Raw genomic sequence first — 72089 nt, 5'->3', positions numbered from 1 at the left:
ACACACCACCACCCCCAAGCAGACGGATGCCCAGCTGGTCCCCAAACAATGGCCACCTTGGAAGCCAAAACCCTTCCTTCTTCTTCCTTTATCTCAGTCTTTATTGCTGATGATTGAGCTGATTGAGCATGATGTTGTATGGTATGGAATATCCCTTTGGCCAATTCAGGTCGGCTGTCCCAACTGTGTTCCCTCCCAACGTCTTTCCCACCCCCAGCCTACTGCCTGAGAGGGCAGAGTGGGAAACAAAGAGAAAGCCTTGATATTGTGCAAGCACTGTTCAGTAACAGCCAAAACATCAGTGTGTTGCCAACACTGCTTTAGCCACAAATCCACAACACAGCACCACAGGGGCTGCTATGAAGAAAGTTAACTCCATCCCAGCGAGATCCAGTACAAGAACTTAGCACAGATTCAGATGGGTGCGTATGTCTTCATACCCTCCAGCTGGGTGGAGGCTATGTATGAGGACTGAGAAGTACCCAGATTCAAAGTTCATCCTCTACCAAATTTGGAGCAGGGTTTTAAGCTCAGATCTCATACCATAAGACACTCTCTAGACTTTATGGATGTCCAAGAATTGTACCTGCTAGAAAAACTCTGCCATTTAACCAGCTTTATTATGCATGGCAAGGTGAATAATACAGGGTGGTTTTGCTGGCTGAAGCACTCTCCATGCAGACCAGGTTTCTGGCCCCCACCCTAGCTAGTGTTTAAATACTGTAGAAATATCTTGGCTCCCACCTACTTTAAACTAATACAATCATATTTTTAAAGCTTATTTTGCAAATTGGGGATGGGAATTGCAAACATACCTTCTGCTCTGACAGTCCTTCTTTGATGATGCTTGCTGAAGTGCACGACAGGTTTGCTGCCCGCAGCGTTCCCCATCAGACCTTACTGCCCTGCAGCTGGGCGGCTGGAGGAGTGCATGCCTCTACCACTCCTGCCAAACAGCACAAAGCACTTTCCCTGCTGCTTTAAGCTAGAAGTATTGTACTGTGATCTAGGAGGGGTCTGAAGTGGTGAATTCTTGCATTGGTGGGATATGCTCCTATCCTGGCCAAATCCTGTTCCAGTGTTCAGTCACTCTCAAAGTGAAAAAGTTGTTTCTTATGTTTCAATAGAGTTTCTTGTATGTCAGTTTGTGCCCATTGCCTCTAGTCCTGTTACTGGATACCACTGAGGAGAGCCTGGCTCCATCTTCCTTACTCCTTCCATCAGGTGTTTATACACATTGATGAGACCCCACAGGAGCTTTCTCTTCTCCAGGCTGAACAGTCATAGCTCTCCTTGTGTGTCAGATGTTCCAAGCCCTTCATTGTCTTTGTGGCCCTTAGCTGAACTTGCTCCAGTCTGTCCATCTCTCTCTCGTACTGGGGAGCCCAGAACTGGACACAGCGCTGCAGAGGGGTCTCACCAGGGATGAGCAGAGGGGAAGGATCACCTCCCCCAGAAACCTTAGCTTCATCATATTGAATTATAGTGACTGGTCTTGAAAAGTGGTGACCTGGCAAGTGAGAGAGTAAGTAAAGGCCAGAGCCCTACAACAACATATGAACAGCCATACTGGGTCAGACCAGAGATCCACTCAATCTCCTACAGTGCTTGCTGAGAAGACGGACACAAGAAGCAGGGCTCCAATCCCTGGAATAGCCTTCATTTTCCAGCAAACAGAAATTCAGGGACTTTTTGAGCCAGTAGCTTTATCTAGATCATTGATGATCTGATTCAAATCCTTTGAAATTTTTGGCTTCTATCAGCCTGTGTTTCATCATTTGGCAGTGTACCAGGGAAAAACATTTTCTTTTGATTATTTTATCCTCACTGTCTGATCATTTTCTTGACTTTCCAGTAGTTCTTGTGTTATGAAACATGGCAAATAATCATTCTCCGTTCAACCCCTCCATGCCACTCCTCATTTGACAGACTTCTGTAGTAGCTACCTCCAGTGCCTCTGCATGTTTCTAACATTTATAGTGTCTTCTCATCTAGAAGCCATCCTGTAACCCTAATAATCCTCATCACTCTTCTCCTCATTTTAGTTCTGTTAAAGTCTATATAAAACAATGTGACTAAGTATATTGGGTTTGCATGGCAACGTTTTGGTAGCAGAGGGGTTACAGGGGTGGCTTCTGTGAGAAGCTGCTAGAAGCTTCCCCTATGTCCAATAGAGCCAATGGCAGCCGGCTCCAAGACGGACCCACTGCTGGCCAAGGCCGAGCCCATCAGCAATGGTGGTAGCACCTCTGGGATGATAACATATTCAAGAAGAGAGAAAAAAACCTGCACAACCTCAGCAGCAGTGAGAAGATAGGAGTGAGAATATGTGAGAGAAACAACTCTGCAGACACCAAGGTCAGTGAAGAAGGAGAAGGTGGAGGTGCTCCAGGCGCTGGAGCAGAGATTCCCCTGCAGCCCATGGTGAAGACCATGGTGAGGAAGGCTGTGCCCCTGCAGCCCATGGAGGTCCACGGTGGAGCAGATATCCACCTGCAGCCCATGGAGGACCCGACGCTGGAGCAGGTGGATGCCCAAAGGAGGCTGTGACCCTGTGGGAAGCCCGCACTGGAGCAGGCTCCTGGCAGGACCTGTGGACCCGTGGAGAGAGGAGCCCATGCTGGAGCAGGTTTGCTGGCAGGACTTGTGACCCCGTGGGGGACTCACGCCAGAGCAGTCTGTTCCTGAAGGACTGCACCCCATGGAAAGGACCCATGTTGGAGCAGTTCATGAAGAACTGTAGCCCGTGGGAAGGACTCACGTTGGAGCAGTTCATGGAGGACAGTCTCCTGTGGGAGGGACCCCACACTGGAGCCGGGGAAGAGTGTGAGGAGTCCTCCCCCTGAGGAGGAAGGAGCAGCAGAGACAACGTGTGATGAACTGACCGCAACTCCCATTCCCCGTCCCCCTGTACCGCTCGGGGGCAGGGGTGGAGGTAGAGAAAATTGGGACTGAAGCTGAGTCTGGGAAGAAGGAAGGTGTGAGGAGAAGGTGTTTTAAGATTAGTTTCTATTTCTCATTATCCTACTCTGATTTTGATTGGTAATAAATTAAACTAATTTCCCCAAGTCGAGTCTGTTTTGCCCATGACAGTAATTGGTGAGTGATCTCTCCCTGTCCTTATCTCACCCATGAGCTTTTCATTATATTTTCTCTCCCCTGTCCACCTGAGAAGGGGAGTGATAGAGTGGCTTTGGTGGGCAACTGGTGTCCAGCCAGGGTCAAGCCACCACACTAAGACAACAAGCAGTCTTCAAGACATGTGCAGTGGAGCAACACAGAGTGACATAATGGGATCTCCTGTTTTGTACTCAGTTACCTTTGAAGTAAGTAAATATATCCCATCTACTTTTTTGATCACTGCTCAGTACTGGGCTGATGTTTTCAGAAAGTTATCCACAGAGATTCAAAGATCTATTTCCTAAGGACTAATAGCTACGAGTTATTTTTTCCCCCTACTTTGCGTCATTGACATTAAATTTTCATCCAATCTTTGATCACCCAGTCACCCAGGACTGTGATATCCTTCTGCAACTTTGAGCTCGGCGTTAATACTGACTGCCCTTAATAATTTTGTACCAACTGAAAACTTCTGTCAATCTACTAGTCACTCTTTGCTAGCTCACTGAGGAATATATTGAATAGCAAAGTCCAATGTGCAAATTCTTGTGGGAGCCCAGCAACAGCTTCTTTCCACAGTGAAGGTTCTCCTTTATTTCTGTCATTTCCTATTTTCTAGCTTAAAATAGGGAGAATCTTCCCTTTGTATTTCTTAGGAATCTGCAGTGATTGTTTTGCAAAAGCTTCTGACAAAATATTCCATCTGCATCACCCTTAGCCGCAAAGCTTGTAAAATCCTATAGACATTTCCACCAGATTCATGAAGCATGACTTCCTCAGGAAAAAAATGCATGTGGAATCCTACCCAGCACAGCTGCTCTTACAGTTCACAGAATCATTAAGGTTGGAAAAGACCTGTAAGATCGTCAAGTCCAACCATCAACCCAACACCACCATGCCCACTAAACCATGTCCCAAAGTGCCACATCTACACGTTCCTTGAACACCTCCAGTGATGGTGACTCCACCACTTCCCTGGGCAGCTTATTCCAGTGTCTCACCACTCTCCCAGTAAAGAAATTTTTCCTACTATCCAGCCTGAACCTCCCCTGGCGCAACTTGAGGCCATTTCCTCTTGTCCTGTCGCTAGTCACTTGGGAGAAGAGACCAACGCCCACCTCTCTGCAACCCCCTTTCAGGTTTTCCTCCTGATTTTGGCAGGTAAAAATGTTAGATTTATTGCTTTATAGATTTCAGCATCACCCTGGAGCTTTTTTTAGAGTCTGAAGTTATACCAGCCATTGACTATTTCTCTGACACCAGATGCATTGCAACTAGCAAATTAACAATTTCATGCTGAGTTACCCCAAACCCATTTGATGATTGCCATCCTGCCTTCTTCTTACTTGTCAATGTATTGATTCATTTCAAAACCTCTTCAGTTTGAGATTGTTCTTCATCTGTCACAGGGGGCTCCTTCACGTTGTTCTTAATGAGGGGTATTCATGGAAGTTTTTTCCTATGGCTTTGTCTTTGCTGAGTAATACATTTACCTCTTGACTGTCTCACTTGAAGCTGCACTGGATTTCTGGCAGAAATCATGGTGTGGATGTGTTTGAAAGTGTTTTTTATTAGCAACTTGCCTCTCAAACTGGTATTTGATACATGTCACTGGAGATCTACTTTTCATTTTCCAGTTTGTCCTGGTTTTCTCATTTGGACATGATTTCTGTCAAGTTCTAGTAGTTCCCTTCAATGACCTTTTTAATTGGGCTGGGTTTTTGTGGGGTTTTTTTCGTTTTCTTTTTCTTTCTAAGTGGCTTTTCAGCAAGATAGTAAGCACTTCTCCGTTTAATATGGTATCTCAAAAAGTCTCTTTGTGGCTTATCAGCATTTTCAATCTTTTACCTTCTACTTTTTTATTTTTTTTTAAATTGGTGCCTGTATTTGAAGAAAGCTTCCTTTTGAAGTTCAGCTTGATTGAAATGGACTTCCAGGTAATTTTTCCTTCCTGGCTCGATTTTGAATTTCAGTACATGCAAATGCTACATCCTCTTCACTGCTAACCTCTCCACTTCCCACACAGGCTGTAAAAATTACTTGTCTCTCTCTATGTCCTTTGCAAGAGATGGTTTTAGCATTTCTCTCCTTTAATCCGTAAGTATCTAGCTACCTCTTCCTTTAGCTCCTATGTACCTAACTGAACTTGGAGCAATTGCTTTGAACTTCATGGCATCTATTTCACATGTGCAAAAGAGCTTTCAGATGAAGTCAATTTTTTTCTCCCAACTTTATTAGATTAGGCTAATAAAACACAGCGCCTCTATCCACAAACCTTGACTTACACCGTCATCAAATGAACGGGCACTGCCCGCGCTCCCCACAGGGGCTGGCAGGCCAGGACCTCACCACCCTCGGCCCATCCCACCTTCCCCAGCCAGGGAGCAGGAGCAGGGCAAGCTGAGGGAGGACGGCTGGAGCAGCCCAGCCCATCCCCATCGGGCATCTCCATGGGGAAGGAGGTGCCTGATGTAGAGGGCATCTGCTCTAACCTGCCTTATCAGGAAGAACAAGTAGATGAGGCCTTCTGCATACAGCTAGAAGTAGCCTCATATTCCCGGGCCCTGGTCCTCATGGCAGACTTTAACCACACCAATATCTGCTGGAAGGAGAACACAGCGGGGCATAAACAGCCTTGGAGGTTCCTGGAGAGCACTGATGACAACTTCCCAACCCAAGTGATAGAGGAGCCAGCAAGAAGAGGTGCTCTGTTGGACCTCACACTTACGAACAAGGAAAGGTTCATTGGGGATGTGAAAGTCGAAGGCTGCCTTGGCTGCAGTGACCAAGAGATGGTGGAGGTCAGGATGCTGAGAGGAGGGAGCAGGGCAAAAAGCAAGATCACAATCCTGGACTTTAGGACAGCAGACTTTGGCCTCTTCAGGGATCCACTTGAAAGATTCCCATGGGATAGGACCCTAAAGGGAAGAGGGGTCCAAGAAAGCTAGTTGATATTCAGTTATCACCTCCCCTATACTCAAGAACAGTCCACCCAAAGAGCAGGAAGTCAAGCAAAAATACCAGGAGGCCCGTGCAGTTTAACAAGAAGTTCCTGGCAAAACTCCTCAGACATAAAAATGATGTATACAGAAAGTGGAGTCAGGGTAAGGTAACTTGTTGGAAATATAGAGACACTGTCTGAGCATACAAACAAGGTTAGGAAAGCCAAAGCCACCCTGACTTGAGTCTGGCAGGGGATGTCAAGAGAAACAAGAAAGGCTTCCATAAATACATGAGGGGCAAAAGAAGACTAGGGAAAATGTGGGCCTGCTGCTGAATGGGGCAGAGGGCCTGGTGACACAGGACATGGACAAGGCTGAGATACTGAGTATCCTCTTCACCTTGCTTTTTGCTAGCAAGACCCACATTCAGGAATCCCCAGAGACCAGGGGGAAAGGTTGGAGCGAGGAAGATCTACCCTTGGTAGAAGAGGATCAGGTCACAGAATACTTAAAGCAAACTTGACATATATAAGGCCCTGGGCTCTGGTGGGATGCATCCATGAGTGCTGAGGGAGCTGGCTGATGTCATTGTGAGGCCACTCTCAATTATTGTTGAATGATCGTGGTGACTGGAATAGGTGACTGAAGACGGAAGGAAAGCAAATGTCACTCCTGTCTTCAAGAAAGGCAAGAAGGAGGACCCAGGGAACTACAGGCTCTGTCTGACACCAGTTCCCCTCACTGGGCCTGACCTTGACCCTCACCTTGGGGTTGATGTCTTGGCCTGGCCTCGGCCTGGCCCCAGCACAGAATCACAGAGCGATTGAGTTTGGCAGGGACCTCTGGAGGTCATATGATCCCACCCCCGTGCTCAAGCAGGGCCACCTAGAGCCAGTTGCCCAGAACTACGTCCAGATGGCTTTTCAATATCTCCAAGAATCAAGGACTCCGCTACCTCCCTGGGCAACCTGTGCCAGTGCTCAGTCACCCTCACAGTAAGAAAAGTGTTTCCTGATGTTCAGAGGGAACCTCCTGTGTTTCAATTTGTGCCCATTGCCTCTGGTCCTGTCACTGGGCACCACTGAGAAGAGCCTGGCTCCATCTTCTTTGCACTTTTCAGGTATTTATGTACATTGATGAGACCCCCTGAGCCTTCTCTTCTCCAGGCTGAGCAGTCTCAGCTCTCTCAGCCTTTTCTTTTATGTGAGATGCTCCAGATCCTTAATCACCTTCGTGGCCCTTTGCTGGACTTTCTCCAATATGTCCATGACTTTCTTGTTCTGGGGAGTCCAGAACTGGACACAGAACTCCAGGTGTGGCCTCACCAGTGCTGAGTAGCAGGAAAGGATCACCAGAAAAGCCGTCTGCAGTCCATGCTCTGTTACACCAGCAACGGTGGGGCCATTGAGGGCAGCACCTGCTGGGAATGGGAGGGAGGTGTGTGGTCATAATGTGAAAGGGCCTTATATTAATGTCTCCCTGTAAGACCTCAAATATTTTGTTTGGGATTTGTTAGAGCCACCATTACTTGTTACCTTGTTGTGTTTGTGGTCTTATTTTTGTCCTGGCTTTGTCATTTTTCAAAGGAGAAAATATACACGTATTGTTGAAGCTGTGTGCTGTCGTTCTTGCTTCTCACTTGATTTCTGGGGCCCTTGGCACTTCCTTCAATCCCTCAACTTCCTTTCTCTCCCCCACAGCAGCCTAAAGTTCTGTGTAAAGGCAAGCAGACTCCTTTCTTGCAGGAGGTCACAACACTAAAGTTTGTGGGCATACTGCAGAAGGTCCTGCCCTGTTCTTCACTCCTGAGACAAGAGCTCCCCTGAGGCTTCAGATGAGCAGAGGAGGCAGCAGAGGAGCAGAGCCTCCCTCCTGCTATCCCTTGGCTGCCTGGCACTCAGCTCATCCAGGGCACGTGGGAACTCTGGCTTCATTGTAAGTAAAGACTCGGACCCTCATTTACACCTTCTCTGGTCAGTACTTCCAATGCCAGGAGAGCAGCACTGGCAGATGGGTATCCTGATGCCACTCATGACTGCATCATATTCAGCCGGTGTAACCTAGCTAGAGTCCATAGATGGCCTTCCTGCTTGACAAGCCCCTGAAGGATTGGGCAGAGATTGCTCTACTGACTGTGTAGTCATAGGCCCTGCATGCACCATATGAAGATGCCATTTGTAGTCCTCTCATAGGTGGGTCTCTGCAGGAGATGATTGCATGGCTTTGGAGGGACCAGTGAGGTAGACCATAGAGAGGTGGGGAGCTTGGAGCCTAGCCTAACACATCTCAGCTCCCGGTGCTGCTGCCCTCCTGAGGGGTGGGAGCGAGGCGCGCTGTGCTCAGTAGAGCACGGAGGCAGTATGTTTGTAACTCAGTCTGCATCACTTCGCCCAGGAACTGCAGGGCTCTCCTTAGCTCCTCCAAAAACATGACAGACATCTGCAGACAGAACAGTAGTCAAGAGTAATACGGTAGCTTCAGAATATGCACTAAATGCAGTGTAGAAAGAGAACATAAGGCTTTATCTGGAGACAAAAAGAGGTGTAAGAGTAGAAGGGAAACATTTACAGAGCTACTAATAGAAAAAATCTTACTTTAATTCCTAGACTGAACACAAAGAACCAATTACATCATTAGATATTTTGCTCTTGCAGAATATTAGCAGTTGAGGCACGAAGTCAGTCTTCAAAGGGAGGTGAGTAAGCTAAGCACTGACTGAAAAGCCAGCATAAAGCAGCATACCAAAAGGAAGACATGGGTGAACCTCACTAATGACATCATGATAAGGAAAGTGATCAAGAAAGTATATGACTGTGATACTGTGATAAGTCTGAGAAGGCCCCCAAAAGCAGATCATAGTCCACCAAGTGCTGGGGATTCATCTTGTATAGCACCATGGACTATGGACAACCAAAACCAACAGCAGGGTCTGAACGCGGGCAGTCCTTCAGCTTCCGCGCACCCACCTGCCTGAAAAAGCTTCCTGATTTAAAACACAGTAGACTTTTTGTGTCTTTCCCTTGCTCATGATGGTTCTCACATTGCTGCAGCTTCCAGGCTGGCTGGTATTTCCAAGCAAAACAACAGGCATTACAGGCTTCTCACAATAGACCAGAGTCCCTCATATTCCATATCATCAGCTTCCAGTTGGAGAGTTGCGCTTTACTACTTTGCACTTTGAGATATGTTGACATTAAGGTAAGGTATTACGTGGGTAAAAGCCTACCTGAATAAATTCTGCAGGGTTTATTCGCCTGCTGTCTGAACAGAGCCTGCTGGAGCTGTTAAGGGGTGAGCAGGAGACAGAAGCAATCTGGGCAGAGGCGGTAGAAGTGCTGCAGGACCCAGAAAAGACAGATTGGGATAGGCTTGCTTATAAAAGGTTTGGAAAACCACTATTTATTTTATGCATAAGACAAAGGAAAATACTGGGCTGGCCTTCTACCTTTGTTCAATCTCCTTTCCATGTACACAAAGCAATTTCAAATAGAGGATTTGCTTTTCATCTCTCAAATATTATTTCTGTTCATCCAAGAAGCCCTTCCTCCAATGCACCATATATCACTGGGGACCTGGTCCACACTCCAAATGTTTTTTTTCATGTTATAAATACTTGACATTTAGAAAAATCACTTCTAAATTTACACAGTGCAGAGCTCACAGTTTGAGATTACCCTCTAAACACCCTGAAGTGCCAGGCGCATAAATAAATATCTTTGCAAATAGATTCTCATTTATTACTTTTGCAAGTGCATTTTCACTTCTTGGAGATGGGTGATTATTACAGAAGCAAAGAAACAGCTCTTGTTTAAATTAAATAGTAAGCAAGTGCAGGAGAAAAGCTGATCAAAAATGTTAAATTCTCTCCTTATTCGATTTGTTTTCTCTATTTATAATTTAAGTTTCATAATAACGGTACTATACATTTAAGCTGTTCAGTTGTGCTTTATGTCATGGCCAACCAAGCACAGATCAAGCTGTGAAACAGCAGCAAGAGATAAACTGCAGTTTTTAGAGAGAGGAAACGCTGTCTGTCTGCAGTTCATGCATGGTCTCCGTCATAGAGAACATAAGTGGGTCTCAAGATGTAGTGGATTTACCCCCATAACACTACTGGGAGAGGACCAAGCATTGCTGTCCCCATTTTGAAGAGGGAGTAATAGAGGACTAAGTGCTTGGCCATAGAGAAATCAAGGGACTGCTCACTACTCTCGCTACATAGATTAAAAAGAAAATCCCTACAAAGGCATCCTTCCCTCTGAACTGCAAAGTCTTGCCTCATTTCCAGTTGTGTGGAAAGGAAAGAGAGAAAATATTCCTGATGGCCATGAATTGGTTAGCATCCCTTCTCACTGTCATAAAAGACCTGTGGATGGTGCCTGGCTGCCGAGGCTGAAGTACTAATGCAGTTAATGGTGCCAAGCAAGGATACAACCTTAAACAATGAGCAAGGTGATCCTTTCATTTACTTTAGCTGTCAAAAACCTTAACCTCTTCTTCAAGTTGGCTCTCTGTTGCCATTGGAGGCATAACAGCACAGTGGTGCATGGGATAAAGGGCCTGTTTCCAGTAGTCCACTGACTATAGAAGAAGGCTACGTCAGCCCAGACGGTTAGCCTGGGGCAGGCTGTATATGCCAGTCTCCTCTTCAGTACAGGCTGAGCCTTAGCAGCCAAAACCACAGGGGACCAGGGATCCTTGGGCATTTGCTCAGAGCCCTTGAGCTGAGGGCCTTCAGCTCGGGGACTGCCTGTGTTTTTCCATGAAGTCTATGAGTCAGTAACAGCGATGACCATGATGATTGCAGACTTTTGTTTTGGTATAGATGTGCCAAAACATTGTTTCTTGGCCAAGTCAACACTTCAGTGAAACTAAAGTAGTTTGTCACATTTTTCTGACAAATGATAGATGAAGCTGCGTGGAACAGATTGAGTGTGGAGGACCCTGTTAGCAGAGAATTATGCTTTCTCTACTGCTTACCTCTTTCTCTGAGCATGGATATCCAGATTCAAGGAATATGCTGCCCAGTCAAACTTCATGACATCCTCTTCATCAATGCTGTATTACACTGAGAACTGGCTATTACTTGCCTCCAGTTTTGGTTCTCTCAGGAAGATCTAGCCCATGGCTCCCAAAGCCCCTCAGACTTACAGGTACTTTATGTCTTGCTAATCAATTTATCCAAGTGAAGCAGTAACAATCCTTAAGTGAAAGCAGTTTCACTTGCACTGCTAGATAGCCAAACTAAGCTAAAGCTAAAGTACAATAGGATTAAACTACTTTTAATGTATCTATTCAGGGCTGCAGAACAGTTCAAGTACATAAATCCAATCTGATTTCAACAGTGAACAGTTCATAGAGAAAAAGAGCTTTTACATTCTGATTAACTTCTTGTGACCGTGAAAATGGGTTTAGAGATCAAAGAAGTTAAGTTCACTATGACCACGAAAATAGTTTTAGAAATCAAAGAAATTAAGTTCAGTATGTTTGTTATTCATAAAGGTACAGCTTCTTTCAGAGAATCCTTATCAACTTGATCTCATTATATGCTCTCTCTAAGTGATGTTATACAACCTGCTACTTAGCTACTATGGCCCTGGTCTTTAAGTCTAATGTTACAGGTGTAATGATCAGGCCATAGAGAAGCCCATGACTTTGTAGGAATAAGGTAGATGGTAGCTCAGCCTGGGCTTGTACCTGTACTTGACCAACACTGTGGGCTCTTAGGGTGGAGCATCAAACTACGGACATTATGGCCAAGCTAGTCACTCTACACTCCCTTTATAAACTGGAGAGTCTAGGGCATGATTTATTACATCCTAGCATAGATACTGAAAATAAGCCAGATGAATTATGCCCCACTTCTCTCCATAGAACGTAAAGGGAACCTACATTGATTATTTTTTATTTCCACACCTGTATTCAGTCACCTTTGGTGCCAAAATACATCTATTTCAGTTCACTGCCGGACTGTACAGCACTGAACCCCTGCTGGGCCACATTTCCCCCTCCTCTTTTTCTTTTCTGGTCTGAGGTCACTTTGCAGTGATCTTCTATCTCAGCTGATCTCCTTCTGTCTGACTTTTGAAATTAATATCCTCAGCAAATCATTCAGCTCCTGCGGAGCACACACAACACAATCAGTATAATTACTTCACGTCACACCTCAGTTGTCACTTTAATGGACTTGAAGTAAGATGAACTTGAAAAGTGCTCTAAGTTAATGTTCTTGGAATTTCTATTTTAGCCTCTTCTGAAAGTTGTTAAATATATTCAGAAAAAGATATTTCATCCTAGAAATTATTATCCAAATTATAGCAGAGCGAATAGGGCCAACAGAGTTCAGAGCTCTATGATTAAGACACTGTTAAAAAACATTCAATGTAGACAGGAAAAGGGTAGGACAGGAATGATGGGACGGGTCTAATAAGTATAGGTGTTTATGACATAGAAATTTATATATGAAGTAGGCAACCTGACTATGAAGTATCATCCTGTGCTTATGGACCATGGAGCTTAGCATACAAGTCACCCTACCTTGAACTGGAGACTTTGGTTGGCAAGATGAATCTCAGGCTACTTCCTTCTGCCACCTCATTCAGCTTTACAGCAAGGTGAGATGCCTGAGGACACTGGTAGACCTGTGTCACAGCTGCTAGGTCTGCCTCCCACTTGGGCCCATCCAGTATTTTGACAAGTCTGGCTTTTTAAAAGGAAGTTATTTTACATCAGCATTTGATGGAGAACTGTGTATTCAGAGTAATGTAATCTCCCATTTTAGGTCACTGCCTCTGCCACTTAATAACCATACAGCCCTCATCCTTCCTTGATAACACTTCTCCATAATGTATCATGCATAAGCATATCCAGAGTATCTCATATTTTGTCTCTTACACTTCTGCTCCAATGCCTCAGAGAACATCTTTGTCTGCTCTGGAACCAGCTTTGAAACCTTCCCCGAGACTGTAACAACTCCGTACTTTAGAAAAGTAGAACCAATTCAGTTAAAATCCAGCTAGGGTAAGAGTCCTTTTGGTCCTCTTTTATATCACAATCCAGCTTTAGGACATTCACCAAGGCAGCATGTCACCCAGCTCAACTCCTTTGTCTCCTACAGGTGATTCAGACCCATCATTCCTACCTTTCTGGCAGGAGTCCTAGGCACCCAGTTGCTGATGGGTCTGGGTGGGGGTCGGTAGCAGCTCACGGGCAGGAGCTGTGCCTGTGCCCTGTTAGAGGGCAGAGAAAGCACGGGGCTGCAGCCCACTCCTGGGGGCCTGCCTGGGCTCACAGCAGGTTTTGCACGATGCATGTTGTTCAAGGCAAAGTATCAGTTTCAGAGGGGCAGTCTGAATTGAGGGACCGTTACTGAGTGTTTTTACTCTGTTAGAACGCCGCATACAATATAAGAGTAATTTTCTTCCTTACAAAGGAGATTAAAAGCTAAACAAAAAGAACTAATGCCCCTGCAGGTTTGGAGTTACACAAGCAGCACTGCACTTAGAATTCAGTCAGATTATTTTTGCCCTAAAAGTCTCTCAAAATACCTAGTAAAGTAATTTAGAAGATGAAAGTTATTCTATTTCTAATACTTATCTTTTTCCCAGCACATCCAGCATTTCTTCCTCCAACGACAGTGGCGGGACGTGAGCTTCTGGACTAATTCAGCTTTGCATCCCTGTGCTGCAGAAACCAGACAGCAGTCCTCACTGGGCTCCCTCTTTTTTCACTTACATGATAAAAGAGTTTCATCTGCATTTATATACTTAAGAGCTAATGCTTTCATTATGGTATCTCCATTAACCAGATGGTTCCATCTATCAGTCTGCATAGGCCATGAGACCTTAACACTCGTATTCACTATTAATTGGCTCTGGCCACAGAGTGAGGATGACACAGGCACTTGACACAGGATGGAAGCTGAAAACTTACATGTTATCTCCAAACCCAGGCACATTTAGATACCAGAACATGGGCATACTGGGATCCTTGAGGAGGAGGCGATTCCCCCTTTCGTTTTAAAATGCTGATGGTCTTCCTCAGCCCATATGTACATTTTTCCAGCTTCTGGCTGTGATATGGCCATGACCCCAGCTCCCCTAGCCCACTGCCATGGCTTTCAGCTTGTGGACTAGTCTTTGGCCATTCTTTTCTCCTGGACTAATCCAGTCCTCTTATGCTGCAACATCTTCATGTGACACTTTTGCCTAACAGTATTTTGAGGCAGAAGAAGAACCTAATCTGGTCTTGGACAATTTTGTTGCTCCTGGGAAAATTCCTTCTTAAGCCCTTCTAGCACCAGGGACCATGTGTTTCCCATAGCAGGAGTGCCATCTTGATGGTGGATGCTCTGCCCCTAGGAGGATTGTTTGTGCTTGGTGTGATCCAGAGGCACTACAACTGTTTGACAGGCATAACCTTAGTGCATAACTGCTTCTCTCCCGCTCTCCTCTTCCCCAGCCAGTGTTTTCCAGACTGCTCCCCTTCTGAGCAAGGGATGAGGAAGAGGCAATGCTTTGTCTGGGGCAGCACTCACTTACTCTGTACTTGCACCAAGCAGTCCTAATCACCAGGCAGTGCTGCTCTTTCAATGTTTAGCTGTTCATCAGCTAAATATTTGAGATTGCTAAGCTCATTCTAAGACACTCTTTCCACAGTAGCAATCACACTTCTGCTTTAGAAATCGCTCAGATTATGAGCATCTGCATCTGCATTTGCATCTGCATCATTCATATATACAATTCCAGCTGTTAGCACAGCGAACAAAAGAAACCCTTTGCTTTTGATCATATATGAAAGACTGACACGCTGTGGGAAGGAGAGAGGCCACAAAGACCCAGATCTTCATCTTTGGGAAGAAGCCACTTGTTGGTCTGTGAGGCCAAATAACAACTTTCAGTTCTAATCCTCTGTTCTGGCTGCAGTAAAATTTGGCAACTAAAGTTCAGTCCCTAGAGGGCCCTAAAGGATAATAGTCCACATCACAAAACAGCTGCAGGTACATTTTTGACCTGATTTGATGAGACAGTCAGCTTCTATTTGGAGAAGTCACAGTAAGCAGCACAGAAGCTATATGGCCAAAAGCAAAAAGTAAATGCTTTGAGGGAAAATGCTTTCTCTGAACTTCATCTGTTTGAAATTTGTTCACTACAAGTATCTGTGTATGTGTCCTACAACCAAAACCTTTTTAAGGAAAAAACCCACATAAACAAGCCACTGAAACATATCTAAAGGGCTACTAGATGGACTTGTACTAGACACATAGTCGTGGTCAGTATTGTGTACGAAAAACTTTTGCATCATTAACATGTTTTAACATTTTCACTTAGTCACTGTTTTCAAAGTGTCCAGTTACTTTTAGAGATAGTTTTCAAGTTTAATAGCTGTTTTTAGTGAAAAAAATGTAACAATTTTTGTTTCTTGTTTGGTTCCTTTCCTTGTTTGATTCTTCTTCAATAAATAATTAAGAAAATATTTCAAGTCACCAGAAGTAACAAAAGAAGATGGTTAACTGTGTGGCCATACAGGAATGCAAAAGATTGAAACAACATGAAGGTATTATTTAAGGAATACATATTTATACATGCATCAATGCCCCAAACCCCCATACCTTTTTTTAAGCATAGCTTGCTTTTTCCCTTGTACAGTTTTAAGGAACTGCCCATATTTCTACTGACAATTGCTAAAACTGCTGTAGAAGAATCAGACTAATGCATTTTCTACATTGCTGTGCCTTAGAAGAAATACTTTTGATTGTTAAGTCTCAGGAATTCAAAAAGGAAAAAAAAATCACAATTATGCCTAATAAGTCTTTATTTCCAAACAGAAACTGCAAAAATACTCTATTACAGAACAGGTAACAAGTGCAGAATTCTAAGTATGTGTTATAACAGTAAAACCATTGCCTCCTTGACAAAAAATCATTAGGCACTTAAAACATGAAAACAAAGTACAAATTAAATCAGCCATAACAGATGACTCAACAATACAACTTCATCTTGGTTTTCTGTAATAAAAGCACACACCTGGTTGAGGGGCTTTCCGTGCCTCCTCCTAAATCCTGCGCAGAGACACTTCTATGTTACACTGCACACATTCTACTCAATCAAGACAATATCAAGTTCACATCTGAAAACGTAACTAAAAGTTCAGTGTTAAGAGAATTTGAAATAACCTTTTGGAAACAGCAGTAGCAGAGCCTACACTAGCAGCTTCACACAGAGCTTGGCGCATATGGAGGAGCACAATTATACCAGCTCCAAGGGGGATAAACTCTGCTTGGACAATTGCATTGAAAAGAATGGAACCAAAATGAATGCAAACAATACACATCTTCAGAGACGTTGAAACCTCTGGGCAAAAGCTATTGTGAAAACTTTATGATATTACATTCTGACACATGGAACAGTCTCTGAAAAGAAAAAATATGTATTTGCCATCCCTTAGGAGCAGCCCTGTGTAAGAACCTCTCAGTTCACCTATCTTCTCATTTGTAGTTCTTGAACTAAAGCAGAAGCAGTGGTAGCCTCTTAGATCCACCTTAGAAAGGTAAATCTCAGAAGCAAGGGTCCAAATGGCTAATGAAAAAAACCTTCTACAAATCAGTCCAATACCCTTAAAAATTATTTGGGGTTGTACCACTGTTTTTTTAGGTGACATTATGTAACTTCCTCCGCAGTTTACTCTGGCAGCATAAAATATAATTAATATTTTAAATATTAAGAATATTAACATAATACATATGAAGCTACTATATAAAATTTGCATGTAAAACATGCAGAAATTTCAGCTATTATACTTCAATTTCACAAGAATTTAAGAATGGGTTTGTACCATAAGTATGAACAATAAATACACCAAGAAGGAGGTGTTTTTAGGGAATCACCTGACAGCTGAGCCAAGAGCTGAGAAGCCTAGCAGGTTGTTGAACTACAGACTTGCTGTGAAGAATCTCCTCTTATCAGGGACTAAAATGAATAGTGAAGAATTTAAAACCAGCAATCTTGTCATAGACTAGACTATCCTGTCACAACCATTAGCATGATTCATTCTGCTGGCCTCTTGCCATGATACCATGAATTCATGGTGGGATCATTAAATACTTCCATCAAGCAAATGTCTGAGCTTTCTCCCTCACTGGAGAAAAGCGGGATGAGAAAAAGACAAGACACAACAGTACCAGGTGCAGCAACAAACACCGATGTGGCGGTGTATTGCTGAAGCTACATCAGCATTTAGCAAAAGACAGATTTGACTGTTTATTTGATGGCAATGCAAGGATGCCACTCCTCATATTTAACCACAGGGGCTAAAAAAAAATTCCAGCAGTTCTGGCATTTGCAATAAAGAAGCACAGCTGGACTGTTTCCATCCTTAAACCAGTATTTGCCAACACCTGCACCGACGGGCAGTTACTGCACACACAGAGGGGTGTAAATTACCACATATCACAGTAAAAAGTTTAGTTACTGTGTGGAGCTCCTTGGTGTATGGCAAACCCAAGCTGATGTACTCCCATTGGGTTAAGCTTTTGTCGTATTACTTGAATTTGCTTGCCACCGAGAGCATACCGACAGGCTGCTACTCCAGCCAGACCAGTGCACGGTAACCCAGTACCCTGGGGTCATTCCCCTGGTGAGTTGGTGTTCCCGGAATAGGAAGGTATTCTGAAATGCGACTTTATGAAAGGAGACCGCTAGATAACAGCAATAGTTCCTTTGTTTAGTGGCATGCTGCAGATCGTTTCCTGCTCTACTTGACCATTATGATAACTTAGAGCCAATTAAGAAACACTATATGAAAATCTGGAACAAAGCTTAATAAATATAAATCTGCCCACTTGCTGTGCTCTGTAGTTGAAAGCCCCAAATGATCTCTCCAGAGTACCCTGAGAGATCAGCAGCCTTTGAAATTTGGCTGTCCAGAAATTCAGAGAAGGATGATGTTCCTGCCTAAAATGACAGAATTTAAAATCAAGAGAGCCAAGCTTTATATGGTAAATACACATCCCTTTGTCACTGTTCTTGGCTAGCAGACCCAGAGATAAAAGAGATAAGCTGCTGAAGTACCACAAGATGAAGGATTACCTGACTGTGAATATTTCAGAGTAAGATATATTTAACTAACAAGCTCATGCGTAAGAAGTCTACAGCTTCAGAGTGCGCAACAAGTGGCTATCAGCTGTTTGAAATAAAGCTGTTTCAGAATAAGCACTCCACAGAATATTCCTTGGGCTTGATCTCACACAGACTCCTGTACACAAGTGGACATGTGCTTTGTGGACCTGAGAGTCCCTGGAGGAGCTACTGCATGGATTTTCAGGATCTCAGTCCACAGATTCATCACATGAGAGCAAGTGACAGGACAGAGAAAGATCTCCAGGTCAAATGTTTTTTAAACCTAGATTGCTGTCTCAGGCTGTAGCTCCACCATGGAGTCTGTGCAGGGTCAAGGTCTAAGTCATCAATTAACCCAGACCAATTAACCAATCCAGATACCTGCACTGCATAAAATCAAATAATACAGAACAACAGGATTATTTTTTTCTAGTAGTTTGGGGAGCCCACAGAAGGTGCCAGGTCACCTAGATCATTTAGTTTCTTTTCCTGAATCACACACGACAGAGAATTTCATCTTGACTCAGGCATGGCAGTATGGTCAGACATCTCACTACTGTACAAAGGAAAGAGAATCAAAGTGAGATTAACTGGCCTCAAAATTGCCAGACCTTGTGCACCTCTGTTCTCTGCAGATGCTGTTTGAGATGCTGGGATTAGCAGAGACTGAATGCATAGGTGTGCTGAATAACGAGTAAGTTTATGCAAGCTTACTATCAGTGAACTGAGAAATAGTATTTACAGTCAAAGGTTTTTTTTATGGTTATCATTTCAGAACCTGCAGATAGTGGACAGCTTGTTAAAATGACTGTAATGGGAAAGAGAGAAGCAGGAGCAACAATCAACCAGTGTAGGTACCTAGAGTCCTTAGGTGCCTTCTGTCACTGCGAGGAGAGACGGGCTTCTGCCCACCAGGATGAGCTCCTGCAGGAGAGATGAGCTCATCTCTCCCTTCTGACTGGGGAGGACCCCTGTCTTGACTGAGGGTTCAGGGGACCATTGGGCCTGTCCAACAGCCATCAGATAACAAACGGCCCCCACTGTATCCCTACAGTCCCACCTGCATGGTCTCACCTCCTCCTTTGCTTTGACTTTGAAATTCCCCTGGCTCTGTTGGCATGAAACAATTTCCTCTTTTTGTTGCCATGTCAGGTTTTTGCCGGCTCAGTGTGCCAGAACAGCTCAATGTAAGATCAGACAGGAGCCAGAGATGGCACAAAGGAAGGGGTGGAGTGCAAGAACAAGGACTGGACTGCGCAGCCAGCCATTACAGCTTAAGTCACTGTGGAGCTACAGCCCAAATTTAGCACCTCCAGTTAGGCAATGTGAATATCCCACCATGTTGCCTTCCTTGAGATGTAAACCAAGCCATTTGAAGTATGTTTTACTATGCTGCAAGCATAGCAGCATTTGATTCATAGCCATACAAACTCCCTAACAGACACTAAAAAGGACTACATAATGCCCCACAGGGAGAAGAGAAATTACCAACTCAGGGCAGCACTGGATCCTAAAGGAAGATCCAACATTAAAGATTCAGAGGAGAAAAAGGAATAAAAGCAGCCAAGCAGGCTTTAATCTAACGATGCTGTGAAGCAGTCATGTGCAAGGACACTGTCAGCCTCTGCAAAGGTACAGTGGAACTATTAGCACGTTGTCAGTGTTTCTATCTTTAGAAAACTATTTAATCTCAATATTCACTCCACAGCATGTGACGGCATTGGAGGCCCACAAACCCTGAAAATTATTATTCCTCATGTGAAGTAAAGGGAACTGAAAGGCCCTTCCTAACCTTTGGTCAAGAATCCTTAATCAAAACTGCACTTGGCTAGGTCTTGCAAAAGTGTCATAAACATTCCCAGCCAGGTACAAAATCCATTTACTCACCATTAACCTGGCACAGATGTAAAATAAATGAGAAATCACAGATGTAAAATAAATGAGAAATAATTTATTCAGCTACCCAAGCAAACATCTTTTCCCACAGTGAGTGTACTTCAGCAAGTCTCGATCAATCTAACTGTACCCTGTCACAAATGCTGCTATTAACTTGCCCAGCCTGTGCACAAACTAATGTGACCTAGCCACCAAGCACACAGCAGCAGTAGCTATAATAAAGACGAGTACAAGGTCTGCACTCCTGTGGAGTGAGGTGGATGCAACTAACATCTCATAATAACTTCATGTCTGGAGCAAGGCCTGAGAAAGCTACATTAAAAATAGGTTCTTAATCTAAAGTCTAATAGAGCATATTTTTATTCCATGAGGAGTTAAGAGTATTTTTAGGAAAGGGTAGGAAAGGTTAACAATTCCTCCACACATTTCTTGTCAGTCATGTGCTCCACACAAATCACTGAGAGCTTTGAGAGCATAGAGAATCAGGTCTTCAGGTCAACGGCAAGTTTAAACTTTGCTGAAAGAGCACTAAAAAGTCAGTGTCGGTCCATGTTACAGAGCTTTCCATTTGCTCTCATTTCTGAGTGCTACGTCACGCTCTTTCAGTTAAGACCTCCTTTGGTCAAGGAAATTAGAATAGGTTTCTTCTTTTCGGCTCAACTTCTCTTAAATGTATTTCAATAACCTTTCCAGTTACTAACACATGTGTGTTATACATAACAAAGAAATAGTCCAGACACACAGTAACTTCAGCTCTTTATGGTGTGTTATGGTACACTGTATACATTTATTCACTGAGATAACGCAATACGGTGCTAACTAACAAAGACTTTTGAAAAACGTTGCTCCTCCACTGCAAATAAATTTCATTTTCTCCTCTCCACATCTTCTACTTACACGCAACCAGGTTTTGCCACTTTACTCATGCTGCATAGTTCATTGAATTTAATCTGAGCAATGAATGATTTGCATCACCTCTACATACACACAAAGCACTTGCAATTGTTCTAGATACAACGCAAGATCCTCTCAATCTCTAAAAGATGTATGAATTTTTCCAAGTCAAACCACGTAGCTGATATACAGCCAAGATCATCTCATTGCACTACACTAGCCTGGAATAAATTACAGTCCTTGCCTGAACACAGGTGCGTCTTTGTCTCTCTGGATGAAATACGACATGGGTCTCCTCATCCTAGGCTGTTTGCGTCACCCAAAGGACAAGTACATCACTTTGCACAGCTTCCAGCTCCAAACACTCAGGGACAGTCTACATGAGTGATTTATGGTGTAGGAGGAGCTCTTCTGGGAGCAAATCTGACTCTGATCTATAACTAGGTTCTTGCAGTAGGCAATCATCCATAACGCTCGTAACATGGATGCAGGGTCTTGCAGCCGCCAGCTCTCTGCACACGAGCAGCAGGTGCCTGTGGCCAGAAACTGGCACAAATTGGCTGGTGAAGACAAAATGTGGACATGTGCTGGAACCGTAACAGATCACAGTAAATCAAACCCTTGTGCTCGCCTCTTTCAGTCACCAGCTGGTAACACAGATGTACCCATCAACTCAATTCTGATGTCTTTGTTTCTTTTAAAAGCCCTACTGATATTCAGAGGTCCACTTGTGTATTAGTGGTGTCATTCAATTCCCCTAAGCACTATATTTTTTAAAAACCTTATTTTGCAAAAAATTGACTTTATTGCTGGTATATGCCGCCAGGATTTATGGACACTTCTACTTGGGTAGGAGTAGTATTGGATTCTGATATCATTATCTTGGAAATGGATTATTTATGTGATTATAAAACTGCTGCAAGGTAAGTTTTCAAATATTACAACAATATAGAGGTGCTCCTATAAAGTATCAATGTTTTTTTGAACCTTATTTTAAAAGGTTCAATTAATTTAAGTAATTAATTATTTTTTTCAGATATAATCCTCAATGAGTGGAATATTGAATGCTCTTTAAATCAGTTGACTGGGGATTTAATGCTACAGTGGCAAAAGGAGTTTTAGTAAGCAAAATACCCAATAGTATCTGACTGTAAAAGAAGAAGAAGGACACTCTATCTTTGAACTGATCATTCAATAGACTCTCAAAAAAACCACTGAAAGTCATTACAAGTTTTGGGGGGTTTTTGGGGTTTTTTTGGTTGTTTTTTTTTTTTTCTGCAGTAAAACATGTAATAAATAACATACAAACAGCCATAGCTAGGGGAACAACTGCTTGTCATAGCTCCTGTAAACGTTAATGTGATTCTTTCCATTGGGTTGATATTTCATTTTCTCTTGTTGCAAGATGTTGCTCCACAGGTATTCCTGGACCACATGGAAACTTAAAGCACAAGAACTGCATGGGTTTTAAATTAAGTAAGTGACTGCAGGTTCTTTTCTCATATGTCCTGGTACAGGAGAAGACCTTGGGGTTGACTGTAAGAGGAACTTTCTTTGAATAATGTTTAGTGCAGTTTCCTTATCTGTAGTCACAGATAAGTCACCTAGCTATGCTAGGTGAAAAAGAAATAGAAGAAATGATAGGTTTGGTCCCAATCATTTTTCTAATGAATTGTCCATCTCTTATGTCAGCTGAGATACAGATCTGGGATTGCAGGAATGTGTGCAAAGCCATGCCCTACCAGGACTCTGAGGATTGCAGCATGGAACCTAGTTTATTGTCCTCATTTGGAGCTGAGCTGGACCTTAGACAGGAACAGAAGGAAGAAAAGGGGTTTAAAAACAGTTATACAGCTCTGGTCCTTCTTGTTCACAAAATTAACATCATTCACATCCACAGCATTATCTATTGCCCACAAAATGAAAGCCCATAAACCACTTGACTGTCTCTAACCTGAGAGAATTTTTCATCTGTGCACCCTGGGACAAACTAAGAATCACATGGCTCTGAATTAATTAGTCCTCTGTAGCTCTTCTCATCACCTTTCTCATGTAGACAAATGCTAGTGTTTACAGGATCAAGTTCTTAATTGAAAATGTTCACTGCCAACTCATGCAGCTACCATACAGAGACTATTGCCTGTATTACGTGATATTAACAAAACCAGAGATCTCATGTCAAAATGTTTTAATGATACTGTAAGAGGCAAAACATGATGAATGTCACATATTGCCACTATCCTGAGATTGTGCTTTGCTACGATTAAATCGATAATCAGGAGTTTCAGAATTTCCCAAATAAATGCTATTTTGTATTTTAAAAAATGATTACTCAAAACTCATAAATGTAGCAGTCACTGTGCGACTTTTCTCCCCAAGTGTAAAATATTTCTCTATTGTAATAATGCAGTTTAATGCTCACAAAATCACATCAGACCAAATCCAACACCGAACTGCTGAGATAGACAGCAGATAGACAAATTGTCTCCTTAGGATCGTCACCCTAGAATTAAAACAATAAAATATGTTATTGATATTTTTTGTATAGTAGGAAAACTGCTTGTTATATTCAAAATAAGCCAATAGCTTAGTCCTCTGTGTATGTATTTCACCTTCTGCATCAGCTTTTTCAGCCTGATTTCAGACTGGGAGTCTATGACATTTATTATACAGTATCATAGGCTCACAAAATTCTCCTGGGTAAGCTGGACTGCTAGTGCCTGATCTAAAGGAGGACTCCTTCATTTGAATACCCCAGAACTGCTCACACTTACCCCACCTGCACCTCTTCAGGCTTCCTAAGCTAACCAAGCCTGGGTCTAAACAGTATCTTCATGGGACAAATTCACTGCTAATCTGAACATAGATATGTTCTAAATTATATTATCTTAATCATATTTTGAAATAGCCAGAGATTGAAATTATTCTCTTTCTTCAACAGGCTAGTTCTGCTGTGGAAAAACAAAACAAAACCCTTCTAGATCTGTAAATAATTTTTCATTTGATTTGAAATCTAACATAAATTCTAATTTGATTTAATCTATATTTTTCTATTCTGGTGCGTTTTAACTAAACCAGACGCAACCTATCTCCGCTTTTTTCATTACTGACATTATTCTTAACACTTAATTAGTGGATGAACACATGAGCAAAGCATGTGCTTAAAAGCTATACCGCATGGGTACTAAACCAGAAGACCTTTCTTTCAACGTTGTATACATTTAATAATTTCACACTGGATAATATTTGTCCAAGTCAAGGATAGGCTGAAATTTGGCTGGCTGACAGGAATCTGGAGGTGTCCTTATTTTCAAAATGTGGTATCACAGAATCACAGAATCACTACGGTTGGAAAAGACCTGTAAGATCATCAAGTCCAACCATCAACCAACACCACCATGCCCATTAAACCATGTCCCACAATGCCTCGTCCACACGTTCTTTGAACACCTCCAGTGATGGTGACTCCACCACCTCCCTGGGCAGCTTATTCCAGTATTTCGCCACTCTCTCAGTAAAGAAATTTTCCTAATATCCAGAACCTCCCCTGGTGCAATTTGAGGCCATTTCCTCTTGTCCTGTCTTACCTTCTCACGGTAATTAAAAGTGAATTGTGGGGCAGTTCATATTTCTCTAGCTACACTGAGACACCACAAGCATAAAAAAATTTCAGCAGAATTTAAGCTCATGTTGGTATCCTACTGTTATAAATAGGTTATTTATAACAATTATATTTATAAACATTTTATTTGTAACAGTATTTATCACTTATTTGTATTGCAGCAACTTTCAAGATTAAAAAAAAGATCACATGCTGACAGAGTCTGGAACAAAATTATTCTCTTTGATGTCAATTCCTGAGCAAGTAAGCAGGCAGCCATCTGCTTTACAGGATGCTGCCCTGCTAGCTCCACCTTGGGTGGAAGGCTGCACTGCTGCTCTCTCTGTCAGAAATAGATGGCTTTTAATCATCTGGTTGGTTGGAATTAAAAAGCCCAGTCCCAGTTTTTACTTTCCAGGTAAGATAGATACAATCACATTCAGTCAAAGGTTCAGCAGTTCTTACTCCCTAACCACCAGCACAACTTGGCTCAAGCTCTCCTCCTTCAGTCCTTTTGCTCAGATGATTAAGCACTATTCGCTTCCCCAGGCTCAGGGAGTCTCAGTCTCATTCTTACTTTCTATGCTTTTTTCCGTTGACTGACTCCTCTGAGCAGCTGCTTAATGTTACTGTGCTGTATGTCAAAGGAACACATACTCATCTTCCCTGCTGTCTCTTTCTAGCAAGCAGAAAACCTGATGGATTCTTGATCAGACAAAATTTGCATTTTAACCAGGCTTCTGGGCAATCAAATTTTTGGCAGTCTGATTAATTTATCATCTGACAATTTTTCTAATCAGATTTTTCTGTCTATTTTTAAATATGAATCAGGCCATTTCACCTCCTTGAACTTATGTTTACTTGAAGCTAATGACATGCCCTTCAGGCTTATCAGGTTAAACCAATGAACAAACAAGATTTCCTTCAGCTGCAGGGCCATAACAAAAATGATTTGGCAATTTAATACAAAATAATAAAGATCATTATTTTAATTACATTTCAAGATTTTGCTGACGTCTCATTTTCCATTTCACTATCTGTGACAGATATGCATCTACTTTAGCGATGACATGTACAGTCTGTTGAGCATAATCATAAAGGTGCAGGAGCGGATATTAAGACAGATGAAGTTTCCCACATTGTTCAGCACCAGCTCTACAGGGCTCTCATACCCGACAATTCCCTCTATCCAATAAGCAAAGTTCACCTTTACAATGGCAAAGATGGTGTTTAGGAGCAATACTACCAAAATGATTCATTGGGAGGCAGTTATGCTCTCCCTGTACTGTTCCAGAACCTGCTATCTGCTTGCAATATAGGTGCTTGCAGCAGAGCAGCTTCCTTCACTTCTTATTTACAGCAGCAAACTTTTGTGTCCCAGTAACATGTGACGGAAGTTCTGCCTGAGACTTCTGTGGGCACCCAGTGCTGTAAGGAACCTTCAGCTACCCACTAACAGGGAAAAGCGCAGAGCAGGGAAAAGAACATAAAAGGGAAATTGAAAAGAGAAAGGAGATTGTTCAATTTTTAGAAAAGGTCATCTTCAGTGAAATATACTCATTATGGGATTTCAATTATCTCTAATAGTTGATAATAATAGCAGAATGGTAGCTCATACTGAAAGCATTTAATTGCTTTGGTTTTAAAAGGCTAACTTTTCTCTTTGTAAATATAAGTGATAACATAGTGGAGAAAAATCTTAGGGCAGCACAACTTATCCTTCTGGTTGCTTTTTTTCTTTACAGCTTATTTTGCAAATTTGGCCACAGAAGTGATTTTCAGTCTGTCAAGCATGGACAGCATTTAATTAACCCATACAGATACTTAAACATTTTTGTGGCTTCTATCTGCTTCTCTCTAGATTAAATATTCACAAAGAGCTGCCTTTCATTTTCTTAGCTGGTGTAGTTGCCACAATTAAAATTACATGGTATGTCTCCAGGATTTTGTATTATAGGAAGAATAAATACAATGGAAACTTCAGGCTATAAACAGCTTAGCCACTAAGAAAAATACATTATATATTTCTTAACCTTTCCAATATGCTGCAACTTTTTACAAGCAGAACACCATACCTTAGCCATATGAAACTGCATACACGTACACCTCCCCCTAGGTAATCTCCCACCATGGACTAGAAGAATGGATTCACTACATGGCTTCTGGTCCCTTCTCACATGTTTTATATTATTCTAATAATACATGAAAGCAGTTTATTTTTCTATTTCTTCAAATAAACTGAAACTGAATAAAATTGTGCCTTCGTGGTCTAGCTTGGTACTAGCAATCTGCTAGTTTAAAACTTAGCAGTCTCTGACGATGAACCAAGTACGAATCTTTGATAGCATGTTTTCTAAATACCATCAAAGGATATTTTCAAGTACGTTTCAGAACCTAGCTAGAAGAAAAGCCCTTAGCTTTTGAACTTAAAATTTCTGGCTTGAACAAGATGATGCTATTTTAATTTATTTAAGTTGAGTAAGACAGTAATGAGGTTACACCTGTCCAATTAAAGCATATTGTATACAATGGTAGTTCTACTGTACATTTCACTTATTGTTATATTAACTTGAAACCCCTGGAAAAATAGAGTTCTGTGAAAGGCAAATCTGACAACAGTATTGTGAGCTGGGGAATTTCTTAGTTAGCTTAAACGATGAAGTATTTTACAAATAGGTCTTACTTTGGGAACAGGGCAAATCAAGATTAAAAACATGCAGACAAATCTTTCCAAAGTCATCTATGATCTGTACATGGTAAATTGGCTCAAGGTCAGAGGCCAGACTCTGTGCTGCATTTCTCTGAGACAATACAGGTAAAGAGAAGGTAAAGGTCCAAGGAGGATGGAACAGTTAGAAAGGACAGAGGAAAGGGAATGACACTTCATCCTGTATTTGTAACTCGCAGATTCTGAGCTGCCTCAGGGTAAAATCCTCAGCAAGATCTGCTGTAGTGTATGGCAGCTTCCTCACTGCTGTCCACAAGCTGTTCCGCAGCCCAGGGCTTTGAGAGGATACTGCTCTAAATTTATCTTTACCTAACAAGAGGGAACAAGGGCGCATATGTATGCTACTCCTTCATGGGGCAAGCTTAATCCTTACTTTGGCCTCTGAATACATCTGGAAAGGCTATGCCAGGATTAGGTGTCTTCTCTTGAAGATCATAGTATGTTACTGCCTTTAATAAAACAATTCACAAAGGAGGCTGGTTCATGGGAATTGATACCAAACCAAACATAGGTTGGTAGAGATACATATCTGGGATAAGGAGATACTACTGATTGACTGTGAATTAGGGTGATAATGTGTATTTAGCTATGCTCCTCATCTAAAGTTCACAATTAGAAATCATTTCGCAACTCTGTGGTACATCATTATATTTATTCAGAAGGCTCCAACCTTTCACTTATTTATGAACACAACTTTCATTGAGTGTAAGGTAGAAATGTCTCTCTAAGGAAGAACAGACCCACATTGTTCACAAAACAAGTTTTCCCTTGACACGTTACTTAAATAAAGACATTTTATGTGGTAAGAATGTGACCTACCTTTTTAGTCTGATTCACATTTACCAAATTGCAACTTCAAAATGCCTTTGCCATGAAGCTGAAGGATCTGGTTGTATTCTTTGGGCATTGCATGGAAACCCGGTTTAGGCAGCTGGTTGTCATAATAGTGGTGGCTGATTGGCATCTTCTCTGTGGATTTTGAGAAAGGCCAGAAGCCATAGAGCTTCACACTCTCACACAGCTCAAGAGCAGCACTAGTGATCATAAAACCAGATGACAACCGGTAGGCTTTCACACCCTTCGTTCTCCAGAACTGGGCAAGACTTTTCAGATAGGCGGGGTGAAAAAATATTGCCCTTTGGGTTGCTTTGAACTCTTGCAGAGTGTGATATACTTTAAAAGAAGTGGCTGTGTTGCTTCTGAAGGAAAATGCTGGCAATAAAAGGAAAGCATCTCCATAGACCGCAATGTTCTCCAGAAATTCTGTCTTTTTTTCATTTAGTTTGTTGTATCTGCAAAATACAACATTTTAGGAAAAGAGTGAATGGAATATACTATTGATATAAATATTACAGACCAAAACAGCACAACTGCACTTGCATATATGAGTTATGAACTCTGCTGCACTAGTTCAGCACAGCTACATCGCAAATTTATACCAACCTGTTATATGTTGTCATATGTGCAGTTTCGAAAATCTGGCTTTATTGCATAATAAGAACACACTTCATAGGATTGAACTGGCAACACGGGAGCTACCAAAGCAGATTAAATTCACTGCTAATGATACCAGGTCCTGTTTACAGAATTTATCAATTCAAGAAATTTCAAAGGAGAATGCAAAAAAACTAATTGTATTTATATTTTCTCTGTTTAAAAATACATGCACTATGATATGTACTGCCATGTGTTTGTGAAATGTGTTTCTCACATCAATAGGTATACAATAACCTGTCTTCAAAATCTGGGTCTCTGCCCTGTGTGGAAATACAATTATGCATGTGAACAGTCTTGGAGTGTTAAAGATTAGTGTGTGCTCGTTTTGCATGGTCTTAGCTGCTTTTGATATACTACTAAAACAGTTGAAAAGATAGGCATGTCTATTCATCTCCTTCGACTACAAAGGGAACACATGGAGGTCTGTAAAGCCTTAGAGATCTAACTTCACAAATGAGGAGGATTTATCCTCACATGCTTTGGTTCCCCAACAACCAGCAAAGAGACTTAGTTCTCACCATTGGATAATTCCGTGCTCCCAAATATTGAATAGTGAACTTCCAGAGTTATCCAAGAAGTGAAACAAGACACAAGGAGGTGGCTCAACTCATTTCGTCTATAGATCTGAGTTGTCACCTGAACATACGGCACTCGCACCAACTTTGGGATTCAAAGCACTGAGTCCTCTTTTGTAGGTAGTTGCCTATTTAGGCAGCATATTTTCACCTTTTAAGGGCTACAGGAGCCCACTTTTCACAAATGGCTCCAGCAGAAACTGGAAAACTTGGTTTCATTTCTCTTCACAACTTCAGTAGGTTCAAACCCTCTTCTCATGCAGCACTTCAAAACAGAGGACAGTAGCCACTGCCATTTCCATTCAAAACTCTCACAGAGGAATTATCAGTTACCTCTTGCACAACTGAACTCATGCAAGGAGTGATACACCCCTTCTCAGCCTGAAGAGGTTTAAACTTACAGGTTCTGCTTCCCAGAAAAGTGCCATTACCACCAGACTCTGAAACAAAATGAATGAGACAGACTCAGACCCTCCTGTTGACCCTGGGACCCTGTGCATGCAAGAGTCACACCGCCAAAACAAGCAAGAAAGCCGGAGCCTATATCTATGAAGAGGTGGCTGAAGGGTGAACTTCTGGCCTCTACTCCAAGAATTTTATCTATTTCTACTCAGTGTAAAGTACATAGAGAGCCTTCAGGACAGAATTCAGATCTATGTTCTTCCTTAGCTAGAAGCCTGAACAACTCAACCTCCTCTTGTTTTCCTTTCCAGCTCTGCCATTGTAAGGTGCAATGTAGCCCAGCTCCATCAGGACACATGAGAACTGTGCTTCTTTCCTCCAAGAGAGGAAACATTGTACACCCTGACAGATACAGTTCAAAAGCTGATTAACCTGAACAATAATAACATCAGACTAACGCGGTACCCAAACACAGAATTATAAATTGAAGTGAATTAAGTTAGAATAGGTCTTCTGAGAGAAGAAACAAACTTAGTTCTGCTAAATGGTGCCAAGTTGCTTCCTGTTCCTCCTTTCAAAGCATTTACAGTGTTCGCTGAATAATTAATTAATTATTTTTTTAAAATCCTAAAGTCCTCTCATAATCTCATTTCACCCTCACACAGGTTTAGCTCATATTTCCTTCACTCCTATTAACCATGGTGTGGCTTAATTTGTCTAAAAAATCAGTGCAGCTGTGGCAGAACACTTTGATCAAGCCCAGACAAATTATGCATCAGGTCAGTAGTCACCAATGATGCTGCGTCACTGGACAAAGTTTTACTTCCTCATATTCTTGTGCAGCCCCACTAACATCAATGAGCTAAATCTATTTTTGGGGAAGCAATAATTCATCTTCATTTAAGTCAAAAAGTGCTGGGTAAGAATCAAGGTAGTTAGTACTCATTGCAAAAAATCAAGTTCTATCCTTGAATCAATGACAAATGCCTGTTGTCATTTCTATGCTTACTGTACTTTTTCCTTCTTCCCTTAAAGGAAAACAAAAAAGCTTTGCCTGATGTTCTCATTTGACAAATACAGATATGAGAGACAATAAGATACAGGAAGATCAGTAAGCAGTAAATAACATGCCACAGCAGTCCTTTTCATAGATGAGCTGCAGTTCCAGCCTGCTGAAGATGTCAGATTAGTCAGCCTGGCCTTATTAGATTTTCTTTTCATCAAGAAGGTGAAAAAAAAAAAAACTTTGCTGAGAAAAAAGTGTGTGAGCAGCTTTCGTACGGATTGAGAAAATGGATTACAGAAATTGGGCCTCCATTCAGGAAACAGCCTCCACCAGAATAGCCTCTAAGCACATTACCTAAAAATATGTGCTTACAATCCTACTGATAGAGTCGGACACACATTTCCAAGCTTTCCTGATTTATGCTTACAATTCCTTTCTTATGTTGGGGGTCATGAGGGTCATGGGGGGGAAAAGAAGAGGCTTGGGCTTGCAAACATCAATTTTATTCTGTCATAAACTGTGGACTGGTGCCAACTGAAGCACTTGCTAATCTGGGTATTGCTGACACCTTTCTGCTACAAAAAAGGTCAGGTTTAACAGATTTCCATTTAGACTGGTACATATTTTACATGGGAACTAAGGCTTAATGAAGTAATCTGCATGTACTGCTCTCTATGCTGGTATCCTAACAGATCTCCAACAAAACCTAAATCATGTCAAACAATTATACAATATTGCACAGAAACAGATTTGCAGTAGTACTTACTTCTGAGCTATGATACTCGGATTAACAGTCACAAGGTTTGTTTTATTGCCAACATCTTTGCTAATGCTTCCCGTGGTTGGAGGGAGGTTACACCTGAAATTCAGAAACATCTACTTAAACAGATGCGCACCAGAAACGCTTTACCATTATTATTTGCAAATTCCTCTCTTGTGCAATGACACTTTCACGTCAGCTCCCAGGGATCTCTAAGTACTTTACAAATATTAAATAAGGCTTACAGCACTTCTAGTAAAAATATTTAATCTACTGTACAGATGGTTAAAATAGGGCACAGAGAGCTCATTTTCATAAATCATGTTACAAATCAGGAGCGAAGTTAAAATCCCTGAAGAAGCCAGTCTATGAAAGCCCTGTGTTCGCTGCTAGGAGATACTGCCCCTCTTGCCTACACAATGCATTTCTTCTGAAAGTCTTCTATTATTTTCTGTTTAAAACCAGTCTGATTGATACCAGTCCCTCAGCTTGCACAGCAATTTTGACAGCTGTTCCATGAGCCAACAACAGCATAAATTGCCCAATTGCAGAAACAGTGGTTTCTGTAACAGGTAAAGAAAGCATTTTTTTAAAGTCAGTCACTTAGTAAGTTTAGCATCTTAGTATGTAGATTTCCCTTTTTTATTAAGACAGTTATCTAACTGGAAAGACTTTTTTTTTTAAATTTGAAAAGCCCACATATTAGTCAAAAGCAGGAAAGGAAACAAAATGCAGCTGGCTGTGTGATTGGACATCACTGAGAGAAGAACCTTCACTTGATTACTCTGTTCCCTTGCAGGAACTACGAAGTGTGAGTTACATACTAAGAGAGTGGGCCAAATTACGGTCTGAGTATGCCTGGTTTTCTCCACAATCTATAGAGGGAACTGAAAAAAACCTACTTAAATTAGTTGCCTAATTTTTTAGATGGCTAACAGAAGGTGAGACAAATACTGGGGCACTTAAATAACTGCATTAGTGAGCCAACCTAAGGCTAAGTAAACCCTTTGTTAAACCAGAGGTAAAGGTAAACATAGAATCATAGAATCGTTTAGGTTGGAAATGACCTTTAAGGTCATCGAGTCCAACAATTAACCTAGCACTGCCAAGTCCACCACTAAACCATGTCCCTACGCCACATCAACAAGTCTTTTAAATACCTCCAGGGATGGTGACTCAACCACCTCCCTGGGCAGCCTGTTCCAATGCTTCACCACTCTCTCAGTAAAGACATTTTTCCTAATATCCAATCAAAACCTCTCCTGCCTCTCTTGAAGCTGTTTCCTCTTGTTCTATTGCTTGTAACTTAGGAGAAGAGACTGACACCCACATCTCTGCAACCTCCTTTCAGGTAATTGTAAAGAGCGATAAGATCTCCCCTCAGCCTCCTCTTCTCCAGACTGAACAAACCCAGTTCCCTCAGCTGCTCCTCATAAGACTTTCTCTTTAGATCCTTCACCAGCTTTGTTGCTGCTCTTTGGGTGTGCTCCAGCACCTCAGTGTCCTTCTTGTAGTGAGGGGCCCAAAACTGAACACAGGATTCGAGGTGCGGCCTCACCAGCGCCGAGTACAGGGGCACGATCACCTCCCTACTCCTGCTGGCCACACTGTTTCTGATACAGGCCAGGATGCCCTTGGCCTTCTTGGCCACCTGGGCACACTGCTGGCTCATGTTCAGCCGGCTGTCGACCGACACCCCCAGGTCCTTTTCTGCCAGGCAGCTTTCCAGCCACTCTTCCCCAAACCTGCAGCATTGCGTGGGGTTGTTGTTCAGTGAGCAGGGCCTTCTATTGGGTGGATCCCATCCAGTCCCATAGACTTGTGGGTGTCTAAGTGGTGTAGCAGGTCGCTAACCATTTCCCCTTGAATTATGGGGGCTTCATTCTGCTCCCCATCCCTGTCTTCCAGCTCAGGGAGCTGGGTACCCAGAGAACAACTGGTCTTACTATTAAAGACTGAGACAAAGAAGGCATTATGTTTCCCCTGCAATCCAATAAAGGAGGAAGATTGTCCTTAGCCCTCCTTTTGTTGCTAACGTACTTATAGAAACATTTTTATTGTCTTTTACAACAGTGGCCAGATTAAGTTCTATGTGACATTTAATACCATGTGACATGTGACTTTTAATACCAGTCTTATTTCAATTTCAGGGTTTTCTTTATTCTCTTCTCCTGATTAAAAAAAAAAAAAAAAGAAGGAAAAAAAAGTTCCCTCTCCTAAAGGATATTAAATGAACAGAAATTTTGGGTTGTCAGATAATCACATTTCACATCACTGGCAAGGTATCTTTGCAATCTTAAATCATACACCTATCCATAAACTCCTCTCTTTACTTAGGAAGTAGCGTTCTGAAATTTACAAAGCACAAGACTATCCTTAGAGAGGTAGAAATAAAGAATTGTCACTATCCATCCTCATTGCTACAAACTGGCATTGGCATGCTTCCAAGCCTGACAAGTTTTTAGAAACATTCGACACCCTTCAGTAAGATGAAGCAGCTCTTACCTGAACACAAAGTCAGAATGATCTATTTCAGCTCCACAGCTGGAATTTTTCAGAATGCCTCCATTTCCAACCACGGCACAGGTCTTTAAGGGATAGACTGAAAGAGGAGAGGACTGCAAACAAATAAAAAGACACAGCCAATGCCTTGTAAATCTTTTGATTGTTTCTTCGTGTCTTTAGTCATTTGTCCTTGCAGGTTTAATCCGGTAAATCCCAGTGAAAGCATTCACCATTTAGCAGACAGGATGGCCAGACCTGGACAGCCAAGAGCCAAAAATAGACACCAACAGACTGAGAACTGCTATTTCTGTCGTCAGTACTTTGAGGGAATAACACTGGATTGTTAAAACTGGATGAGTATCTTTTAAATACACTTAACACAAAATTTACCTAGTAGTGGACTGAATCCTTGACAAGCTAAGGAACTAACTTGTACTGAACATAGTTTAAATTTACCCATTTTTCCTTTGCACTGTAACAGGCTGGGGGTTGTCACATAGTCATTGACTTTGTCAGCTAATAGAAAGTAACTCTGTAAATGCTCATTATTTTGTCATCACACAATTACATTTGATGTAAAATAATTAATTTAGGGGAACCTGAAGGTGTAAAGGACAATCACGTGCCCTGGCTTAACTCATTGTCAATGTTACGGCTAACTGAAGAAGTTACTGTTTCTGGCTGCTCACCCTCTCTACTCCTCTTGTTAGAGATTGGTGTCTTGCACTGGTGAAGCTGAATGGGAGCTAAGTGCATCCACTTGTGAACCAGCACAGATCACAACCTAGCAAATTAATGTAAATTGTTGGCTATTTCAGTTGACATTAACATAGTTGGCTGTTATCCCAGGGTCTCAGAAACATCTCATACAACTTGTTCAGCCTCTTCTGCTGTGGGAGCACTGACATTCAACAGAGAGGCCAACAGCTGGGATACTTTGGCTGCAGAAACTGAACACACTTGTAAAATTGAGTCAAAACTTGCTTACACAAAGCGTTATCCTTCCTCATTCTCTCATCAGCTTCCCCAAAGAGAAGCAGGAAGGGACACTGTTACGAACAAGGCAAAAAGTGTGGGGAAAGTGGCAGACTTCACATTGCCTGGCAATATACTACAAAGCACTATGTTCAAATATTTTGTTCAATTCTGAAAAGACAGTAGGAGGACACAAAGGCCAGACAACTCTGGCTAGTTTAGCAAGTATATATCCACATAAAACGTACTACTTTTTTCTTTCATTCAGTTTAAATTTGGAACCACTGTAACCTCTATTGCAATAAAGTTTTTAGCGATTCATCAGCATTAGAAAGGACTAGACTCATGGCAGTTGGGATGTCACAAATCAAGAATACCAGAGTCGCGTAAGAGGGCTCCCACGTGCTCTTACTTTTGAAAAATTAAGTACATCTCTGTGCCCCTCTTTGTCTGGTCTCCAGAGCTTATATGTATATTATAAGTCCCAAACTACAAAATCTGATTCCTTTGCTCAACCTGTGTTTCTGACTGCAAAGCTGGTGAAAGGCTGGGCAACAAAGCTGGTGAAAGGGCTGGAAGGAATGTCCAATGAGGAGTGGCTAAGGACTTTGGGCTTGTCTAGTTTGGAGAAAAGGAGGCTGAGGGGTGACCTCATTGCTCTCTACAGCTTCCTGAGGAGGAAAAGTGGAGAGGGAGGTGCTGAGTTCTTCTCCATGGTATCCAGTGATAGGACACATGGGAATGGTTCAAAGCTGCACCAGGGGAGGTTTAGACTGGATATTAGGAAGCATTTCTTTCCTGAGAGGGTGGTCAAACACCGGAACAGGCTTCCTAGAGAGGTGGTCGATGCCCCAAGCCTGTGAGTGTTTAATAGGCATTTGGACAATGCCCTTAATAACATGTTTTAAATTTTGGTGAGCCCTGAAATGGTCAGGCAGTTGGACTAGATGATCATTGTAGGTCCCTTCCAACTGAAATAGTCTATTCCCTTCCCTTCCCTTCCCTTCCCTTCCCTTCCCTTCCCTTCCCTTCCCTGCCATTCCATTCCATTCCATTCCATTCCATTCCATTCCATTCAGTATCAGGTTAACCACCAAAATAGCTTTCGTAAATTATATGCCCAAGCCTGCACTGGAAATGGCATGGGAATACAAGGAATATGAAACGTTGTTCCAGACTAAAATGCCTTTGAAAATGGCAATGAGAATGCAAGGCAAATGTTCTCAGAGGATTCACTCCTGAATTCAGTTCATTGCCAAGCCAGGCTGCAAGTTGTGTTCTGTAGCAACTCCATCTACAATCTGATCTATGATACCCTGTCCATGTCTCCACCACTGCAGAGGAAGGCAGAAAAAAAGGTCTTACAAGGTGAATGAAGAAGTGCATACAGGGGGTGAAGGGTCTCTTCCAGAGGAATCAAACAAAACAGCTCTATTACTAACACAAAAGATATATGATACTACAATTATAACAACAGGTAAAGATACAGTTCTTACCACAGGCAGCATCTTAAATACATCCTCTGTAATGAGGATGGTCTTTTTACTGTCCACTTCGTAACTCATGTTACTTCCCAGTGGGGTGTTGTTTTGAGAAGCAATAAAATGGTGAACTGCACCACAGCAGGAAGCTAATTCTGACCTGCAAAAAACCCAAACAAAACCTGCTCAAAGACAGGCAAATAAGTAGGAGAGTGATGGTAGAGAACTAGATGAATAAAAACCAGTTCTAATTAACTAAGCAACAAAAGGCTATGTGAACCCTCTATAATGTCATTTCCCTTGATTTGCTTTGCAGAGCAAGTCCATTTTCACAGTAAAATGTTCAGAAACTAATCAGACCAAGAACTCCTTTTCTTATCCTGTTTTTCTCTCTTGGTCTCCCTTTCCCATCCAGAAAAAGTTGCAGCCGGTGTTCTCCTCATTATTAATTGCTAAGATTATTATAGGAACACTGAGATACTTCAGTCCCCAAAGAATTAACAAGGTGATTTCAATCAACATAGAACAAGTGATTGTACGAAACTAGAAGGCTGAAGAAAGAAGGAGCCAAGGAGATGAAAGGAATGGTGATGGGAAGTACTGGCTATAGTACTTAGTGAACAGCTAGATGGTTACAAGCCAATTAATTAATAATTCATTTCTGCAACTGTTCAGCATGGTTTTCCTGTGCACAATATCACAGATGCTAAATAAATCACATCACAACTTGCAAATAAAGAAGATTGATATCTTTATGGTAGAGACAGACAGCCTAGCTGCTCCCCAAAACACCTGGCAGAAGTCCTTAAACAGATAAAAGTGCAAAGGATTCACTCAAACTTTACATAGGAGTGAAGGCTATCACCCATCTTAGAATTCCTGTTACCTCCAAACTTATAAAAATATTATGTATGTAAACATCCTATATTATTAACAGTAAATTGCAATGAAAAGCCCCATCAGACCTGAAACGCTGTAATTCATTTTGCTTTAGTGAACGATGTTCTTTCTGCTGCCGCTGGATCCAATTTTCAGACTGTAAGGCTGAAATATTCAGGGCCAGCCATTACCTACCAATTGGTAGGACATAGCTATCTCATTAGGTGAGATACTAAGAGAACTACTAACCATCTAGCAAATAAAATTCATTCATAACGGAATTGCTTGGAATTTTGAAGAAGATAACACAGCAAGGAAAAAGACAGTAATTCCTGTCCTAACACTGGAGGTTAATTGTGAAGAAAAAAATATATATATTTACAGTTAGAGCCAGAAAAATAGAAAAGTTTTATTTCATACTGTTTCAGCGAGTATGGTAAACCAAACCATTGGAACTAGTTAAACAATACAGATTAAATTCTGGCTGAAAGTAAGCTGACTTTAATAGGGTAAAACACAGGTAAGAGAAGTTGTTTCATTCGACTTTATCAACAATGTACACAGAGCAAATATTCTAATAATAATACAATTTTATTTCTGATGGAGATGAGGCATAGTCTAGCACATGGAAGAACCCAAGGATTTTGTTTCCTGGAAGACAGGGAAGAGAATGAACAGGTCTGGGACAACTCCCAATCTCAATTCCATTGAAATAATGGTCAAAATGGGGGGAAAAAAAGGTTGGGAATGTTGGTTTGATTCATACATAAAATACCAAAGGAAAGAATACCATTTCAATTGTCAGAGGGCTTACTGGTATATATTAACCCATTTTGAATACTGAGCTCTGAAACTCCTCAAAGACAAAGTTTCCAGATGTGTGAGGAACACTGGGAATGACTGAGTACTGGGATGGCACAGATCTAAAATAATCATACTAGGAGAGTTACCAGGAAATGTTAATGGGAAATATTACTCCTGAGAGAGTAAACAGTAGGGTTCAGATTTGCATGAGCCATATTCAGCTCCACTCCCTGAACACAGTGATTCCCACTGCCTTGCTTGAAGCCTTAAGGGGCAGAGGCGGTCTGTGGTCAATGAAAACCACTAGGTACAAGGGTGGGGATGGAACTGAGACTATGCTCTTGTGGGTCAGGAGGTGCATACATGGTGAAAACAATTGCTCTGGGCGTATAGTGTCCTATTTTAAACATATGGAAAACTACAATGGAACAATGAGGTAGGAGAGTCAAATGATTAAGTCTGTGAACACTGTATGTTATTGAATCACTCTTAACTCCACTTACTTTTCTTTCTTGTACACTTTTTCCTATAACCAGCTCTTTCTAACCTTAATATGTACTGCAGTAGTAAGAGGATTCAGATATCACTGTCAGACCCTGAGGGCACCACCAGACCTCACTACCCCTGCCCAGCCCCCCCAGGGCCACCCACACCCTGCCCATGGCCCAGGACTCCGTGTCAGTCCCCTGGGGCCACCAGCCCCTGTCCCAGTGACACTGCAGCAGAGCCAGTCTCCAGTTGTGCCCATCCCATCCCCAGGGAGGTGCCTGATGCCTGTTTTAGGGCTGCCGCACTCCTGGCTGGGAGTGGGATGTGCCCGTCTGCCAGTCCCTGCTCTGCTGCCCAGGTTATTGTGCTGTGATCCCACTCCCTGTCCCTTAGGAAGAAGCCTGGCAATCACATGGAGATAAGGAATCACAAAAACCAATTTTTATTTCCTTTAATTTTTTCTTAAAACTAAATATTATCTCTGTCAACGACGGCACATTCAGAGGAGAAGGAATAATGCCAGAATATTCTTGCCCAGCTTTAGTAAAAGAGTTGTTTTGTGTGTGATGGCTACCAGAACCTGAAAAAGCAAACTGATGATAGATAACATTCACTAATACAGATGACGTGGTTTTGCTTTTTATTACTTATTCCACAAGAACAAGTGCTTCAATAAATGTAGAAACAGTCTGGAAGAAAATCAGGTTTCAGAATTAATAAGAAAGTAATAGTTTAAATAAATATTATGGATCCACCGAGGAAGTAAAACAGAGCCAGGCTAGTTCAGAAACTCTGTGAGAACAAGAGAATATATACTGATTAACAATATACATTCTCACATTTCCTAAGAGCATACATGCTAAAAATTTGGAGGTAACAATAGAAACCTCTTACTTAGATCAAATCATGACACAGAATCCCACCATGCCCAAGTATACATGTACAAAGCTCCAGCAGGAATGCATGTAACCTGCAGACAGTAATACCCACTGGCAATATATTTAGTGATCTGTTCATATAGGATTTTGTACAAGCTGTGACATGTGGTACCTCTACAACTGACAGCAAACAATGAGGAAGTGGTAGAGACTGGGCAGCTCAAGCAATCTATTACTGCAACCGCCATCACAGTATTAATGTCATATGTGGCCTCTGTCATGAGGTAATGACACCCTAAAGAGCATGTACTTCCTAAGATTATGACATGTATTATACAATTATTTTAACAAGTGCTATACGTAGGGTGTTGCAAAGCCAAGACAACATTTTAACTCATGTATCGTGCCACCTGGGGAGAGAGAAATTGTTAAAACCTACCATACAAAAAAGTTTCTAATCAGATGGTGGGATAAGAGACAAGGGTCAGAATCTTAACAGCACCAAATGGTACTACCTTGAAGCCAAACTGCATTTTCTTTGGAAGGGTAGAAAGTGATCCATGTTGTCTGTTCTGACCAGGAGAAAATGCTGAGATATGCAGCTCTTGAAAGATGGGATGTTGCTATACAGGCTGAGCATCTACCTCAGATATGTGTAAGAACATGGTTATAGCTTACAGTAAGAAGTTTTAAGTTCCAGTTGTTAACAGAGCTGCTAGATTTGGGGCTTGCCCTAGAAGAAAGTGTTTTTATGATCCAGTCACAGCATTAGAAGTCCAGAGTGAAGGAAGCTGGAGTCAAAGTACCAAGTTTTGTAGGGCCATAGGTTTGGAAAGTATCTCCTTTGGAGTACAGGCTGGCACTGCCAGTTTCTTATTTGGAGGAAGCCTCTCCAACACTTCTCCTGCAAGCAGCTGGAAGCAGAGTGAGACTTAAGACCTATTTTTAAGTCCTGAGTTGTAACATCAACCACAGATATTTCTTATGCCAAGATAAGCAGAAAGGGAGTTGATTGCACTATCTGGAAATTTCACTTGTAAAAAGTAGGGAACAAAATCAGTACTTGGAAAAAGACTACACCATTTGGACTGGTAATACATACCTCTTAAAACTGAGTAAGTACAGTCATGATAGTCTTAACCAATAACCTAACCAGAGTGGTGTGCTGCATTTGTCTATGAAGTTTTGTTCATATTAGACAACACAAAGTCATTGTTGCACTGGAAAATGTTTTTCGTTGCTCAGCAGACATTTTCACTGAATTTCGTCCTTTGTGGACCAAGGACGCTGGACTTGTTTTTGTATTGAGGTCAGAGGGGATGGAATTCTGAGCCCACATGGCATCCAGATAATTTCTTCAGGTTTGTGGCTGCTGAGAACTTAAGAAAATCCTGGTTTCTGAAGCAAGTCATCAAAGTATAGAGACAAGCCAAAGGAATAATGTTGTTTTCCAACTGCTATGCAGTTAGTCCACACTGAACTGTGGGCAGTAACAGAGGACTGCTGCCTTGATTGTACATGTTTTCAAACCCCTCTGCATAATACAAACACTTCACATGAAAAGTCCACTCTACTTAGCGGAAGTCAGTGTCTGCAGGTTCTAAAAATGCTGATGTAGTTTCTTTGCAGCTCCTGTAGCAGCTCTGTAGCCAAGAAGCTCAGCCTGAACTATTGTCTCCCTCCTAGCAGCAAAATTAATTAGCTCAGCTTGGTTCTGCACTAATATGAATATGTGCGCTTTAGCTAGTCCAGCGCTTGCGTACAGGCTGCATGCATCTGCTAACAAGACACAGTGTGCACGCAACCTGAAGAGACTGCAAGCATCTCAACATTTTCCTTCCAACAACTCAATTCGAACCAGCCATAAGGGCTAAAGCAGCCAATGATTAGTCAAGGGCTAGCAGAGTTTCTCAGATGGTCCAGAAGCCAGCACTGCCCTTATCCTGAGTGGAATGGGAAGAATCACTAATAAGGGTGAAATTTGTCTTTATGCAAAGATCTTCTGCAGAGTTTAAAAACTCCCCACTCCTCTAAACTACTGATACAAGCACCAAGAGGACCTCTGATTAATCCTCCTGCAGTAAGTAGGATGGTTTTTGTTCAGAACACCTTCTTTCATTAGAAATGCTTAGCTAAAGTAATTTTGTTCAATATTTTTAAAAAATATTTTATTTTTATGTATCTGGTGTGAAAAGGCACTTGCTTCTGCACCAAAACTTTACACAGCCTCATACTTTGGGACACAAGAAAGAGAATACACCACTGGAATTGTCTGCTCCAGCCTAGAGTTCGACCACTGGGCCAATACAGTCAACCGTGATCCTCAAAGGGGTTGCAATACCCTCAGGGGGATGTAAGCCTGCAGAATCTGACAAAACTATGTGAACTTAATAGCATTTCTTTTGTGTGGACTACAGTTCAGTGTGACACCAGTGCCTGTAGATCTGGGGCAAACAGGCATTCTTCATTGTTGAGGACAGTGTGAAATATTTCACTGTCATTATACATTGGACCAAACTGAGGTGGGAGGAGGGGAAAAGTGGATGGGGATGGACACTGCAGAAGTATCAAAATATGCAAAACACTGTTCTAAATAGAAGATGCTCAACTGTCCTCTTAGGCCACAGGGGGGGAGGGTGAGGAAAATAACCTTAATTTGCACTAAAGAAAGCTTAAATTCAGTAGTAGGAAGCAGACTGAAACAGGCTGCCTAGGCAAGGTGCAGATTTTCAATGACTGGAGATTTTTAATAGATATCTGGCCAAACTTTTTTCAGTAATGGTCTAAATCCATTTGATTCTAAGTCACCTTTTATAAACATCTGTACAAGTGAATGTTTGTTTGCAAAAAGAATATCCTATCAGTCCTGTTATTTGCACATTATCCACATGAGCAATGCTTACACAGACATATCTCTGTGGATCTTCAGTTACCCAACACACATAAACACCACATAAAAAAACCAAAACAAACACAAAGTAAGACTAGCAAATACTTAAAGCTGTAACTCCTGTAAGCCTGATGCTAAGTGTGTTTCACAGCACAGTTTGTAATATCATTTGAATAAAGGGCAAAGTATTCCAAGCGACAAAATTCTGTGGGTTACTAATAACCAGAAAAAGTCCATGCTTGTCTAATAGCTTGTTTTAATAGTTCACCTAGCTTGGGTATTTGTAATCATTAGTTCATGTGAGCTATTGTATTGTACATGTGAAGACCACAAAGACTTTGAGGTTTCATATTGAAGAGACTGTCGTGACAGTACAGAGAAGAACCCACAAAAAATTCCACTATGTAACAGCGAATTTTTGAGGGAGCAACTACAAACAGCGAGACTACCTTTTACCGATGTCCCCTGCTGTAATATTTTATAATAAGCAAGCAATTATCTTATTGTACTGCTCTGGGGGCTCTAGACAATGATATGGGTTTCTCCAGGCTCTTGTCAATCCAAGTCAATAGCATCAAAGTGCAATGAGGCATATTATGACATATTCCAACCTTTTAGGAAAGAGTGGTTAAATCCGGTATCTGAAACAGAATGTGTTGAAGGGGAATGCTACACTGACAGCCCTTGAACTGTCTATAAATGAAGTAACATCATAAATGGCTAAGACAATGAAAGCCAACAGGGTTGAATCTGAAATCAAGGCTGAATATGTAAAAAGTGTCATAACATTTTCAAACCAAAGACTATTTAAAAAGACTGCCATGAAGACATAATTAACTCAGTCTGATCCAAAATCAGGTTCCCCTTATAGGAATCCTCCAACCTTTAGGAAAGTATATAGTCTGTAGAGCAATTAAAAGATTCAACCATTTCTCCAACCTGTCACCAATTGCTATCTCTCCACCCAGCATTCTTCTTTTCTGAAATAGAAATATGTGAATATATAGTCCTGATTTTACATATGATCTATTAAACCTATGCAACAAATGTACTCTTAAATCACACTGTAATCTCAGAGTTCTGTGTATTTTCTTGTATACTGGAATGGAAGATTTCAGAGTACAGTGGAATTATTGATCTGTTTAGTGTTAGGAAAGCTATTGATTATGTGGTGGTGTGAACTTATGTAAGCATAAATTGACCTTGTAGGGTATTTTATTTGTGTTTCAACTGTGGTTCATTGCAGTACACAGATGTGTTAAGCAATACTGTTATATATGTTAGAGTGTAGTACACTGCAAATCAATTTCTTCAAGGAATGGGATTTTATAATCTGCAGGAATGTTTAACACACACTTTTCAGAAGAGATATTAAAGTGGGAAAAGGGTAATAGAGGTCGAGTGGAATAAAAAGCAGGATGGGAAATTACAGGACTAGGAAAATGGGTTGACCTTTTAACTATTCTTTTCAAGACCCAGGGTGCTTTTTTAAAGTAGTAATGTTTTCTTTCTTTAAAAAAAAAAAAAAATTTTGGTGGACTGGAGCAGCGTGCCAGCTAAACTGCAGTATAACATCAGGGGTTTTAAAACTGCATTTTACACCTAGGAATTTCCTTCTTCCTTCATTATCAGATACAAGTAAGGTTTGTCAGGAATGGTATTTCCACGAGGAAGGCACCCAGTATCCACAGCTCACACACGGCTATTCCAGTGTGATACCACTCCTGAAGAACTGTTGTATTGCTTTGCCAGGCTCCAAGATCAGCGAGATAGCCCAGAAATACAATGCCCAGAGGCTTCTCTGAAACACAGCATCTGCTCAGCCTTTCTCCATATCCTCCCCAGTGATTTTGAGGGCTGTTTTAGCTATTTGCTAGCTTCCAGCAAAAACAAGAGTTGCAGCTATTTGGAAAACCTGCAGATTATTTGCCACCATGGATGTATAGCCCAAATGAGAATAAATCAAGCTTAAAAGTCTGTAAAGCAGAGAGGTGGAGGTGTAAAAAACAATTACAGCTTGTACCCAATTGGGCTCTGTAATTTGTTGCACTAATAAAACATTTCTTTAAGTGGAAAACCTTTGAAGAATACTAATATAATAATTAATATTCAGGTTACCTAGGGAACTGGAGACTTTACTGACTGTAGCTGAGAAGAGCCTTTGCAGAGGAAGCTACCCAGCACAGCTTTTTTTCCTGGAGCTTTAAGAATGGTGCTTCCAGGCAGCTGTGAGATTATTTCCCCTCCCTTTCCAATTATACCAGTCCTGTCTTATAACCAAGAAATCTGAGGACTTGCTTTGTCTAAAACAAGTTAGAGCTGATGTAAATCTGAAAAGGAAGGAAGAATTCAGGTGGGCTTAGAAACAAAGGGATAATATGGAGATGCTAGATGATTGTAGAGCCACAAAGAACAAGAGAAATAAAAAAATAACAAGAGAAGCACAGCTGAATTTGGTAAAGGAAAGGTCTGAATAAAAAATACTTAAATAGTTCTCTATATGTCAGCAGTAAATGTTGGAGAAGGGTTTCCCTAAATCACTGTTAGCAGGATGCCATTTACATCACTTCTGGTATAGGTGCATCACCTTTGCTAGCATCTATTGTGAAGTTAGATAAAAACTCTCTAGCAATGGCTGACAAACACTAATGTGGGGCACAATAAATCTTAATTAAATTGCAAGAGCAATGAACCAAGTGCTTGCACTTGCTCCTCTGAGGACAGCCTAAATCTGGCAGTGCTGATGCCAGCATTACAAATACTGAAATAAGTGAAGGGCAGGAGACTGGTTCCCTGACAGAGACTGGACAAAAATCAACCAGAGAAGAGTGACTGTGGATATGGGAGGTATTAAAGAGAACATTATGGCTTGTACTTGCCCATGATTCTTCTTGATTTTCAGAAACACATGGGTAAACATCACGTAGCAGTCAAGAACCACTGGCCACTGCCAGACAGCAATCTAGCCAAGCGCATGTGAACGTGCACAGCACAGCAGCTTTAGAGGAAGCCATGTAGGAAAGGAAAAGGGCAGCTCTCTGACAACAAATGAATGCAGTTTGCACAGCTGCATGGCAAAGCTGATCTAGGTAGTAGAGGGTCAACCTGGAATCCTGCACTCTGCTTTTTGTACAATAGGTTGGCAAAAACACTGTGGTTTGTGCCACGCATGGCTGTCAGCTGTAACCCTTTTGCCAAATACAAAGACAAGTATTTCTTTCCTGCATTGCACTTCCAATTCATATTCTTTCATTTGGCCTGGCTCTACTGGGAGTGCAGCTTACAAAGAGAATTGATGTGTACTTATTGGCACACAGTGCTGTCTTCTAGGAACATAAGAGTTACTGGCTCAGATCACATATTTATTCAGTCCACTATCAGTATAATGGTAGCCAACAGCAAAGGCTGCAAAGGAAAACACAAGAAAGCTTCTTTGAGAAATTCACTACCCCACGGGAAACTGCTTTTGAACCTTATTAATTAGAGGTTAGTTCATGCCCTGGAGCATAAGACATTAAATCCCTTATAAATATGCATGCCTGTTCTTCAGAGCTTCAGGATAATACAGAGATGTCATACAATTGACACCATGCCTGAGAAGCATGTAAGTGTTCACTCCATTTAACAGATGGGCAAACAGGGAAAGAAGTCAAGCAGCCTCTCCGCAGTCTAGTCAGCAGGCAGACTTCTGGTGGCACTGGCAGGTGAATAATACAACACAGGCAGCTTCAAGCTCTCCTCCTGAAGGTGGATAGCTGTATTACTCAATTCGTGCTTCACAGCCCCTCTGAGATTAATTTCCTCTTCTGCAAAATGGGTGTGTTTATCTACCTACTTAATGAGATTTTTAGAACTGAACAGCATTTGTATTACACAATTATTATGCATTACTGACACTAGGCAAAGTTAGAAAAAGGAAGAGATGTACTGCCAAGGGATTATTAATTCATTTATTTCACCACATTTCTAGAAGCTTTTTTCACCATAGAGCTCTGTCAATGCATCATTTCTCAGCTAGAGTGTCCTTGCAAAGCTAGTTCCAGGCTTTTGTGCTTAAGTTTGGGAGTGTGTACAGATTTAGTCAGTAAATTTTATATTGACTTTCGTTTTCTCTTTTTTTTAATCTTTTTTTTAAAGCCTCTATTGACCAACTGCTAAGAGCCTTGAAAGTCTCCAGTATGGTCTGGGAGAAAGGACAACTGTAAAATTTTAATGTCCTGTTTCCAGAAAACGACAGAGAGAAGAGGAGTTTGAGGGAACGGAAAAAGAAAGAAAAGACTTATGCAAAAGCACATGTCTTTTGTAAAATAATCATTCACAATGCCCTAAACAAAAGTACCAGTCCTTGGTCATATCAATGGAATTTTTGGATGATATCAAAGCAGATCAAATTTCATAGGGACAGAATAATATACAGTACTGTCATCAGAATTGCAGCATGGGTTGTATACATATGAACTAACTAATACTCTAGCTATTTTGGATGTTAAAAAGCAATGAACCATAACAGCACAGCCCTTGAATGTAAATAAAGTAACAAAAGTTTGTCCAGCCTGTGCTGAACCATGGTTTTCAAAAGATTTTTGTCGCGTGGTATTTGAGCTAAGTTAAAGCTAACAAACTCACCTCAATGTACGTACCATCCACATTTTCTAAAAGTGGCCTAGTGCACCCCACAGTTTTCACTTTTGAATATTTCCAGTCTGATCATTGATTATATAACTCACCTTGACTACTTATGACCCACACTCCTTGCTGGAAGGCAAAGACAGCAAGAGGAACAGTAAGCATCTTGTACTTAAAGTCCAACAGTCTCACATGACGGTTTAGATACGGGGTGTTATGTTTGATTCCCATAGGCCTAGAAGATGTAGAAGTTGGCCCAGTGGAAGGGAGAAAGCAGAAGTAACAAATGAAGAAGTCAAGCTGGAACAAGGAGTGGTTGCTCTGCCACTGACTCGTACACCTAGCACAGCAGAAGTGGCAAATTTCTGGTAAGTGGTGGCTGGTCCATTCAGAAGGAAGATAAGTTAAAAAAAGGTTGGAAAACAAAAACCCTAAAGGTAGCAGGGTGAAGAGCAGATGAGAGCAGCTTCACCTCGTCAACTCTGTATAAGGCACCTGCCTGTTCTGAAACAGAATGGGCTGCTTCTACAGTTCCTTATCATGCTCTGATATCTCTGTGCCCAGCTAAAGCCTGCTGGAGTAAATTAAACCTTAACTCTGTGTATTCTCCTACCTCAGCTTTGGAAGCACCATTAGTCAGTTACAATACACAGCGCACACACAGCAATTTATGTTGCACAAAAAGCTTTACCCCCCCACAAAATTACTTCCTCCAAGTGTATCATGCTGAGCATGTGGATATTAAGTTTTCAATGCTAGTTAACTCCAAAGAGTTGGAAGGTAGGTCAGTTTATTTATTTTTAATGATCATGACAGAATCTTTAATTCTAATCCATGTAATAATGTAATTCAAGAGAGTATTTCCCCCTGGAGAAAATAGGGTTGGCATAGTGAAGCTGTTCTCTAAACCCAGCATGATGCATTTCCAAATGAGAGTGGAAGCTTTTCAGGGATCACTGTCCCTACTGAGCATGGACTTATGCGCCATCCCCAACAAGGACAGATGTTATCACGTGCTTACATGCTCAGGGGCCGTGACACACAGTGTCAAACCTAATGAGTGCCTTGGGCACTTCTGTAATAGAAGCAATAGTCTTGGGGTATGAAATACACTACTTCATTACACAGTCTTTTACTAGAGTGCCAGATTTTTTTTTTTTTTTCTAATACTGTATGTTTTGTGTCAGGAATATTTTAATCTATTCTACTTAAGTTAGTTAACTATTCATTATAGTGGAGACAGGTAAAATTACTTCATTTCTGTAGTTCTTTTATTCTACTCAGTTTGCACAGTTCAATTCAAATAAAGAAGAAGAGCCTCAGCATCAAAAGACTACTAGAAATGTATAGCTATGAATACAGTCTAAAAGCAATGCAAAATTATCTTTTCAAAAGGCAAGATTTAAATTTATGGCTTGTTAGATGAATCTAGGGTAAACAGTTTTTCTAAATGAGACAATGAAAATTACCTGAATTTTGTAGATTCTTCTGGTTTTCTTATCCAGGTGCAGTTCTGCAGTTTTGTGACTATGTGAAGATAATAATCTTCTGAATATCTAAAAAAGGCAACAACATCAAACACTAGAATATATATGTACGTATATTTAGAAACAGTCTCTAAAACATTCAAATGATGCATGTATTAATAATAATGTGCATGGTGCATATATAATGGATTGCTTTTAGAACTCTGTGACCTATTTTATTTTTGTAATTTGTAACAGTACTATCTTCATTTAATTAGCATGACCTATTAAACATTGCTTCTTAATAGTCATGTACTAATGAACTTTTCTTTTCAGAAACTTTCAAAAGTACACTGATTTCAAACTTAAATATTTGACCATAAATATCTCGAAGTAATTAGAAACCATCTCAAGTGCAAAAGTCCAAAATAATAAAAAAAAAAAATCTCTTTCTTGTATTCGGTGTTTTTAAACTTCAAAAATGTTTTGAAATGCGGCTCTGGCAAGCCAAGATGAAACATTACACTTCTTATGCCTTTTCTTTAATTTACCTTATAGAATCCCCAAAGCTCAATTCAATCATCTAAGACCTTAGACCAATATTTACAGATGTAAGTTTTCCTTCAAATTATCTCTTAAATAAAACAATCTGTTGTTTTACATCAACCAGCACTTTGGTTACATTGGTACATGTAACCAAAGGGCTTTCTGCTCCTTTTAAACCTTTTCAAGAGATTTAAATTTGTCCAGATGTGAAATACTTCAGAACATGTTAAGTCAAACGAATTGAGACATTTTTTCCTTTATAGGTTCAATGTTAATACTTCTCCCATTTGTGCCTGGATCCTAATACAGTTTTTTAAAAACAATAACTGTGACTTATAAGGAGGATTGGGGGAATGGGAAGAAGAGATGGTATAGAAGCCATGACTACAAATTCTATGGGACTCGTATCTCCAGAAAAGATCAACCTTGTATTATTTTAGCAAAAATGGCTTAGCGTTGGCCGAAAACCAAATGATCATGAGTTTATTTACGCTGGAACGTAGAAGTGTGTATTTTTAACAGTTTTACAAGATTTGGCATGGCAAGAAACCTCACTTGGTTTTAAATGGAGCACGAGAATTGGTAAAAGGGAATATAAAAAAGGCTGTGGTGGGTTGCAACAGCAGATGTCAACAATCCGAAAGCTTCCTTCCCTCTCTGTGTTCAACATGCTTTTAGTACCACAGCTTTACAGTAAACACATGAAAAAACAGATCCCTTTTTTTGTTTGCTTCATAAAAGTACTGCAACTGCTAAAGCTAATTTGTTTACCCACCCCTTAGTAAAATCATGTCCCTTTTCCACATGGAAAAAGAAATGAAACTTTTTAGAGGAATTCTGCATTAGGATTGGTCTTTGGCTCAAGTTTGCATCTGTGACAACATGTACGATTTTCATTCTCCAGACTTAGCAAACTCTTAAAGGAACTAGATGATTGTGACTAAACTGATTTTACTGAGCCCTTGCACAACTCAAGAGAGCAGGAATGAATGGGCAGAAGTGGGAGAAGAGCAAAACTAGTTTCATTGCAGCTGTAGCTGATCTGACCTCATGCAGTACGTTCTTCCTCCTTCCAGTCCAACTCCAAATCTGTTCTCTCCCTTGTGCCACTGCTAATAGTTACTTGAGTCCACCTCTGGTTTGTTTTTGCCAGCTTTTTTTGCACTTGTCAAATGGCTTCATAGGCCAATTTAATTCACTACCATGGCAAAAAAATAACTCAGAAAAAAATATGCATATACTTTTTCTTCTTCTTTAGTGTGTTAAAGCAGATCAGGAAAGATTCCATCGAACACCACAGCCAGTATAAGTGATGGGAGCGGAGAAACTGGGAACAAGACCTTCCTATTTTGGCAGCTGCCTGCTGGTATGTTGTACTAGCAGCCTTGGAACTGCAGCCAGAGAAAATGGAACTACTTTCTTGCTGAAGCTGCTACCTAAATTGGCTCACTGTGGGGTCAGACAAGTGTCAGTCCCAGCACAGGGCAGGACAGGGAGTGTGTGTGGGGGGAGGATGGGATAGAAGCAGAGGACCGAAATAGCCTATGCTGATGTTGAATCACTCATCTAGTTTTATTCCTTAAGGCTAAACAATAAATAACTCTCAGATGCTGGGACTTAGGGAAAAATTCCAAAAATTAATAGGATAACAGGGCATGAAGAGTTACTTAGGCTATCATTATCTAGGAGAAAAAAATATAGAAAAATCAATGTCTTTAGGCTAGAACGTGCTAAGATGAAGATCAGGGTCAGAAACATAAAGAAAAATTGCCATCAGCTCAGAAAGAAATTGCATGGACTGACAAGTTATTAGCAAGTTACAGGGAACTGGTGTGGCCAGCAGGAGCAGGGAGGTGATCATGCCTCTGTACTCGGCGCTGGTGAGGCTGCACCTCGAATACTGTGTTCAGTTTTGGGCCCCTCACTACAAGAAAGACATTGAGGTGCTGGAGCATGTCCAGAGAAGGGCGACGAAGCTGGTGAGGGGTCTGGAGCACAAGTCTTATGAGGAGTGGCTGAGGGAGCTGGGGTTGTTTAGCCTGGAGAAGAGGAGGCTGAGGGGAGACCTTATCGCTCTCTACAACTACCTGAAAGGGGGTTGCAGAGAGGTGGGTGCTGGTCTCTTCTCCCAAGTGACTAGTGACAGGACAAGAGGAAATGGCCTCAAGTTGCGCCAGGGGAGGTTCAGGCTAGATATTAGGAAAAAGTTCTTTACTGAGAGAGTAGTGAAACATTGGAATAGGCTGCCCAGGGAGGTGGTAGAGTCACCCTCCCTGGAGGTATTCAAGGAGCGTGTGGATGTGGCATTGTGGCATGTAGCTTGATGGGCATGGAGCTGTGTGGTGTTGGGTGGGTTGGTTTTTGGTGTGTTGTGGCTTGTTGTTGTGTGGTGGTTGGCTTTTTTTTTTTTTTTTTTTCCCCCCAGGTTGGACTTGATGATCTTACAGGTCTTTTCCAACCGTAGTGATTCTGTGATTCTGTGATTCTGTGAAACATTTGGTAAGAAGAAAAATCAAAGCACCATCCATAATGCTAGTTCCAAGGCCTCATAAGAAACACAAGCATTCACTGTCAGAAACTGTAAGGACCTTCTTATACATGTAACAGAACCTGCATCTAGCGTAAAAACACCAGTTACAATGCAAGAACATTGCTGCCTTTCCACTGCTCTCTACTGGGTGGAATCACTCTTGCTCGGAGGTGTCTAAGCTCACCAGCTCACCCAGAAAAACACCACTTACAGGTCCTTACAAGACAGAACACCACCTCTGCTCCACCTATGCATCCAGTTTCGCTCCTCTTATGACTTACAAAGACACTATGGACTGTCAGAATGCCAGCGCTGGCACAGCACCACAAGTGGCAGAGACAACCCAGCAGCAGGTCCTCGGGGACAGGAGCTCCCAATTGCAGCAGCTCTGCAAGGCAGCCGCTACATCTGCTCACATGAGTGTAAGGCTTCCATTAAATGAACTCTACTTGAATACAGACAATATTCCCACAGATTAATTTTTTTAAAGACTCAAAGTGAAGCTCTGGGATTTGCTGCAGCTCGGTTTACAGCCCAGAAAGCTTTGTTTTCCTCTCGGAAAGCTTATTTTAGCATTTCCTGCTTTAAAGGAGTCTTGGGGACTAACTCCTCCAATGGAATCAGTCCAGAAGGCCATCAGAATGTCATTTCATGGCTCTGCTGTAACCCAGACAGTCGTCTTCTCCACTGTTCCATTTTAAAGACCTGGGACAATACATATATTTCCAGTGGCACCCAGGAGCTTACAGCACATATCCACTGATCCTAAAAGGGTTTTATTAAGATAAAAAAGCTCAGGTAAATTGAACTATAAAAATACATGAACAAGACAGTAATTACAGTGCTGAGAATAGCAAATGAAACACGTTTCATCCTGGTTTTGTCTGCCACCTGCACCACAACCATTATAACAACTTGCTGTTGTAGGAAACTCACTTATACTGTATGAGCCTTGCTGACAAATAACACATGGAAGGTTTTTTTTCCTATAGTACTTGTCAGGTATGCAGTGACCTTCTACATTAACTGCAGTGGCTAAGGTGGAATTATTATGCACAGTCGAGGCACTGACTAAGTGTAAGTGTCTTCTAATTTCTGGCAGATATCTAAAGGACAACAGCAAGGACAGAAGTGTTGAGATAGTAGGAAGACAATAGGTAAAATGTCAGAACAGAGAGACAGATGCAGCCCCACTGGTTACTTGCTAAAACTGAACACCTACTTGAAAAAAAACTATTTGAATTAGAAGGAAAACCGAGCAGCAGGAGTGAAAAAAGGAGATATTCCTACTTGGCAGCTTATGTTCAAGAAGGAAACAAATAAAAAGAAAAACAACAGCAAGAAATGCAAGAGAAAAGGAGGATCCCTTTTGTCTTTGGACACTTCAATACTACCAAAACAAATGTCAGTTTTTAAAGCCCTCAGGAGAGCGTGCACAGGGCTTGCTCTAGAATAAAAATGGAAAACTGCCAGCAAAACTCAGCATTTCAGGCTCTTTATCACCACCAGCACATCCCTGCTATAATAACGTCCCACTTACATACCATTTTTTACTATCAAGTCATGTGACAATCTTTAAACTAGTAATTTTTTTCCCTTTCTGCCAGCTTAACAGGCAAGAGTGTCCAGAATGTCCCTGAAAGTCTAGAACTGCAATATAAAGCATTTATATACCTTGCCTGTGGGTGACACCTTGAAAAAGCAACAAAGATCTCTGCAGCTCCTCTCAGTGAAGGGCAATGAGTTGCAATATTCATGGCACAAAGCAATCCCTTGATTCTTTGTTCCAAGCATCAGTTTCTCCTCCTACCTGCCCAATTCATCTTCTGCCTCATTAAATGGTGCAGGCTCCTTTCTCTTGAGCCACAGAATAAAGGTCTCACAATTCCTAAAGCTTCTCCTACAACCTCAGCTCCAAAATGTTCTAGATACGAAGAACATGTCTGCATTCCTGCAGTCTGTACAACTTTGTAACACATGGGATAAATAACAGCATTTATATTGCTATATCTGGATTTGGGAGGCAATACAGTGACTGGTTGTCCTTCTCTTTGTGTTAATCACTCAATTTTTCTGTCAACTCTTTGACCTCTGTTTGCCAATCTCTGTTTCAGCTCTCACTAGCAGTGCATCAGTAACATAGTAGTCTACCACCTTTCAAAAGAGTAAAAACTTCAATGATAGCATTGCTGATGTGGTGGAATATTGATGGGAAAAGAGGTTAGAGGAGAAAAAAAAAGAAAGAATTAAAAGAATGACGACAGAATGCTGGGGATATGGTGACTTAAAAATAGGTGGAAGGTCTTAACACGCAATGAGAAAGTGAGAAGACAGAAAATACAGGAGAAGTTTTAAAATCATGATTTAATGTTGTTTCTGTGTTAAGGAAAAATTTGACTTCTCCAGTCCTTTTAATGGGAAAAGGCACATAATTATTTTTAGCAGAGTTTTTGTTTCTCATTCCATTTCTCTTCTCTTCACAAATGGCAGGGGGGAAGCTTCCAATTTTAAAGACATCATGGTACATAGTTTTAAGCTGGAACTCAGTTCTAATGGGATGCCTCTCTTATTTACAATGTTTTATTTATTGGTGCATCTGTACAGGTGAAATGTTACATGTCAAAAGCAATGGGGTGCTTCTCTCATTTTCACTTTAGCAAGTGGCAAAGGAATCTTAGCAGGGCTGATATCAAATATTTTTTTTCCATGTCAGGAAAAGGCAGAACAGCAAGTTGCAACCTAAAATTAATTTGGGGTGTTTTTTCAATGTATCCAAAATTCAATAATCAGTTTCCTGTGGACTAGTTATTATAAAAGTGCAATTAATTAGCAAGTTTTTATACTAGTACATTTCTATAGTTAACTCTAGTGAATATGCTGAAAAGAATCCATTAACTGAGGTTGCTCATAGCAGGAGTGTTCACCAATCAGGACAAAGACTCTCAAGAATGAAATTATACCTCACAGATTCTGTTCTACCTTTTTGTGAATATCTTGGAATAAAATGTAGATAACTGGCAATGAGTTGACTTATACTGTGAAAATAAAAAAAATAAAATCCAACCTCAAATAAATCTAATATACATGAAAGAAAAAATTCAGGCGAACATTGGTTGAACAATTTCAGTTTCCTGTTGTATAGCTCCACATTAATATCATCGAGAATTATATAAAAGAGGACAATCTTTCACCCTTGTATTTAAAATAAACAAAGCAGAAAGCACAGCAAACACCTACCTTTTTTTCTTGATAGATGATGACAAAATGCTGTCCTGAATTGCCTTACATTTTGAAGCCTGTTCAAACTGGTAAATTCCATTTGTATTAACAGTTGTTCTGTTAAAAACGGGAGGGGGGAAAAGCAACAAATTTTAAAAGAGAGAACATATTCTGACAATGCTGTCACATTTACTTTGCTATGACAATAAGATTAATAACCGTTGATTTAGCTGAAAACATTACCAAAGAAATCTTATTGACTTCCATTGTGAAGCTCTTGTATAAAAGGGGAGTTTGCTGCTAGTGACTATAAAATATTTGATTCTTAAAGTAACCTTATTTGATAATGTGAAGTATATTTTCTGCTTTACACTGTAATCAGAAAATGTAATTTAAAAAAAGAAATTAAATGGGAAGCCTCTTGAACATTGTGTTTTGAAGATATTTAAAATATTCACCAGTAAAATATTTAGCAGATGTGATTTCCTAAAGTTGTTGATGAAATGCAATATTCAGAGCCAATATAACATGTACAGGAAACACCACAGGTGAAATGGATCTTTTTACTTGGACCTTAACTTATTGACTTGAGCTTAATACTTCCTCCCTTGTTTATTCTTTACTTAGACAGTGAGAATAAATATTTGTAAAAGGAACCAAGGCAAGTGCCAGACAATGACCTTTAATTCCTCTTGTCTTACTTTCACCAAACTCCTATCTGGTCCTCCTGCTCTGGCAATCCTAGCAGAAGATTGAGCTGTAAATTAGTAAATGACTAGATACCACGGTCTTATTCCATTCACCCCAGTTCACCCTGTATCTAGGTTCAATCTCAGAGAATCACCTTCTTCCATCATCAACCTTCTGCTGTGTGTATTGTCATTTATCATGAAGTTTTTTCCTCCAGCATTTTTATTTTCCTTTCTCCTCACCATCTTCTCCTCTCCCCCACCCTCCCTGCCCCCCTCCCCATTGCTTTTGGGTTCTTTCCACTGATTCACTACTTATGGAGCACGTGGACACTGTAACCTATTTGTCCAAACCAGAACTAGAAATACAGAAGACATAGATGCTGTGTCATTCACTCCTGGGTGTGAGTTGCAGCAGTGAACAGAACCCATGCTGTTCTTTGAAACACAGAACACCTAAGCCATCTCTGTACAGAGGCACTCATACACAGAGAAAGGGTCTTCCTGCTTTGTACATAATGCGCTCTGCTTCTGAACCGTCATTCCTTTTACTAGCAAGGACAAAACTCCGTTGCCTTCACCTGTTAAAACACAGAGACCACCTATCAACAAGATTTCTGACAAGCTGATTTTGAAGTTCTTACTTGGGAAAGATGCCATTTCAAGTCACGGAATCACAGAGTGGCTGAGGTTGGAAGGCATCTCTAGAGGTCATCTGGTCCAACCTCCTGCTCAAGCAGGGCCACCTACAGCCAGTTGCCCAGGACCGTGTCCAGATGGCTTTTCAATATCACCAAGGATGGAGACTCCACAACTGCCCCGGGCAACCTGTGCGAGTGTTTAGTCACCCTCACAGTGAAAAAGTGTCTCCTGATGTTCAGAGGGAACCTCCTGCATTTCTGTGTGTGCCCATTGCCTCTGGTCCTGTCACTGGGCACCACTAAGAACCTGGCTCCATCCTCTTTGCACCCTCCCTTCAGGTATTTATGTACATCGATAAGGTCTCTCCTGAGCCTTAACAATTAAAGTCTTAAACAATCCAAATGAGAAGAAGTCTAACTGAAGAAGAAAGAGCAGAATAAATGCTTATTTATTTTGCTACTTAACTGACTGGCTTGTTCATAGATATGACAGGGGAGGAAGAGAAACAAAGTGCCTTTCCTCCTCTTTCCATTGCCCATGAGTTTTCTAGTGAATCAGTCACTCCATAGGAGCAATTCACCCAGGATGTAGGCTGCAGAGGAGAGAGATCAGCTCTCCCCCTTTCTTTCCACCATCAGGATCTTCTTCCCAGTATACACCCAGTGCCCCTAAGGAAGTATGCACTCTGCATGTCCCTTGTTGAGCACAATGGTAAGACAACACAACATCATAAACCTCTGTCCTTTCAGTTCTGCAGTGACTTTAATAGATAGTAACAGCTGGCACTACCTACTGAGAGCTCCTTGGCTGATTTTGCAGACAGCTCCTTATTTAATTCTTTTTCAAGGAGCAACATACAAATGTAAGGGCAGCCAACTCTCAGAGCACACAGTTAAGAAGATCAAGCACCCAACTCAGCGATCTTACATGGTACACACCAGCAAATATTCTGCCTACGCCATTTACACACAGAGGTTTATTGCAGCTTGGTCTGAATGGTTCTGTCTAACTGAAGAACCAGGTGAGCCCTTTCACAAAAGAATGCAATACCAGTTCCCAAACAAATTTAGTTAGCACTAAATCATTCCTCTCTCTTGCTTCTTTAACTCAATAAGCTCAAATGATTCTTCTGCAGCTGCAGCTTAAAGTAAGAGAAATGGCTACAGGCAAAGCTTTGCTGTCTAAACAGCACCTTAAAAAAAGAACTATTGATATTATATGCCAAGTGCATGTTACTGCTGCAAATAAGTCTTTCGTTACAACTGAATATCAAGATGCTGGATGCTGATTTGAGAAGTGGCTCCAGCCCTTCTGAGCCTCAGCTGGCCAGAGGAGACCTTCTTTAACACACGAAGCCTGCCAGGAAGACGAAGTCAGAGCAGGTGCTTAGGTCTGATCTACTCGCTGCAAGGTGCGTTTGCAGGCATCCTCAGAGAACCAACATTCTTTCACAAGTAAGTTTCAACTCTATGCAGAGAATCATTACAAGGTCCTTACAGCTTCCTATTAATTTATGTCCTGAGATCAGTGGGGCAGTGAATAAATATTCTCTCAACCAAATACAAGCTTTACTCAACAGACTTTTAGTCTTTTTAAATTCATAGAACTAAGATCAACTGATGCAAGTTTACTGTTGGACTCGATGGTCTTAAAGGTCTTTTCCAACCTAAATGATTCTATGATTCTAAGTTGCCTCGTTTTTTAATACGTAATTGCTTTTTATGCACACATTTTCAAGACTTGAAAAATTCAAGAAAGGAAAAAGAAAGAAGTCAGATAAAAAAAGAATGAACAAAATAAATCCCTGTTCTGTTTTATCATTAAATCCTGACAATCACTTTTACAGCCATCAAGGGGAGTGAGTGAAAGATTTTTGCATTCAGACAAAAGGGGTGTGCAAGGGGCAGTCCAGACTTCTACTCCATTATTCATCGCAGAGTTGTGCAGACATCAAACTCAGATTAGATTTCTGATCATTTAGGGCAATTACACTAGGCAACATTTATCACTGAATGAATTTACCTGACCTAGTGGATGACAGCCTTTGTTCAATACTTAGAACTGCACTAAAAATTCTGCAACGAAATCAGATAACATGCCTAACAACGCAGATATCAGGCTACGTTCAACTAATTTTGCAAACTCTTAAGCTAGATGAGAACTTGAAGTGGAAACCGTGTTATATTCTGTTGGCTTGAACTCAGAAAACTTATGAAACAGGGAAATTACTGCAGCATTTCTCTTAGAGTTTTGATGTTCTCAAAGCCAACCTCACTGGCCAAAATCTGAAAAACAGGGGTTTTTTTAAATCATATATGAACAGCTTGAGGACCACATACTTCCTATGGTAATTCTAGGAACTCAGAAAGTACACCATCTGTACTTTAATAAATCTGCAGTAGATTAAGACCATGTGCCATATTTATCAGCACGTTGTTATTCTATATCTTGCTCTTAGAAAGGCAGCAGTTCCTCAAAATGTAAAATTCTTTAAGATAAGGATTGCACCCACCTTTAGAATAAGAAATAGAGAAACTATATGGAAAGTCCACAGCCCCTTTTGCTGCACCTGTTGGATTCAGTCCTCAGACTATAGGGAGCCTTAGTGCAGGGAATCACAGGACAGACAGGTCCCTCAGTTAATATGGAGTTCTGGGGGAGCAGTGGTACAGGGAGGGAAAGAAAAGAGAAGCCCTTTAAAAACAAAACCAAACTCAACCCCAAGCTGTTATCAGAGTACGGAAATGGATGGACGTAAGATGGATGATAAAAGGATGAATGGTAGGGGGAAAACAACCAAAACAAATAAATGGAAAAAGGAAATATAGTGCTGTGAATTATAACACAACATAAAGATACAGCCAGGACTGAAAGACCAATCCTCCAGAATACCCACAAAATCAGCTGGGAATAACTGAAAGAATGTGCAGTGAGATTTTCAAAAGAGCTCAGAACTGGACTGTCTGGCAGCACTGAAAGCAACAAGAATTTCACCCCTAATTTCAGCAGGAATTAAGTCCACACTGAATGTAAGGAAAAATCCCACCCATTGGCTTTATTCGTTCGGTGCCCAGCAGAACTAGTCGTTGCACTTCTTCTGTGGCTTTCTGCTCTTCACTGCCCAAACTAGCACAGGATGTCTGAACCCTGTTGCAGCTGAGCATCTCCAGCTAAAAAGGATAACTTCTGCATGCAAAACTTCACACTAATACCCTTCTACCAAACTGGCACTGAACAACACTATCCAGATTGTGAATACCTTCTGTCTTAATCTCTCCCTTGAAGAGACTAATTTATATTTGAATCTCATAGTCTATTAGTTGAATACTATTAAAAACCTGTAATCCATGCTTCCCTAGGAAGAGTGCTCTTAAGTGCTATCTTTGACACTATTTCAAATGAATCAGATGACAAGAATATAGTGATGTTTTTAAGGTTCATAACACCTTGATTAATAATACAATACACAATTTAAATGCTTGGTGAAATAGACTATAAAAATGGCTTTATCAAACCATAGGAGTAAGAATTTGTCTTTTAACATTAATCACAGTAACTGTGAAAGAGACTGATTCTACTATCCTTGTTCAAATTCCCATGGAGGTTTTGCTTATGTAAGGAAAGCTAAATCAGGTCTTTAAGAAAAGCTGCATTTTGAAATTATTTGGAAGACCTGACGGTGCGTTCACCAGAATTATATATAACATCAGATGCTTTTTATTTATAAAATCCATAAACTGCATGACAGGTAACATGACAAGAAACATTCAGAGTCTCATGGTGGGTAAAGTGAAAAGAATATGGTACTTACACTGAAACGGTGTTACAAGAGTACACAATAGACAGAATGACAGAGCAGTTTCACTTGGACCAAGTAAACAGAAAGAGGCTAGGAAACCTTTCACCACTGTCAGAACATAAATGTGTCCTGGCATCAGCTTTCAACAGAACACCTATTCATTTAGACAGAACTAATACATGAGACGTGTTAGAAATGCGCTCCTAAAATATGTCTGTGTGCATCACTTGGGAATGAAGGGAAAAAATACTGAGAGAGCAGTAAAATTAGTGAAGTGGCCACCAGTGCTGACTAATCCAAACTGTAGCAAACTATTTGTGCAATATACTAAGGTACTGTTCATAATCATGGTAATAGCCTGTCTCTTCTTCCCCTTCTGTCTGCCAGAATACAATATTTTGACAGGAGACAGAATGTACAGGTCTCTGTAGCATAGTTAATTAAGTATAGTTGTTTATTCCCTAGGCCTGCAGAAAGATCTGCTGCTGAGAGAAGAATTGGAGAAACCAACACTATGGAACACTGTATTAATACTAACTTTTTTACTCATAGCTCCTCAGTTAATTCCTTCCACTGTTCAATTACCACAACTGTCTCTAGACTGTGCTTGCCTTGGACCTGTGAAAACAGACAGTAAGTTAGGGAAATAGTAAGTGAATGCCTTAAAACTGACAACACAAACAGAGTAACAGAGTAGTGGTGGTCAATTCTTCAGGGTACTGCTGCCTTTTTATTACTTGTATATAAAGTATATATAAATAGTGCTTGAGAAAACTGTTTTCACTTCCCATGTAGGAGCTGGCATTATTTATCTGCTGTATATTCCTGGGCAGTACAAAAGGATCTAGAATTTCGGCCCAGGATTAACATACCCCACCCTGGGCCTCATAACAAAGAAAAGATTACCTAGCTCCTCTTACTATTGTTACCTTCCCCTGAGAACCACTAGTGGTACTGAGCCCTCTATTTTGCTATTAATGCTGTGACTACACAAACAAATATGCTGACACAAACACAGGTGGGGAGGGGAGGCCAAGTGTCTAAAGGTGGGACAACTGCAAGACTACTTTTGGTTGTAATGTTGGCTTAAGCAAGTTTAAGCTGTACTTGCAGTTAGAGCTTAAAAACTGAGAGCATGGTATGAGGCATAGACATGAGGATTTGCCAGACAACCATAGTATAGTGGTGTAAATGATACTGGTTCCATTAATAAATTTGGGGACTACTAGAGAAATCTTACTGACAATGGCCTTGTTTTTAAGCAAGAAACTCTATGAACCCTAAGAAACCCTACTAACAGGCACAGTCAGCTGTGAAATAAACACAAGACAAAAACTGGAAGTCACACTGTAGAGGCAGTCACATTGTTCGAGTTATCTAACACTTAACAAGAAAAAGTGGTAAGAAATGTCCTGTAAGAGGCAAACCGCATCTTCAAGGTTATTTACTAAGACACAGATCTTCAGAGAACTTCAGGTGCCTAGTCCGCATCTAATTAAACATTGCTGTGCATAACAGCTGCCTAAATATCTATGACAGTCTGAACCAATCCCTTGCTTTTCATCCTTTCATCCTTCAGTTTCATCCTTTTAAAAGAATTACTCAAAGTAAAAGAACAGATTAGCTTTCAACATTGCGAGGCAACAGAACAATAGGGCCTTAGAGATTATTCAGGAGATGTTGGGTTACAAATATGCCTCCAACAGCAAAGGAACTCATGATAAGACGAAAGATTAGCTTATGATTCTGAAGATTGTCTAGATTACTTATACTTGGAGTTCAAGAAGGATAGTGCCCAGTTTTTTTTTTCTTTTTCCTTTCCTGGATCCTCTCACCAAAGTTGGTGAGAAAAATCTTAGCCTTCCAGGAAAATGTGTCAAACTGATGAAGAGATCAGAGTCTAACCTAACATCCAGGCACGTCCCCTTACACAGGAAAGGGCATTGCTGTCAGCAACACAGCAATGCTATTCAAACTGTCAGAGGACTTCAGGAAAACCATACTTTGGCAAGTCTGCACCAACAGATTGCTCCTAGTTTTATGCATCAAGATACTAACGTAGCCTCATCTGATTCAAAAATTCACTAATCCCTGTACAACCTATTTCAATGAGGGACTCTTTTGCCATACTCACTGATACTACAGCAAAACCCCACTACAAACTGGAATCTAATTCATATTGACCAGACCATCCATCTACATCACTGAGGGATTGGTCTGAATCTCCTGAATGAGTCCAGATGCTCTCTGGATCAAATCTCTCCAGCATGGCCCTCAGCCAGGCCCAGTCCAGCTGCTGCCTCCATCAAACCCCTCTAGCATGGCTCCCTGCCCAGTCCAGCTGCTCTCTGGATTAAGTAACAGCTCCTGGTCAGTCCAGCAGCTCTCTCTCCTTCCTCATATGCCAAACATGCACCACAAACTCGTCAGGCCAGCTTACTGAGCATAGTCACTCAGGTGAGAAAGAACATCCTCTCTTGGATTCAGCCAGGAAGCCATCCTTCCAAACACACTACCGCTACAGGACCTAAAGTAAAACGAAACTTTTTTTGATTAATAATTTACTTGTCACACTGTTACAGTCACTTAGTCACTGAGAAATACAATTTCAGGTTGATCAAAACTAGCTCCAAATTGTTGCCAAAATCCTCCAAGTAGATTAAGGAAAAACATGTATTTAAAATATCATGCTCACTTGCTTTATTACAGAGATTAAAAAAATGACACATACATGCCATGGATTTTCAGCCCTCTTCGGTATGCGTTGCTTCAACTTTCTTTGCTCCAGTTGTGAGTGTACTAACAGCAGATGGGAAGTAGCTAGACTCTGTTCTCTGAAGTGCTCTCTGCCAGCATTTCTAGTCAATTTGACTCCATGGTTTAGCACATGGAGCTGAGTGGCAGGAGACTGCAGATCAGAAACTAGCAGGGAAAAGGAAGAGTATGAGAAGACAGGGCAGGGGGTAACCACAGATGTAACACATAACAGAGTGGAGAGGAGAATGGAGTGACAGCTACAGAAACCAAAGCAGAACAGAGTACATACTGCAAAACCAATAAATTGTAAGGAGTGGAAAAGAAGGAAAAAAAAGCAGAAGGGGAAAAAATACGCACAGGAAAGAGAAGCAGGCTAGACGCACATAATAGCAGTTAGAATTCTGCAAATATTCCCATTCTTTTTGTTTCACTCTAATTTTGAAATATGTTGTAAACTTACGGCTTGTGAAAGCTCTAAATTTTGAGGCAGGGAGCACAAGGGTCTCTCATCAGAAATGCATAAGAAACCTACTGTTAGTGTACACTGCAACAGTTACTACTACTGTTGTCACTTGCATTCACTTAGGGAAAGCATATGTTGTTTCAACCTCAAATTCAGCTAGATCGGGTGAAATGGCGGCCTCAGTAAGGTTAACTGCATTGTCACCATTGACTTCAATATAACCGAACATCACAGTTCCCATTAAAGACACAATTTCCAAGTTCTTTCTAATTTTTATTATGATGTGTTTTGATTATATGTTTATATGTATTATGGTCAATCATTGGAACTGCAATGTTAATGAAGCCATATAAAGTAAAAGAAAATAGCAAAATATTTGCAAGCTACTTCTTACATAGTAATATCTCATGTGCGGATTACACCACCCTCTTCTGCACTATTAGTTTTCCTACAGTGTGTGAAGACTCAAGAGCACGAAAACACGGCCATTAGTATTGAAGCCTGCACCTAAGACACAACTTGTTTCACAGCTAATTTTACCAACTATTTTTATACTTCACAGTATAAAATAACAGGCTGTAAAGCAGAGATCTACACTGATCTAAAAGATCAAGACACGGGATCAAGAGAAAGGGTTCCCACGAAGTAAGATGCTACACAACATAAAAAAGGCTTCATATGTCTGGCCTTCATCCTATGGATTTTAAAGGAGAAATCTGTATTTTTAACCAAATACACATTACAAAAATGATAACGATATTACCCAGCTCCAGCTCCACCTTCCTGGAAAGAAGAATAAAAGATACCTGGAGCATGCCGTTCAGCAAGCACTTTTTGCATCGTATGTTAACAAAACTGCTATATGCAACATTTTATTGGGCTCAAAACCGACAGCAGAGTGACAGTCGTCATTAATAGGGCCTAAGAGCAAATAATTTATTACAGTTAAAGTGAATTTTCATTTTCTCAGGCTAATAAGTCTCTAACGCTCTCTCTGATTAAGCTGCCAAAACAAAAGGAAGAATGAATTGGACCGAAGCCAAATTTCTGCTTCTGTAGACCCTTCCACACGGACGCACACGACCAGTAACTGAAGGCGGGCAGCCCGTACCTGTTCTCGGTCTGAGGAAGGGACGTTAGGGGGGACCTGAGGGCTCGCACCACTTTCGGCGTGACAGCAGCTACTCCGGCGTCCTCCTCCCAGCCCCTGGCAAGCAAGACGGGAAAACAAAGTTGTCAAAACCAGTGATTAAACATCACCGGGCGTGAGCGGCCCCGGTCTCCTCCCCACGAATCGTTCACACGCCGCGAACACCCGAGCCGAGCACAGCCCAGCCCGCACCGGGGGGCCACCGTACCGGGCTCCGCCGCGCGCCTCTCCCGGCGGAGGGCGACTCGCCACGTCCCGCTCCTTCTTCCCCAGCCGGCTCCAGGCTTTCCCGCCCCGCAGCCCCACCGCAGCGGGCGAGGCCCCCCGGCCGCCCTACCTGGCGCGGAGGGGCTGCTGGCCGCCCAGGCGCAGGAGGCAGCCGCCGAGCAGCAGGCTGCCCAGCGCCACAGACAAGGCGATGACAGCCCGCATGGCGCGCTCGGCAGCAGCACCCACCGCAGCTACGGCCGCCCCACAGTATTTAAGGGAGGCTGCGGGGAGGGGGAGGCGGCCATGGCAGCCACAGGGTCTCTCCGCCCCGCCCCTCGCCCGTTCCGGCGGCCGCAGCCCTGCGCCGCCGCCATCAGCCCTGCGGCCGCTGCTCGGGGCCCTGCCCGCCGGCGCGGCAGAGGGTGGTCGCCCCCACGGGGCCGGCGCGGCCGTGCTGAGGGGCCGGGCTTCCCGCCAAACTTTCCCCTCAGGAGGGCGGCGCGGCGCTCCCCGGGCAGGTTCCTGGGGGATGGCGGCCGCCGTGCGGGGGGCGGCTCGGCAAGGGGCTGCCGCCTTGGTTTCCCCCCTCGCTCCGGGGGCGGCTCGCCGCGGTGAGCTGCCGCGGCGTGAGGGCAGGACCCGGGCGGCCTTGGCTAACGGCCGCTCGGGGCGTTTCTCGGTAGCAAAGGCGGCGGGGCGGTTCCCGTGCGGTGCGAGGGAGTTAAAATACTGTCGAAACTTTAACCGGGGGGGGCGGCGGTGCCGGAGAACGTGTGGAGGCGGCGGCGGGATCAGTGCGCGGGGGTTACGCGGCAAGGAGCTGCTGGGGGAGGCCCGGGCGGCGTGCCCTGCCCCGTGGCTGGTGCAGCGCGGTCGCTGCTGCTTTAATACCTCTCATCTTATTTATAAATAACATTCAGTGTTTTGAGTTTTTTTTAAATAAAACGTAATTGCAGTCGTTTTGGTAAAGAAATGTTTGTGTAGTAAGTTTGTGTCTTGTTGCCTAATTGTGCACTTAGTGTTGTTTTCACAAGGCTAACCATTGCTGTGAGAAACCTAGTAAGGCGACAAGGTGCCATTCCTTAGGCCCCTGTTATTAAGAGCGCGGATAGTAGAGATGCTGCACCTTACAGTGGCCTTTCAGTTGTGAGACAGCAGACCGACACCTTATTTTTGCAGATTGTGTCTTTCCTGTTTTCTGTATCTGCAAGCATTCCCCTAAGCCTTGGAGTTGCTGTTGTTATGTTTTCAAACAATGGCTGGAAAGCCTCAAAGTAAGAGCTCTGCTGCAACTGTATAAATGAAGTAACAAGGGACTTGATACTGTGACTGGGAAGTGATTAGATACGACAATAAGAAGCAGCATGCCTACAGTCCATCAGAAGAACAGCACAACACCAGCTGTGATGGGGTATGCCAGGAAATACCTAATTATTTTTTAGGGCATTTGTTATGTCCCTGGTGAGTGGAGTTGTAGATGCTGGTGGAAGGGAGCTAGAAGCAGTTGTGGGCTGGTGTCAACCAAGGGGTAGCAGGTATGGACTCGATGATCTTACAGGTCTTTTCCAACCGTACTGATTCTGTGATTCTGTATCAGACTGGCTCAGTGCAGAGTCCCCCTGTGAGCACAGCTCAGTTGTCCTCTTGGCTTTGAAGTACTTAGTCGTAATAGAGAAACAAAGACAGTGTAAAGATTTCTGAAGTCGTGAAGAAGTTTGCTGTTTTGAGGTTGCCATGAATCATAAGTGTCTTGAACATAAAGGTGTTTCATCATCATTTCCAAAAAACTTACTTCAGCTTCAGGCCTACCCTATAAATCCAGTTGACAGAGTATATGAACATGTAGGGGCCCACAGTCAAGCTTTTCAAGGTATGTATATGTTCACTGGTTAGCAGATACTAGAAATTTCAATCCCACTGTTACCTCTGTAAAACTTGAAGGCTCCTGCTTATGTTAGTGGATATTACCAAGCTATTTCATAATATCCATTAAATAGTCTATGTGAAGTAATCTTTTTATTTTAGAAAGTCTAGTTGTACTCTATTTCAGCTCTGAATGAAAGAAGACTAAGAATTACAATCCAGAAAACTATTTGGGTGTTTTCCCTCACTGTTATTTCCCTCTGCAATACAGTTTTTCCATTAGTCCTGAAGTATCACTGTCAGCTAATCCATGGGAAATTTGATGTCGGTGAGGGCATTATATTTGCAAGTTAGAGGTCTCCTGCCAAGACCAGTCTATAATATCAGTAGAGATTTTTTCCTGGATCAGAAGGTTAATCTTTGTGTCATATTAAAGTTCTTGTAAAGAAAATGGCACTTGGTGCTTGTTATTTACCAACAACTTTACAAACACTTACTGATTGATTGTCACAATATCTCTAGGTGTTACCAGCCTTACTTTCCTGGCAGAGCAGCTTAGTAGAGAGGTTAAGTGATCTGACTAAAAGGTGAGATAAGAATCAATGGTAAATCAGGATTCAAATTTAGGAATGCTGGATTCAAAGATCAAGTTTCTCTTGCATCATGTTGCCATGTCAGAAGCAATGGTGTTGGGTAACATAATGTCGAGGGTCAAAATTATAAAGGCACATGTGCCAAAGATGCCATACAGGAAAAGACCATCTCATCCTCCTGACAGCTGGAAGCTGCTGCATCTTGGCAGCTTCCCCCAGCCTCTAATTCCCCTTAGCTTCTGAAGTCAGTGGGAACCGATAATGCTGGCTTGCACAGAAGGAAGAGATCACTAATCAGCCAGGTAGTGTCATGATGACGTTGTTGCTGAGTTTCTACAACCCTACTTAGCTGCTAATTTGGAAAAGTAAAATGTAGCCTTGGGTATCATCTGTGAATGGCTGCTGCCACCCAGGTCAACAGGATTGCATCTCAAAAGGAGTCTGGTGGTGGTGCCTGTAGGGCTGCTGGTCACATGGAGCTAGCTTAGCCTTCTTGTTTCCACAGCTAAATCGTATTAAGAAGCAATTAATGTTCATTAAATGTTTTCCTAATGCTGCCTTCTCATCTAAGCAATGGCTGTCAAAGGGATATTAGTTATTACAAATAGCAGGGGAGATGACTGGTACAATTAGGAAGAAGAGAAAGGTACTAAAGATATTCGGTGAAACTGGAGTCCCATGTTGTGCCAAAGCATAAGAGTCCCCAGAGTGAGGTGTTGGTGCAAGACTACTGTTTGAGTATTTTTAATGTAGTCATTAGTGTGAGTGCTTTTAGCAAAAAAACAAACCCACAAAACCAAACCCCATGTGTTTCAAACTGGGAGAAAGTCATTAGTTCACAATTTTTTTGTTTATTTCCACCCATAGTTCCAGGCAACATGCTTTAATTAATGATAAATAGCAAGAACTGAGGTGCTGTCTGCCGAACTCCAGGACATCAAATAGTCCAGACCACTTCACAAAAGACAAATTGCAAAAAAATAATGCACTCCTGTACCCCATTTAAAAAAAAAAAAAAGTCGAATCCAAACCCAACAATCACCTTGTATGGCTGTTGCTGCTATGCTTTTTCAGTCTTGCCTTGATGTTTTTCACTGTTTTCTTCAGGACAGGATTTTGTGTCCTATAATGTAACATATTGTGCTTTATTAAAATAATAACCTAGTAACTAAATTCAGCCAGCAGTCTGTTGAGGTCTACATAAAACTAGCTGAAGTATTAGGTGTTTAAAAGCAGTTATGTGTACCCCAGTTTTGAGATGTTCATCAAGTGTTCCAGTGATGACTCATCCTTTAAGGCACTGTTCATTCTCCAGAGAAGGTCAAGGTGAAAAAAGTCAGGGCACATGGAGTAGTCTTCAAGTTGCTGAGCATCTCATAAGATGTCACACTTGTAGTAGCACTTGACTCTTATGCACAAAATTAGTGATTTCTCACTGTTGTAAACTGGCTATGATTTTTACATGTCAGAGTAATGTATTGTGTGTGCTTCACCAGATTCCTCTATTTAGTTTAACCGAGTAACCAGCTTCTTCTCTTTAGCAATCGTGATCCTGCCCTGTGGCAGATAAACGTCCATTGCCAAAAAATGCATCTTGTAGCATAAGCAAACTTGAGGCCAGTAACTACTGAAAATCAGTGTTCTACTGCCAGCAACTGTGCAAGGCTTCATCCAATTAAGGGCTCTGCGGGCATTGAAATGCCCGTGATTGTAGTGCAGTCCAGCGCGTATGCTTTTCCTCAGGAAGCTGATGGGGGGAAGAGGGTCTGAATTCTAATTAGATACAAAGGGGGATTTTAATGCAGAAACCTGGAAAACTTGCAAGTTGTTAACCTGAAGGGAGAGGGTTTTTTTTCCTGTTCTCTCTTCTTCCTAAATACTCTCAGCATGACTTCTTAACATGACACCGTAAGAAAGACCGTATTGGGTCAGACTAGAACAGCCTGTTCTTCAGGCAGTGCCCCGTAGCAGACTCCCAGGGAAGAACAGTGCAGCGATCCATCCATCCCTAGGATCCTTTCTCAGCTTCTAGCAATCAGCAGCTGAGGGACTTTCTGAACCAGAGCTATCTGTGTGTTTAGTTGCCTTTCACGGATTTGTCTTCCATAATTGTGTCTAATTGCTTTTTGAAACCATGTAAACTTTTGGCATCAACAGCAGCTTGTGTCAATGATTTCCATCCAAGCTGAAATCCTTCCCATTACGATTAGCCCAGGAACAATTTGCTAAGAAAAGTCTCTGTTGTTATTTGGAAACTCTAAAGGACATGAAGCTGTAAGTGTTCTTTTGCAAAGAATTTTACTACATGTTGCACAAATCAGCGCTGCTGTTAATACAAATTCACAGTATCCATTGCTAGAATTCAGAGTGAGTTGTTACAGAGCATACTGTGAATGCAAATTAAAAATAATGCACAACACTCAACCAAATCCTAATGGACCAATGGCACAATGTCAAATACATCAAGAGCAAAGACTTCTAATACTGTTATTAAAACCCCAAGCAAACAAACAAAGCAAGTAAATCAGCACTGACAAAAACTGTTTGAGTAACATTTACTCGTCATAGATGAGCATGCAGGCTGATGGTACAGCTCCCAGCAGTTCCTAAAATGCCTGCATGGCTGAAGGGGGAATATGCTTGCAGGGATGTCACATAATGGAAGTGTTCTCACCAGGCGCTGTGGTGAACGGTGGAGGTAATTACGTCAAGCTAAACATTTCTTTCCATCAGTGAGTGTGGCACAGTGTGTCCAGCTGCTTATCTGTAGAAAAATCCGATTTGGGATCATGTGTTTGTTGAAGTGTGCATATAAAATACTCAGCCTTAGAAATGAGGGGCCATAGTGGAGTTCAGAGTCATCCTTAATGATACAAGTGGTGGGCTGCAGTCGTCAGTCAGCTTGGTTTATGCATATGGGGAATCAGAGCCACAATTTAGGAAAATAAATAAATGCATGATGTAAACAAATAGCAGGGATTACTTGGAAGAATAAAGAAGCACAGCTGTATGAGGGCCTAATCTTGGGATGGGAAGATTATCTGTTGAGTTAGATCCAGGATGGTGGCCTGACAGCACAGCTCCAAACTTGCTTCTTGGGATCACAGTGCACTGAAAAAAGCTAAAGCCCATTTTTTGGCATTCTTAGATTTCCTTTGTTCAAATTCACATAGAGTACAGTAAATAAAACCATCATATGCTGATGTATCAGGATAGACAACTTCGTTGATACCGAGGTAAACAACGGAAGTGATACAGACCGCCATAAACTCATGGATTTAAGGGGTTTGGAGTAAGGAAGACAGGACCTCTGTCTTTAAACCGAGAAAAAGCCATTAAACCCATGACAGTTAAAAATATAACTGCCCAGATTGCAGCCTAAATGTATTCTCGCATAAGGCTGATTGTCCCGGTCTCTTCTGCAGTAAAAAATGTTGAATACTCCATAGAAACATAGCTGCTGCGAATCCCTCATTTTCCAGGTTCCATCATCAGCTACTTCTTAAGCTGTTTGCAGCATTGCGAAGTTAATGCTGATAAGGCTGTGGCACAAGGGAGGTGCCAGATGGGTGCGGCTGTGCCCAAGTCCTGAGAGAGGGACTTGGGGATCCCCAGTGGGGCAGCTGGACAGGGCTTGTGACTGTGGGATGTCTCGCTGAGAAGAGGGGATCACTTGGGGGAGAGCCCACGTCTAAGAGGTCATGGGACTGTGTAGGAAATTAATCATGAGGGTGTTTGAGAGCCAGGCAGCCAGCTCAGCAAGGTCCTTTAGCTCAGATGCAGCTTTAAGCTTATGAATATTTCTGTTAAACTGGGGCCAGTCTCTTGCTTCTGGTGAAGCACCTGCCAGAGTCCTCTGAAAGCTCGACATGTCTCCACAATGAAACAGGGCAAGGGGCATAGCCGTACAGTGACAGAGAAAAGCAAGACAGTTACAGAACCTTCAGCACGTCCTGGGAAGGGAAATGATGTAGGAAAATAAGCCGTACAAAAAATACCTCTTAGCATCGGGATAGCCTTCCTGTTTTGGGGACCTCAGTGAAACTGAGGGAAAAAAAATCCAGACAATTCTTCATTTCTGTTTGTCTAGTAATGCCTTGAGCCATTTATAAACTGGAAGTGAAAATCTTTGCCTCCTAACAGAAATAAGTCCAGGCTACTTCAAGAGCCAGCAAGATATACAGGCATTTGGGAAGGCTTATTGTGAACTGGGGTTGTCTCAAATGTCTTTTTTCTCTCTGTTCTGAAGTAATTTACTGTCCGAATGATACTAGTTGTAGACCAGAGTCCAAAATGGGCCAATACATGATGGGATTCATGCTGACATTTGAGAGACCCAGCTCAGCTGGCGCATGAGCATCGCTGTCCTGCTGGGATGGGAAAGGTGGCGGGGAGAGCGGCACTGGGGTCAGCCCTGGCAGCCACGGGCAGCACAGCCCCTCTCCAGTGTCAGGAGCAGGCAAGAAACCTTGGACAGCCTGTGCCATGGCCAGGGGGTGTGAAAGGTGGCAGGCGGAGGCCAAGGGAGGGACCTAGGACTTTTTCCTTCTCCCAGTAGATCATCACTTGGGCTCAGCTCCCTCTCTCTCTGTCCTCTAAACATGTAGTGCTAGGTACAGGACTCCATCCCCACAGTGAGATCCTTCGGTATGTAAATATAATCTCCTCTGTGACTCATGAATAGATTAAAAATAACAATTCTTTTAAATGTTACCTTCTCCATTTCGTTAAATATGCTGATATCCCGTACCTCGGTGACAGGCCTTGCTGATCGTATTGCACTCCTGGCTCACTTTCATTAGGCTCTGCAAATATACTGCCATTCTCGCAAAATCTATGTGCCGGGTAAGACAGAATCTCTCTTATGGTCCTCAGATAGCCACTTATGTATTTGTCTCCCTCTCAATTACTGTACTCCCAGAGAAAGCACATTTTGGTTTATTATTATCCAGGGCTTTCAGTGGCCTGACAGGAGACAATTAAGGTCTAGCAGAGGGGAAAACCAAGTGTAGCCTAGGAAAAGTGAGTGCCATCTGAACAGAAGGGATCAATAAATACTCTTATATTCAGCATTATTTTCAGAACAGGCATTCAGTAC

General features: G+C 41.7%; 1 protein-coding gene across 1 annotated transcript; it reads right to left on the bottom strand.

Moving 5' to 3' along the window:
- Positions 1–22467: 22467 nt before the first annotated feature.
- ST8SIA6 (ST8 alpha-N-acetyl-neuraminide alpha-2,8-sialyltransferase 6) lies at positions 22468–64757 on the bottom strand. Its single transcript, XM_059818729.1, has 9 exons — positions 64663–64757; positions 64287–64382; positions 54844–54942; positions 48534–48620; positions 36514–36658; positions 34043–34155; positions 31544–31636; positions 28117–28589; positions 22468–23471 (listed from the first exon to the last, which is right to left on the bottom strand). Exons 1-8 carry the CDS (start codon positions 64755–64757, stop codon positions 28121–28123), a joined length of 1197 nt encoding a protein of 398 aa, XP_059674712.1. The 3' UTR covers positions 22468–23471; positions 28117–28120.
- Positions 64758–72089: the final 7332 nt, after the last annotated feature.

Source organism: Gavia stellata, chromosome 6 (assembly GCF_030936135.1).
Source record: "Gavia stellata isolate bGavSte3 chromosome 6, bGavSte3.hap2, whole genome shotgun sequence".
NCBI classification, from domain to species: Eukaryota; Metazoa; Chordata; class Aves; order Gaviiformes; family Gaviidae; genus Gavia; species Gavia stellata.
This window is presented reverse-complemented; position numbering and strand designations above follow the sequence as displayed.

Coding starts and splice junctions, on each gene's coding strand:
- ST8SIA6 (XM_059818729.1), bottom strand. CDS start 64,757: ATGCGGGCTGTCATCGCCTTGTCTGTGGCGCTGGGCAGCCTGCTGCTC. Junction 64,383..64,662: donor CAGCAGCCCCTCCGCGCCAG/GTAGGGCGGCCG, acceptor CTTGCTTGCCAG/GGGCTGGGAGGAGGACGCCG. Junction 31,637..34,042: donor CATTCTGACTTTGTGTTCAG/GTAAGAGCTGCT, acceptor TCTGAATTTCAG/GTGTAACCTCCCTCCAACCA.